This window comes from Lolium perenne, chromosome 6 (genome assembly GCF_019359855.2).
Source record: "Lolium perenne isolate Kyuss_39 chromosome 6, Kyuss_2.0, whole genome shotgun sequence".
NCBI lineage: Eukaryota > Viridiplantae > Streptophyta > Magnoliopsida > Poales > Poaceae > Lolium > Lolium perenne.
This window is the reverse complement of record NC_067249.2, coordinates 77,149,063-77,221,151: the sequence shown is the minus strand read 5'-3', so window position 1 is coordinate 77,221,151 and position 72,089 is coordinate 77,149,063. Positions and strand designations below refer to the sequence as shown.

Genomic DNA, 72,089 nt, shown 5'->3' with positions numbered 1-72,089 from the left:
CAATTCAAGGTAACATGATTGATTTGAGGGTTATTTCTTCTTATGCTATATAAAATTTATTTGGTGGCAAGACTTGATCAACCTTGTTAACAAATACTTTTTATATGCATAGAGGAGGTAAACAACATTTCTTTCTTCCTCCACTTATTCTACTTGCTGTAGCACTTTGTTTTGCAAAGTTCCTTAGTTAATTAGAGATTTCAAAATCTTTTCATGTCCAGTAATAATAAACTTAATACCCAGAAATGTGCATTTTTCAAAGTTTTCAAAAATTCATAAAAATTATACCGTTGGTCCTATTTTTCGAAGACGCACCTGGGAGCACCTGGGGATGACCAGTGGGGCACCCCAGGGTGGCACCCCACAGGCCGGCGCGGCCTGGAAGGGGGGCGCGCCACCCTGGTGTGTGGGCTCCCCCTTGCCTCACTTCTTTATCTCTTCCTCCCACTCTCTTCTCTCTCCCAGTCAGCTATGGCGATCTACGAATGAGAGTGACCCCGACTAGTCATCGAAATTCCAGTCGAGCAGCCGCTACATCTCTGTCATCGCACGGTGGAAAAATAGTGGTCCGAAAGTGAATTCCACACTAGTTCAGAACTATTTGAGTGGCCAAGCTTGCCTTCAGAAAATCTCTTCAGTAGGCAGGACATTCCTACTTCTCGTTTTCTACTGGGGTGAGCAGAGTAGCATTTCTGTTCCGAGGCATATTTACTCGATCTCCTTGCTTAGTCCAGATTTCTGTCTGAAATTTGGCACATTTGCTCTCCGGTATGTGACTCCTCGGATTATCCAAGTAGAATTTTGTTTGGTTGAGTATATCTTGAATATTTTGCTGCTGTAGGTAACATGTTTAGTGAGCTTGCATGCTTGTTCTAAGTTGTAGACTAGTTTTGATGCATGATTAGTACTCTAGCAAGTTCCTATAGTAGTTTCCCTCAATTATATGTCACCAAATCAAATTTTATAATGTTTGTTGAAAAATTTCAGAAAAGGAAGATGGATAATTTTAACTTTGGAGAAGTATTTGAGAGAGAGACGACAAGCACCGGAAGGCCCTCTAGGACCGCCACCCAATTCAGGCGATCCTACAATGAGGATGTCATCGCGCCAAGCTTCGAGCCCGAAGAAGACAATGGAGTCCCTAACGCTTCATCTTTCCCATGTTATGACTTTTTGAGTAATGCAGGGTTGCTGGATGATTTCTTGACCCTCGTTGATAAGGCGGGCTTAACCGCCTATATGGGAGATGAAAGGGAGCAATACCTCATGCTCACCAAAATCTTTGTTGAGAGCTTCAAGTTCGACAACAAGCACTATCGCTCGACAGTTGCATTCAAGATCTATGGTAATCCTATTACTATGAAATTGGAAGAATTTTGTGTTGCATTGGGTATTGCCCCTGTAGGTACAGCAAGGAGGATTGAGGACAACCCCAGGGCCTTGTTGGAGCTCTATCGAGAGATCACCAATGATGATTGCCGCACCATTCAGCGTGGCAAGATAAGAAACATCCAACTCCCCACCATTAAGTATTTTTCCTATTACATTGCTACTAGCATTCTTGGTAGGGAGAACACTAGCAATATTTCTAGCTACCATCTTGCCTTCTTAATTGCTGCACTTACTGGAGAGACACCTTATCATCTTGGTTCTTTTATTGCTCGCCGTTTGTCTAACAAGGGGCCTGTTTTTGGAGGAATTATTGCATCACGCATTCTAGCACATCTAGAACTTCCTCTTGACTCTACTGATGTGCCATAAACTCCTATAAGGCTTGATATTGCTGCTATGAAGAGCCATCAATTTGTTACAGCTGATTCTAGTTCAGATAATTTGGTCTATAGAATGTTGTTTGCTAACGGGGATGAGAGAGAGATCCCTTTGCCACAGCCAGATTTGTTCAGTATTGACAGGAAACCATGGTCGCGCTCTAAGGAGGAGGTGGATGAGAAAATGAAGATACAAGGCTTCCACCAGCAGCATGACTCCGAGGACGCCGAGCCCTCCTACGACTACACCGTCACGTATCCGGGTGCTTCTTCCAGCACATACCCGGAGTATGATCCATCTTCGTCGTACTATGGAGGTGCTACTTCATGGGCACCATGGGATTGAACTCCACTTAGGCCAAAAGCCTAAGCTTGGGGGGAGGTATACCGGCATCACTCATTCTTTGCATATTATTGTTGCTGGATACTTGTATATACTTGTTTAGTTTCTTTAAGTGGTTTTCTAATGAGAGGGAGATGATATTTGGGGAAGTGCTGCCTGAAAACAGATTCTGGACTGTTACCGAAAAAATTCTCAAAAATAGCCAGAACATTATTTTGCGAAGACAATTTTTGTGCATGTTCCCCAGGTTGTTATCTAACTTTCATTAGTTGAAAACTTTTTGATTTGAGCAGCGGAAGAATTTCTTAAAAATCGATTACTGTACTGCTGTCAAGTTTGACGAATTCCTGCTGCTATGTGTTTATGTGACTTTTCTAGTTTCCATTTTCTTGTTTTTGCTTTGTTTCTTTCCTAAAACACAAAAAGACCAAAAATATTTCTGTTGTTTCTCTTCACCATTTGTTTATTTTGTTTTCTTGCTTTTATCTTGCTTTATTTGCTATTGTTGGTTTGCTATAAGAAAATCCAAAAAAATTTGCTTTGTTTGCTTGTTTCCTTTTGTTCTTGTTTCCAAATCGAAAACACCAAAAATATTTGTTGTTCTTCTTTGGTTTTGTAAATTTCATTATGAGTTCAATGGTCTTCGGTGGCTGGAGCGTGGTTTTCATTTCATATTATTCAAGCTACACAACTGAAAGACAATAATGACGATCTACGACAATTCGACTGTGGTGAGAGGCTGGTATGAACTCTATTTGTTTTCATTTTTGTACATATACTCATCCATGTGAGCATGCTTAGTTGGTTCATGTGAGGTATATGTCATTTAAGAAAGTCTAGTAGTTCATGATCTCTCATGTTTAGCTCCAATTTATTAATATGAGTAGCATGTCATGGATGTTTGCTTGCATTGCTTTATTCATAAATAGGTATGACATTGTGGTATCCTCCTCTGAATAATTCATTTGAATCGACTTGGCACATGCTCACGCATGCATATGACTGAACAAAAGTCAATTAAGCCTCTATGATTTACATTGCTTCAGAGTTCTTGTATCACTTTTATGCCTCTGTTAATTTATTTTGCCGCAAGCATGATTATGACAGTGACTGCTCTCTTGATTTGTCGCTCCCCAGTCTATTGCTAGCCTTCACTTGTACTGAGCGGGAACGCTGCTCGTGCTTCCAAACACCTGAAAACCAAGTTGTTCCAAAGTGTCCACTATAAATACCTATGCATGGCATTTCAAACCATTCCAAGTAAATTCTCATGCGCTACCTTTAAACCTTCAAAATGCTTCTCAATTTGTGTTAATGTTTTATAGCTCATGAGGAAGTATGTGGTGTTTATCTTTCAACCTTGTCATTTACTTTTGACAGACTTTCATAATAAGAGCTGGCAACGGGGTGCCCAGCCCCAACTAATAACTTCATTAATAATTCTCTTCACATGTTTTGCTCTGATTCATCAGTAAGCAACTTAATTTTGCAAATAGACACTCCTCCATGGTATGAGATTGATGGAAGGCACCCGAGGATTCGGTTAGCCATGGCTTGTGTAAGCAAAGGTTGGGGGGAGTGTCACCCATAACAAAACTAAAATACGTGTGTAAACAAAAGAGAAGAGGGATGATCTACCTTGCTGGTAGAAATAACGTCCTTCATGGGAGCCGCTCTTGAAAGTATGGTTGGCGAGGTAGTTGGTGTACCCATTACCATTCGTTGACAACAACAAACACCTCTCAAAATAATTTTACTCCTGTTTTAAAAATGAAAAGCTCTAGCGCATGTTAATCCCTGCTTCCCTCTGCGAAGGGTCAATCTTTTACTTTTATGTTGCGTCTCCATCCTTTCTTTGAGCACTTTCTTGAGAGCACAACTGGCATTCTTAGTGTAATATGCTTGTCCCAAAATATGATTGACTGTGGTATAACTTTGATGCTTTTATCTTTGACAATCTCTATTTCTAGTCTTTCTATGAACCTCAGAGGTGCCTGGGCATTTATGTTTTGCTGTTCAAATTCGGGCAAGCGAGATACCACTTTATCATACCCTTTTATGAACATTGCAATCCTGCTTATAGACATGATTCATGATACTTATTATTAATTGTTGGTACCTTCCCATGATTGACATAGCTATTAGATGATCTTATTTGCATGTATCTTATTATGAACTGCTTAAGTGTTAGCCATATCATGAGAATATTTACATCATATGAGCAAATATGTTCGTGAAAGTTCTTTTATCGCACTCAGTTGTTAACTGAATTGCTTGAGGACAAGCAATAAGCTAAGCTTGGGGGGAGTTGATACGTCCAAAACGTATCTACTTTCCCGAACACTTTTGCTATTGTTTTGCCTCTAATTTGTGTATTTTGGATACAACTAACACGGACTAACCTGTTTTCAGCAGAATTGCTCTGGTGTCTTGTTTTTGTGCAGAAATTCAACTTTCGGGAAAATCCTCGGAATTTATACCAAAGGGCCTATTTTACCAGAAGACTCACGGAGCCAGAAGGGCAAGCCAGGTGGAGGCCCGAGGGCCCCACACACTAGGTCGGCGCGGCCCAGGGGGGCGCGCCGCCCTAGTGTGTGGCCCCCTCGGCTGGCCTCCGACGCCCTCCTCTGGACTACTTAAAGGTTTCGATCTAAAAACGCGAGGCACGAAGTCGAAGTCGCCAGAAACCCTCCAGAACACCTCCACATCGCGAAACTCCGTCTCGGGGACCAGAAACTCCGTTCTGGCACTCCGCCGGGACGGGGAATTGGAGAAGATCATCGCCATCATCACCACCGACGCCTCTCCATCGACCAGCAATGCTTCCCCCATCCATGTGTGAGTAATTCCCCCAATGTAGGCTGAAGGGGATGGTAGGGATTGGATGAGATTGGACATGTAATAGCATAAGATTGTCAGGGCATAGTGCCTAGTGTCCTTAATTGGTACTTTGATGATATTGTTGCAACTTGTTATGCTTAATGTTTTCACTAGGGCCCGAGTGCCATGATCTCAGATCTGAACATGTTATTATTTCATCATTATATGCATTGTTTTATGATCTTACCTGCAAGTTGTATACACATGTCGCTGTCCGGAACCCGAGGCCCCGAAGTGACAGAAATCGGGACAACCGGAGGGGAAGGCGGTGATGTGAGGATCACATGTGTTCACGGAGTGTTAATGCTTTGCTCCGGTACTCTATTAAAAGGAGTACCTTAATATCCAGTAGATTCCCTAGAGGCCCGGCTGCCACCGGCTGGTAGGACAAAAGATGTTGTGCAAGTTTCTCATTGCGAGCACGTACGACTATATACAGAACACATGCCTATGGATTTCTTTGTACTTGGACACCGCTTTATTATTATCTGCAAATGCCCTGCTTTGATTGTTACATGAGTTTCTCTCATCCATGCAACGCCCGTCATCCATCCCTGTGCCTACAGTATTTTAATCCTGCTGTTTACTATAATTACTACTGCTTTCTCTGTTACTCTGCTGCTGTTATTTCACTACTGGTACTGCTATAAAACTGTTACTACTGATAAACTCTTGCGAGCAAGTCTGTTTCCAGGTGCAGCTGAATTGACAACTCCGTTGTTAAGGCTTTCAAGTATTCTTTGTCTCCCCTTGTGTCGAATCAATAAATTGGGTTTTACTTCCCGCGAAGACTGTTGCGATCCCCTATACTTGTGGGTCATCACCTATCTTCAACTTGAGGTCGAGCATGAGCTTGACCTTGACCGTGTGGCTGTTTCCCTTGTTGTTTCTCACTCAAGTGCTTCTTCTTCTTCAATGGGCAGGATCTAACATGATGCCCTTCAACCTTGCACTTGAAGAAAACCAACTTGGCCGGATCCTTGACTTTGTCTTGGCCCTTCTTCTTGTTGCTCTTGCTCTTGGACTTGTTCTTGTTATTGGAGTTGAATCCAAGTCCACTCTTGTCATTGGGGGATTGTTGCACACTTAGCATCTTGTCAAGTGCGGATTTCCCTTCATGACGCTTTTCCAATTCTTTCTTCAAAGAAAGGACTTGGGCCTCGAGCTCTTGATTTCCTCTACATGGTTAGTAGAAATACAAGTACTAGAGGAAGTAGAAGCTTCATTGTTAGAGCAACAAGGCAAAGAAAGTAATCCAACACAAGGTGTGTCACTAGTTTGACTAGCTAGATGGATTACAAGGACTAGCACATGGCAATATAGCATTTTGAGTAGAGGTAGTGCTAACATCCATATGAGGCTCACAAGATGTTACCTTAGTGATACTTGCCTCATGAGCTAACTTTAGCCCATCATAGGAAATTAGAAGATCATCATGAGAGCCCGAGAGCTTTTTATGACTTTCTTCCAATTCCCTATAATTGCTAGTTAGCAACTCAAGTTGAGCCCTTAGCTCAACATTCTCCTTTAAGATAGATGCTTCACAAGAAGTAGAGTTAGTAGCACAAGCATCAACAATAGTTTTCTCATTTTCATGCATATAGGATTCAATTTTTTGTGTAAGCATAAAATTAGTATGTTTCTCATCTTTTAGCTCATGCTTGAGGAGAGTGAATCTCATTTCCCCATTTTCAACATGGGACTCCAACTCCACTATGGTTTCCCTATATTTATTCAAGGTTTCCATGTTCGAGATTAGCACGAGCTTCTTTATTACCATGAAGAAAAGCATATACCATTGCCATATTATGCACCAAGGTATTATATTCTTCATCATTATCATCATCATCATTCTCATCGTTAGAGGATGTGTTAGGAGTCAAAGTAGGAGATACCTTTAATCCTTTTGCCATAAGGCACATGTGCAAACCGAAGAATGAAGATGAAGATATTCTTGAATCCTCATTTGAAATCTTGTCTTGATCCATAGAGTGTTCGGTTTTCTCTACATTGTTAGTCAACAACCAACTAGAGGAAATAGAAGCATTTTGATTATGGGAACAAGAAAAGGTAAGCATATCATCATGATATCTATGTAAGCAATTTACACATGATATGCAAGGACTATCAACACAAGCATGTAGATTATTTTCAATGCTAGATGTGTTTAAGTCCAAAGAGGAAGCATTGCAATGGCATAGAGATGAAGAATCATCACTATTGAGCACAATATCAACATTGCAATTTTCCTCACCACTCACCATATCATTACCTCGTGTCTTGCTACACGTTGGTGAAGTGGAAGAAGATGATAACTCATCACGACCGGAGGTGGAAGAAACTTGGATCTCTTCATGATGTGAAGGGGAAGAGATCTCCTCGGAGTCACCACCGACCAAATGAGAAGTGGATCCACCAAACATTTCCTTAAGCTTGATCCACATCTCATGCGACGATTTTCGCTTTATATATATCAAGAACCTATGAAAATCTGGTCTCAAGGAGAATACAAGCTCATTAGATACTTGAGCTTCAAGATGTAAGTTTTCTCATCCTCTAAAGATAGATTTTGAGAATCCATCGGAGGAGAAAAACCTACATCTAGAAATTGCTCTATATTTGGACACAAGGTCCAAAGTTTATAAAGCAAGAAATTTCTCCATAAAAGATAATTTGTGCCATCAAAGATAATTGTGTCATTGTGCATTATATTATTAGCCGACATCTTTACTCTCAAGGCGGTGAAGCCTTAAACAAGGAGAGACCTTGCTCTGATACCAATTGAAAGATCGAGATGTCGCCTAGAGGGGGGTGAATAGTGATACGTCTCCGACGTATCGATAATTTCTTATGTTCCATGCCACATTATTGATGATATCTACATGTTTTATGCATACTTTATGTCATATTTATGCATTTTCCGGCAATAACCTATTAACAAGATGCCGAAGAGCCAGTTGCTGTTTTCTGCTGTTTTTGGTTTCAGAAATCCTAGTAAGGAAATATTCTCGGAATTGGACGAAATCAACGCCCAGGGGCCTATTTTCACACGAAGCTTCCAGAAGACCGGAGAGCTGACGAAGTGGGGCCACGAGGCGGCGCCACGCTAGGGCGGCGCGGCCCAAGCCCTGGCCGCGCCGACCTAGTGAAGTGGGCCCCTCGTGACGCCCCTTGACCTGCCCTTCCGCCTACAAATAGCCTTCGTCGCGAAACCCCCAGTACCGAGAGCCACGATACGGAAAACCTTCCAGAGACGCCGCCGCCAATCCCATCTCGGGGGATTCAGGAGATCGCCTCCGGCACCCTGCCGGAGAGGGGATTCATCTCCCGGAGGACTCTACGCCGCCATGGTCGCCTCCGGAGTGATGAGTGAGTAGTTCACCCCTGGACTATGGGTCCATAGCAGTAGCTAGATGGTTGTCTTCTCCTCATTATGCTTCATTGTCGGATCTTGTGAGCTGCCTAACATGATCAAGATCATCTATCTGTAATGCTATATGTTCTGTTTGTTGGGATCCGATGAATAGAGAATACTATGTTATGTTGATTATCAATTTATATCTATGTGTTGTTTATGATCTTGCATGCTCTCCGTTATTAGTAGAGGCTCTGGCCAAGTTTTTACTCTTAACTCCAAGAGGGAGTATTTATGCTCGATAGTGGGTTCATGCCTCCGTGAATCTGGGGGAGTGACAGAAACCTCTAAGGTTATGGATGTGATGTTGCCACTAGGGATAAAACATTGATGCTATGTCCGAGGATGTAGTTATTGATTACATTACGCACCATACTTAATGCAATTGTCTGTTGTTTGCAACTTAATACTGGAAGGGGTTCGGATGATAACCTGAAGGTGGACTTTTTAGGCATAGATGCATGCTGGATAGCGGTCTATGTACTTTGTCGTAATTCCCAATTAAATCTCACAATACTCATCATATCATGTATGTGCATGGTCATGCCCTCTCTATTTGTCAATTGCCCAACTGTAATTTGTTCACCCAACATGCTATTTATCTTATGGGAGAGACACCACTAGTGAACTGTGGATCCCGATCCATTCTTTACATCTGAAATACAATCTACTGCAATTGTTCTATTGTTCTCTGCAAACAATCATCATCCACACTATACATCTAATCCTTTGTTACAGCAAGCCGGTGAGATTGACAACCTCACTGTTTCGTTGGGGCAAAGTACTTTGGTTGTGTTGTGCAGGTTCCACGTTGGCGCCGGAATCTCTGGTGTTGCGCCGCACTACATCTCGCCGCCATCAACCTTAAATGTGCTTCTTGGCTCCTACTGGTTCGATAAACCTTGGTTTCTTACTGAGGGAAAACTTGCCGCTGTACGCATCACACCTTCCTCTTGGGGTTCCCAACGGACGCGTGCTGTACGCGTGTCAAATAGGCAATTACAAACTCTTGTGGATTTGTCTTGTAAGAATGCGGAATTAAACTAACGTTTAGTTTACAAGCACAAACCCTAGAAATGCTAAGCTCAACTAAGTGTAACAATAACAACTAGAGCTAAGCAAGATAGGCACAAGATATATGTAGCACAAGTGATAGCAAGATATATGTACTTCAAGCACGATGGCTATCACAAGGAAAGTGAGCTCGGCTATAGAAATAACCGAGGCACGCGGAGACGAGGATGTATTCCCATGTTCTCTTCCTTTGCAAGAAGGTACGTCACGTTTGGAGGAGTGGAGGTCCACAAAGGATTCCCCGCGCCACGAAGGCTCACCCTATTCTACGAACCACACCCACGAAGGATAATGACCCTTTCCTTATGGTTAGCTTTTCCTCCGCTCCGGAGATGGCAAGCTCCACAACCACTTCACAAGCTCCATGGAGGAGAAGCCCGGGCCTCTTCACAATCTTCTTGAAGAGATCACCGGAGCACCAACCGCCAAGCCAACTAGGAGGTCTCCCTCCAAGAGTAACAAGCTCCCGGTCTCTCACTCGAACTAATCGTGGTGGGGAGCTCAACACTATGCAATGATGCAAAGCAAGAACACTAGAGGTGTTCAAGTCCTTCACACTCAAATCTCACCCAAGCAACAAATGCTAAGATGAGATTGGAGAGGAAGAACAATGGGGAAAGTCAACAAAAGACTCCAAGATCTAGATCCCAAGAGTTCCCCTCACTTAGAGAAGAAAATGGTTTGGTGGAAGTGTAGATCTAGATCTCCTCTCTTAGATCCCTAAAAAATGAGCAAGAATCATGGGGGGAGACAAGAGAGAGAGCAAGTTCTTCAAAGGCAACAATGGAGGTGAGAGAATGAGAAGAACTAACTTGCTCAAGGTGGAAGAAAGGCTATTTATAGCTAGGGAGCAAATAAAACCGTTGGGGGAAAAAGACAGAGAAAACAGGCAGAAAATCGGGCCAGAAAAGTGGCCCAGCCGGCTGACCGGGGCTGAGCCCGGACAGGCCGGTCTGGGATCCGGCCCAGCCGGACCTGCAGCCGGGCGGAGTTGCGCGGCGTACAGCGGCGGATAGGCCAGGCCACGCGGGGGAGCTAGTCGCACCGGGTGGGCCGCGCCGGGCAGTGGGCGCGCCGGGCGAGCAAGGCGAGCGGCGGAGAGGAGGCTGGACGCACGGGGCGAGCCGACCGTGTCGCGAGGTGGGCCGCGCGGGGGAGCGCAGACGGCCCGGCCCGGCCAGGAGGTCGGTCGGCCCGGCGGGCGCCGGGCTCTGGGTCGGACCAGACCGGGGCCGCCTCAGTAAGGCGCCCGGCCGGCGTTAGCACCTGGGCCAGTTTCGGTCGGGTGGGCCGGCGTGTGGGCCGGTCGGCCGGCCGGTAGCCCCCCTTTTCTTTTTCTTTTCTTTTTATTCTTTTCTCCTTTTTCCCTTTTCTTTAATAGCAAATGCTCCCGAACTCCGATTCGAATGAAACCAATTTTGTTTGGAAGATAACAACAAATGCTATCCAATAGAAAGTGAAAACACAAGAATCTGTAGGAGGGGATTTTATCATGAATATAAAAGGTAGAACCTTATATCATGAATAACCGGTAAAATCACCCAACCTCGAAAACGCAATAGAAGATGCATGCGAACTCCGTTTTCGATGAACTTGGGCTTGTTGTAAAGCTAGCAACAAGCACAAGAACCTCACAACAAGAAACACCAAGAAGCAATAAGGATATGCAAAGTATGCAAAGGATTGAGCTCCCTAAGACGATGTGATCAAGTTACTCAACCGAAAGCCCCTCTTAATAGTGCGGCTATCTATCCTATAATCCGGTCTCCCAACATCCACCTTGAGACCGGTAAAAGGAAAACCTAGCAAGGTCATACCTTTGCCTTGCCCATCCCGCTTGATCTTGATGATAGCTCTTCAAGCTCCACTCAAGCCGGAATGCCTTACTTGATCATCGTTGCTTTGTGAAGACTCACAAATGCTCCCCCATACACCATGATGGGAAAGCTCCATTGATGCATATCTTCACATGTCCATTATCACCAAATGGATGGTAAGCTTCAAGCATGTGATCCACTTGGAATGCTCATCTTGAACTTGCCCGACTTCATCTTGTATCTTCTCATACTCTATCATACTATCTTGAGGTGTATAAAGAATTCTTCACTTGGAATCAAGCTCTCAAGATCTTGGTCATTCATTGCTTATCACATAGGATAGAGCATGGCTAATATTGAGTTCCACATAAGAACTCCATCTTCATTTGTAAGGGTATATTGCCCCTATGTGTGGTTTTGGTAATTAATGACAACCCCTATGGACTAATGTTTTCATTGAGTTTATATGAAGGAATATTCCATAGGTACTACTTGTACTCCATGTGTTGGATTCAAGTATGGATGCCATGAAGATAAAGGTATACCTTGTGTATTGGCATCAAGATCATCGGTTTGAAGATACATATGTGATATGATCAAGAAGAAGAAATGAAGACGGAGTTCTTATGCGGAACTCAATATTAGCCATGCTCTATCTTAAGTGAGTATGAGAAGATACAAGGTTGAGTTGGGCAAGTTCAAGATGAGCATCTCAAGTGATTCACATACTTGAAGCTTTCCGTCCATTTGGTGATAATGGACATGTGAAGATGTGCATCAATAGAGCTTTCCCATCATGGTGTATGGGGGAGCATTTGTGAGTCTACACGAAGCGACGATGATCAAGTGAGGCATTCCGGCTTGAGTGGAGCGTGAAGAGCTATCATCAAGATCAAGCGGGATGCGCAAGGCAAAGGTATGGCCTTGCTAGGTTTTCCTTTTACCAGTATCATGGTGGTTGTTGGGAGACCGGATTATAGGATAGATAACCGCACTATCAAGAGGGGCTTTCGGTTGGGTAACTTGATCACATCGTCTTAGGGAGCTCAATCCTTTGCATATATTGCATATCCTTATTGCTTCTTGGTGTTTCTCTGTGTGAGGTTCTTGAGCTTGTTGATAGCTTTACAACAAGCCCAAGTTCATCGAAAACGGAATCCGCATGCATCTTCTATTGCGTTTTCGATTTTGGACGTCTTCACCGTTTCTTGACGGTGGGAGACTCCCTCTCTAAAATCATCTAAAATGTTCTGTGAGGAGTCTCCATATTTGCTATTAAAGAAAAGGGGAAAAGGAGAAAAGAATAAAAGGAAAAGAAAAAGAAAAGGGGGGCTGCCGGCCGGCCTGACCGGCCCACACGCCGGCCCACCCGGCCGAAACCGGCCCGGGCGCTGACGCCGGCCGGGCGCCTTGCGAGGCGGCCCCGGTCTGGTCCGACCCGAGCCCGGCAGCCGCCGGCCCGCCCGGCGCTCCCCGGCCCAGCCGGGCACCTCCCTGGCCCTTCCTCGGCCACGGCCCACACGGCCTGCACGGCTTGCCCCGTCAGCCCGCTCACCACCGCGTCGCCCGCGCGGCTGCTTCCGCCGCGCGGCTGGGCCTCTCCCCCGCGCGGCCCGTTGCCCAGCGCGCCCTGTGCACCCTTGCGCTGTTTGCCGCCCTCGTCCGGTCGGTGGCTCAGCTGGGCCGGACTGCTGGCCGGCCTCCTCGGCCCAGCATCCGGTCAGCCGGCCTGGGCCACCGGCTGGGCTGTTTTCCTGCGGTTTTAAGAGCTGTTTTCTCCCCCAACGGTTATTTTCTCTCCCTTTATATAAATAGCCTTCTTCCACCTTGAGTTGGGCAGTTCTTCCCCTTTCTTCACCTCCATTGTTGCTATTTGAAGAACTACCTTCCCCCCTTGATTCCTCCCATGATTCTTGCACATTCTTGAGGATTTGAGAGAGGAGATCTAGATCTACAATCCCCACCAATCAATTTCTCCTCTAAGTGAGGGGAACCCTTTGGATCTAGATCTTTGAGTCTTTTGTTGACTTTCCCCATTGTTCTTCCTCTCCAATCTCATCCTAGCATTTGTTGCTTGGGTGGGATTTGAGTGTGAAGGACTTGAACACCTCTAGTGTTTTTGCTTTGCATCATTGCATAGTGTTGAGCTCTCCACCACGATTAGTTCGAGTGAGAGACCGTGAGCTTGTTACTCTTGGAGGGAGACCTCCTAGTTGGCTTGGTGGTTGGTGCTCCGGTGATCTCTTCAAGAAGATTGTGAAGAGGCCCGTGCTTCTCCTTCGTGGAGCTTGTGAAGTGGTTGTGGAGCTTGCCATCTCCGGAGCGGAGGAAAAGCTAACCATAAGGAAAGGGCCATTATCCTTCGTGGGTGTGGTTCGGAGAATAGGGTGAGCCTTCGTGGCACGGGGAATCCTTCGTGGACCTCCACTCCTCCAAACGTGACGTTCCTTCTTGCAAAGGAAGGGAACACGGGAATACATCCTCGTCTCCGCGTGCCTCGGTTATTTCTATACCCGAGCTCTCTTTCCTTGTGATAGCCATCGTGCTTGAAGTACATATATCTTGCTATCACTTGTGCTACATATATCTTGTGCCTATCTTGCTTAGCTCTAGTTGTTATTGTTACACTTAGTTGAGCTTAGCATATTGATACGTCTCCAACGTATCGATAATTTCTTATGTTCCATGCTTGTTTTATGATGATACACACATGTTTTATACATACTTTGTGTCATATTTATGCATTTTCTGGCACTAACCTATTAACAAGATGCCAAAGAGCCAGTTGTTGTTTTCTGCTGTTTTTGGTTTCAGAAACCCTAGTAAGGAAATATTCTCGGAATTGGATGAAATCAACGCCCAGGGTCTTATTTTTCCACGAAGCTTCCAGAAGTCCGAAAGGGAAACGAAGTGGGGCGACGAGGCGGCCACACAACAGGGCGGCGCGGCCCACCCCCTGGCCGCGCGGCCCTAGCGTGTGGGCCCCTCGCGTCGCCCCTAAACCTACCCTTCCGCCTATAAGAAGCCTTCGTCGATAATAACTCCAGTACCGAGAGCCACGATACGGAAAACCTTCCAGAGACGCCGCCGCCGCCAATCCCATCTCGGGGGATTCAGGAGATCGCCTCCGGCACCCTGCCGGAGAGGGGAATCATCTCCCGGAGGACTCTTCACCGCCATGGTCGCCTCCAGAGTGATGTGTGAGTAGTTCACCCCTGGACTATGGGTCCATAGCAGTAGCTAGATGGTTGTCTTCTCCTCATTGTGCTATCATTGTCGGATCTTGTGAGCTGCCTAACATGATCAAGATCATCTATTTGTAATGCTACATGTTGCGTTTGTTGGGATCCGATGAATATGGAATGCTATGTTATGTTGATTATCAATCTATCATCTATGTGTTGTTTATGATCTTGCATCCTCTCCGTTATTAGTAGAGGCTCTGGCCAAGTCGCTACTTGTAACTCCAAGAGGGAGTATTTATGCTCGATAGTGGGTTCATGCCTCCATTAAATCTGGGACAGTGACAGAAAGTTCTAAGGTTGTGGATGTGATGTTGCCACTAGGGATAAAACATCAATGCTATGTCTAAGGATATTTGTGTTGATTACATTACGCACCATACTTAATGCAATTGTCTGTTGTTTGCAACTTAATACTGGATGGGGTTCGGATGATAACCTGAAGGTGGACTTTTTAGGCATAGATGCATGCTGGATAGCGGTCTATGTACTTTGTCGTAATGCCCAATTGAATTTCACACTACTCATCATAACATGTATGTGCATTGTCATGCCATCTTTATTTGTCAATTGCCCAACTGTAATTTGTTCACCCAACATGCTATTTCTTATGGGAGAGACACCACTAGTGAACTGTGGACCCCGGTCCATTCTTTACATCGAATACAATCTACTGAATACTCGTTCTTACTGTTCTCTGCAAACATCATCATCCACACTATACATCTAATCCTTTGTTACAGCAAGCCGGTGAGATTGACAACCTCACTGTCACGTTGGGGCAAAGTAATTTGGTTGTGTTGTGCAGGTTCCACGTTGGCACCGGAATCCCTGGTGTTGCGCCGCACTACACTCCGCCGCCATCAACCTTCAACGTGCTTCTTGGCTCCTACTGGTTCGATAAACCATGGTTTCTTACTGAGGGAAACTTGCCGCTGTACGCATCACACCTCTGCTCTTGGGGTTCCCAACGGACGCGTGTTGTACGCGTATCAAGCACATTTTTCGGGCGTCGTTGCCGGGGAGATCAAGACACGCTGCAAGGGGAGTCTCCACTTCCAATCTCTTTACTTTGTTTTTGTCTTGCTTTATTTTATTTACTACTTTGTTTGCTGCACTATATGAAAATACAAAAAAATTAGTTACTTGTTTTACTTTATTTACTATCTTGTTTACGTTCCCCATATTAAAAACACGAAAAAAACTAGTTACTTGTTTTTACTTATTCTAGTTTGCTTTATTTAATATTGCTAAAATGGGTACTCCTGAAAATACTAAGTTGTGTGACTTCACAAACACAAATAATAATGATTACTTATGCACACCTATTGCTCCACCTGCTACTACAGCAGAATTCTTTGAAACTAAACCTGCTTTACTCAATCTTGTTATGAGAGAGCAATTTTCTGGTGTTAGTTTTGATGATGCTGCTGCCCAGCATAATAATTTTGTTGAATTATGTGAAATGCAAAAGTATAAGGATGTAGATGGTGACATTATAAAATTAAAATTGTTTCCTTTCTCATTAAGAGGAAGAGCTAAAGATTGGTTGCTATCTTTGCCTAAGAATAGTATTGATTCATGGACTAAATGTAAGGATGCTTTCATTGGTAGATATTATCCTCCTGCTAAAATTATATCCTTGAGAAGTAGCATAATGAATTTTAAGCAATTGGATAATGAGCATGTTGCCCAAGCATGGGAAAGAATGAAATCTTTGGTAAAAAATTGCCCAACCCATGGACTGACTACTTGGATGATCATCCAAACCTTTTATGCAGGATTGAATTTTTCTTCGCGGAACCTATTGGATTCAGCTGCTAGAGGTACTTTTATGTCCATCACTCTAGGCACCGCAACAAAGCTTCTTGATAATATGATGATTAATTACTCTGAATGGCACATGGAAAGAGCTCCACAAGGTAAGAAGGTAAATTATGTTGAAGAAACCTCTTCCTTGAATGATAAGATTGATGCTATTATGTCTATGCTTGTGAATGGTAGGACTAATGTTGATCCTAATAATGTTCTGTTAGCTTCATTGGTTGCTCAAGAAGAACATGTTGATGTGAACTTCATTAAAAATAATAATTTCAACAACAATGCTTATCGGAATAATTCTAGTAACAACTATAGGCCATATCCTTCTAATAATGGTAACGGTTATGGTAATTCTTATGGGAATTCTTACAACAATAATAGAAATGTACCCTCTGGTCTTGAAGCCATGCTTAAAGAATTTATTAGTACACAAACCGCTTTTAACAAAACTGTTGAAGAAAAGCTTGGCAAAATTGATATACTTGCTTCTAAAGTTGATAGTCTTGCTGCTGATGTTGATCTTTTGAAATCAAAAGTTATGCCTAATGAAACTAAAGATATTAAGTCATTTGCTACAGCAAACGCCATCCAAGTTAGAATTAATGAGAATATAAGATTGATGGCCGAATTGCGTGCTAGGTGGGAAAAAGAAGAAAATGCTAAAGAAAATAATATAGCTAAAGTTTGGACTATTACCACCACTAGTAATTAAAATGCTTCACATGTTGTTACACCTCCTACTATCAATGGTAAAATAATTGGTGTTGGCAATGTTTCTACTCCTAATGCAAAGCTTGCAAAACTGCCTGAAACTGCTAAAACTGCTGAAACTACTTGTGATAGAACTGCTGAAATTTTTTCCAATATTGGGGACAATGATCCCATTGCTTTAGATCATAATGGTTTAGATTTTTATGATTGTCACATCTCTGAAGTTATAAAGTTCTTACAAAAACTTGCTAAAAGTCCTAATGCTAGTGCTATAAATTTGGCCTTTACGAAACATATTACAAATGCTCTCATGAAAGCTAGAGAAGAGAAACTAAATCGTGAAACTTCTATTCCTAGAAAGTTAGAAGATGGTTGGGAGCCCATCATTAAGATGAAGGTCAATGATTTTGATTGTAATGCTTTATGTGATCTTGGTGCAAGTATTTCCGTTATGCCCAAGAAAATCTATAATATGCTTGACTTGCCACCATTGAAAAATTGTTATTTGGATGTTAATCTTGCTGATAATTCTACAAAGAAACCTTTGGGGAGGATTGATAATATCCGCATTACGGTTAACAATAACCTTGTCCCCGTTGATTTTGTTGTCTTGGATGTTGAATGCAATGCATCTTGTCCCATTATATTGGGAAGACCTTTTCTTCGAACTGTTGGTGCTATTATTGATATGAAGGAAGGTAATATTAAATATCAATTTCCTCTCAAGAAAGGTATAGAACACTTCCCTAGAAAGAGAATGAAGTTACCTTTTGATTCTATCATTAGAACAAATTATGATGTTGATGCTTCGTCTCTTGATAACACTTGATACACACTTTCTGCGCCTAGCTGAAAGGCGTTAAAGAAAAGCGCTTATGGGAAACAACCCATGATTTTACTTCTGCACTTTTGTTTTATATTTGAGTCTTGGAAGTTGTTACTACTGTAGCAACCTCTCCTTATCTTTATTTTGTTGCATTGTTGTGCCAAGTAAAGTCTTTGATAGTAAGGTTCATACTAGATTTGGATTACTGCGCAGAAACAGATTTCTTGCTGTCACGAATTTGAGTAGTAGTCTCTGTAGGTAACTCAGAAAAATCTGCCAATTTACGTGAGTAATCCTCAGATATGTATGCAACTTTCATTCAATTTGAGCATTTTCATTTGAGCAAGTCTGGTGCACCTAAAAAATTCGTCTTTACGAACTGTTCTGTTTTGACAGATTCTGCCTTTTATTTCGCATTGTCTGTTTTGCTATGTTTGATGGATTTCTTTGTTCCATTAACTTTCAGTAGCTTTGTGCAATGTCCAGAAGTGTTAAGAATGATTATTTCACCTCTGAACATGTGAATTTTGATTATGCACTAACCCTCTAATGAGTTGTTTTGAGTTTGGTGTGGAGGAAGTTTTCAAGGATCAAGAGAGGAGGATGATACAATATGATCAAGGAGAGTGAAAGCTCTAAGCTTGGGGATGCCCCCGGTGGTTCATCCCTGCATATTTCAGGAAGACTCAAGCATCTAAGCTTGGGGATGCCCAAGGCATCCCCTTCTTCATCGACAACATTATCAGGTTCCTCTAGTGAAACTATATTTTTATTCCGTCACATCTTATGTGCTTTACTTGGAGCGTCTGTATGTTTTTGTTTTGTTTTGTTTGAATAAATTGCATCCTAGCATTCATTGTGTGGGAGAGAGACACGCTCTGCTGTTGCATATGAACATATATGTCCTTAGCTTTATTCTTAATGTTCATGGCGAAGGTTGAAACTGCTTCGTTAATTGTTATATGGTTGGAAACAGAAAATGCTACATGTGGTAATTGGTATAATGTCTTGAATAATTTGATACTTGGCAATTGTTGTGCTCATAAGGATCATGTTTAAGCTCTTGCATCATATACTTTGCACCTGTTAGTGAAGAAATACATAGAGCTAGCTAAAATTTGGTTTGCATGATTGGTCTCTCTAAGGTCTAGATATTTTCTAGTAAGGGTTTGGAAAACAAGGAAGACAGTGTAGAGTCTTATAATGCTTGCAATATGTTTTTATGTGAGTTTTGCTGTACCGGTTCATACTTGTGTTTTTTTCAAACAACCTTGCTAGTCTAAGCCTTGTATTGAGAGGGATTACTTCTCATGCATCCAAAATCCTTGAGCCAAAAACTATGCCATTTGTGTCCACCATACCTACCTACTACATGGTATTTCTCTGCCATTCCAAAGTAAATTGCTTGAGTGCTACCTTTAAACACTTCAAAAGTTATTACCTCTTATTTGTGTCAATGTTTTATAGCTCATGAGGAAGTATGTGGTGTTTATCTTTCAATCTTGTTGGGCAACTTTCACCAATGGACTAGTGGCTTCATCCGCTTATCCAATAATTTTGCTAAAAGAGCTGGCAATGGGGTTCCCAGCCCCAAATTAATTAACTTTCATAATTTTACAAATAGACACTCATCCATGGTATGTGATTGTTGGACGGCACCTGAGGATTCGGTTAGCCATGGCTTGAGAAAGCAAAGGTGGGGAGGAGTGTCATCTAAATAAAACTAAAATAAAAAGGCACTCCTTCATGGTATGAGATTGTTGGCAGGCACCCGAGGATTCGGTTAGCCATGGTTTGTGAAAGCAAGGTTGGAAGGAGTGCCACCCAAAAATAAAAATCTTTCATGGGAGCCGCTCTTTGAAGGTCTGTCTGGCAAGGGGGTTAGAGTGCCCACTACCATTCGTTGACAACAACAAACACCTCTCAAAACTTTACTTTTATGCTCTCTTTATGTTTTCAAAATAAAAGCTCTAGCACAAATATAGCAATCCATGCTTCCCTCTTCGAAGGGCCATTCTTCTACTTTTATGTTGAGTCAGTTTACCTACTTCCTTCTATCCTAGAAGCAAACACTTGTGTTAACTGTGCATTGATTCTTACATGCTTGCATTTTTGCATTCATCATATTACTTTATGTTGACAATTATCCATGAGATATATATGTTACAAGTTGAAAGCAACCACTGAAACTTATATCTTCCTTTGTGTTGTTTCAATGCCTTTACTATGAATTTACTGCTTTATGAGTTAACTCTTATGCAAGACTTATTGATGCTTGTCTTAAAAGTACTATTCATGAAAAGTCTTTGCTATATGATTCAGTTGTTTAACCATTGTCTTTACCATTGCTTCGAATCGTTGCATTCATTACATGTGCTTTACAATAGTATTGATCAAGATTATGATAGCATGTCACTTCAGAAATTATCTTTGTTATCGTTTACCTGCTCGAGGACGAGTAGGAACTAAGCTTGGGGATGCTGATACGTCTCCAACGTATCGATAATTTCTTATGTTCCATGCTTGTTTTATGATGATGCACACATGTTTTATACATACTTTGTGTCATATTTATGCATTTTCTGGCACTAACCTATTAACAAGATGCCGAAGAGCCAGTTGTTGTTTTCTGCTGTTTTTGGTTTCAGAAATCCTAGTAAGGAAATATTCTCGGAATTGGACGAAATCAACGCCCAGGGTCTTATTTTTCCACGAAGCTTCCAGAAGTCCGAAAGGGAAACGAAGTGGGGCGACGAGGCGGCCACACAACAGGGCGGCGCGGCCCACCCCCTGGCCGCGCGACCCTAGCGTGTGGGCCCCTCGCGTCGCCCCTAAACCTACCCTTCCGCCTATAAGAAGCCTTCGTCGATAATAACTCCAGTACCGAGAGCCACGATACAGAAAACCTTCCAGAGACGCCGCCGCCGCCAATCCCATCTCGGGGGATTCAGGAGATCACCTCCGGCACCCTGCCGGAGAGGGGAATCATCTCCCTGAGGACTCTTCACCGCCATGGTCGCCTCCGGAGTGATGTGTGAGTAGTTCACCCCTGTACTATGGGTCCATAGCAGTAGCTAGATGGTTGTCTTCTCCTCATTGTGCTATCATTGTCGGATCTTGTGAGCTGCCTAACATGATCAAGATCATCTATTTGTAATGCTACATGTTGCGTTTGTTGGGATCCGATGAATATGGAATGCTATGTTATGTTGATTATCAATATATCATCTATGTGTTGTTTATGATATTGCATGCTCTCCGTTATTAGTAGAGGCTCTGGCCAAGTCGTTACTTGTAACTCCAAGAGGGAGTATTTATGCTCGATAGTGGGTTCATGCCTCCATTAAATCTGGGACAGTGACAGAAAGTTCTAAGGTTGTGGATATGCTGTTGCCACTAGGGATAAAACATCAATGCTATGTCTAAGGATATTTGTGTTGATTACATTACGCACCATACTTAATGCAATTGTTTGTTGTTTGCAACTTAATACTAGATGGGGTTCGGATGATAACCTGAAGGTGGACTTTTTAGGCATAGATGCATGCTGGATAGCGGTCTATGTACTTTGTCGTAATGCCCAATTGAATTTCACACTACTCATCATAACATGTATGTGCATTGTCATGCCATCTTTATTTGTCAATTGCCCAACTGTAATTTGTTCACCCAACATGCTATTTCTTATGGGAGAGACACCACTAGTGAACTGTGGACCCCGGTCCATTCTTTACATCGAATACAATCTACTGAATACTCGTTCTTACTGTTCTCTGCAAACATCATCATCCACACTATACATCTAATCCTTTGTTACAGCAAGCCGGTGAGATTGAAAACCTCACTGTCACGTTGGGGCAAAGTAATTTGGTTGTGTTGTGCAGGTTCCACGTTGGCACCGGAATCCCTGGTGTTGCGCCGCACTACACTCCGCCGCCATCAACCTTCAACGTGCTTCTTGGCTCCTACTGGTTCGATAAACCTTGGTTTCTTACTGAGGGAAACTTGCCGCTGTACGCATCACACCTTCCTCTTGGGGTTCCCAACGGACGCGTGCTGTACGCGTATCACATATCTAGGGTTTGTTCTTGTAAACTAAACGATAGTTTAATTCCGCATTCTACAAGACAAATCCGTAAGAGTTTTTAATTGCCTATTCACCCCCCCTCTAGGCGACATCTCGATCTTTCATCATTTATTCTTCTTGATCATATCACATATATATCTTCAAATCGATGATCTTGATGCCAATACACAAGGTATATCTTTATCTTCATGGCATCCATACTTGAATCCAACACATGGAGTACAAGTAGTACCTATGGAATATTCCTTCATATAGACTCAATGAAAACATTAGTCCATAGGGGTTGTCATTAATTACCAAAACCACACATAGGGGCAATATACCCTTACAGGGGTGGCCTGGCCTACATGGGCCAGGTGAACAAGCCCTCAAGGGCCCAATTTGGATAGCCCAAGAGAACCCCGAATTAAAGGGAGAAATCGTGGGAGGGGTGGACTCTTTTTCCCTCCCCATGCCTATTTAAGAGCGAGGGGAAGGGTGCATCACATCAAACCCTAGCCACCCCTTCCCCTCTCCCTCTCTCCTTCTTCGCGTCAGCTTGGTGAAGCCATTCAGGAATTGTTGTCCACCATAGCCTTCATCGCCGTCGCGGTGTTGGCTTATAGATACCACATACCTATCAAACTATACTTGCTAGATCACTAAGGAGGAGACGGTGTTGTGTTGCACGTGTGCATAACTCCGAGATGGTATTGATTGCAGCGTGGATAATTGTCGAGGGTAATCCTCGGCAATGCCCTCCGTTTGGGGCTTAGGGTTAGCGGAATCCTGCAAGCTGACACGAGACATCGGTTCACAGACAAGCGGGGAGAGCAATTTACCCAGGTTCGGGGCCCTCGATGAGGTAAAACTCTTACGTCCTGCCTGTCTGTTCTTGATTATGATGATAATGGGTTACAATGGGGTGCCGAATAGTTCGACTGAGATCTCGTCGAGAGGCTAAGTGTTATGGTGACCTAGCTTTGGACTTTCTGGTGGCTAGTATTGCTACGATTGGTTCTGTCCCTCGGCAGCCCCTCTCCTGGCCTTTATATAGGAGGCCAGGTCTCAAGAGGTCTAACCAAGTACGACTAGATTTACAACAGCTTTAGATCTAATCTTTCCTTATTCGACCGCTTCCTTATCTTGCCCGCCAAGGATTCCTCTGGTGCGCCACCCAGGTGGCCCATCTTGCCTCCAGGTGTCTTCATGGGCCTCCAACTAATCAATACAGGATAGGGCAATGTCGGTTACCCGAAAGGTAATGCCCACGTCAGTAGCCCCCGAGTGTCTAGCCGAACATTGTTCGGGTAGAGACTGAAGCATGTTTTCTGTTGATGTTCTTCTCCTTGATTGTCCCTGTTCGTCTTGAATCAACATCATCCTTCTTATCGGGTGCGCGTCAGCGCTCCCGATGGGAGTAGCCCCCGAGTCTAGGTACGGATGCTTGCAATCCGTGCGTAGACTCAAGTTGTACCACTCAAGCATTCTTCTCTGCCGAAGTTTTCTGCAGGTCTTCATAGGTCATCCGATATTTTCCACTTGCAAGGGATAATGAGCAACGTGCCCAACTTTTGTTGGTTAACTACCGATGGCAAAACAACGTTACTCTACACAGAATCAAGTCCCCGGGCATGATCCTGGAGTGCAAAATTTTTTATCGGGTGCGCTTCCAGCGCTCCCGATGGGAGTAGCCCCCGAATCTGGGCACAGGTGCTTACAACTGGGTGCAGATTCGAGCTAAGCAACCCTTCTTCTCTTCATCACTCTTCTTTTTCCTTCGAATCCTCAATCATATCGAGTGCGCGTCAGCACTCCCGATGGGAGTAGCCCCCGAGTCTAAGCGCAGATGCTTTGTAATCTGTGCTTAGATTCAAGTTTACCATCCGATAGTTTTTTATATTCTTTCGAATGCTTCAGGCAACTTTTATGACGTCATTGATGACGTTTTATCGATACCTTGATTTTGACTGACAAGATGTTACCCACTGGGCCCATTCTCTCTCCATCTGGTCCTGTTTTCAAGCAATTTCCAGTCTCTGCGCACAGTTACCAAGGTGGCTCCTCGATTCCCGCAACCATTAATCGGAAATAGGCCCGTTTGATAGACTGACATCAACGACACGTGCTCACGCATCTTTCCTCCTCTTAAGGTCTCCAAAGGGCGAGAATCCCTAATCCTTTCCCACATCTGTCTTTGCCTTCCTTCTTCTTCCTTCCGTAGCCGCTGCGCCGCCGCCACCGCTTCTCTAATCTTCCCCAGATCTAGACAATGGTGAAGAAGAAGAACGTCACTGCCGCCGGCAGCTCTACGACTGGTGGTGCCGCCGCCAAATCTTCCTCCACTCTCCCAAGGAAGAGTCCTTCAGATGCTCCTCCTACGGCTCCGGCGCCGTCGGCGCCGCCAGGTTCTTTAGCCAAGCCAGGAGATTGGCTGGCGTCCTTGATGTCTACGGGAGCTTCTATTCTTGTAGACAGTGTTGGGCCTCCAAGAGCAGAGGGTCGTAGAACAGCAGCAAGTTTCCCTTAGGTGGATCACCCAAGGTTTATCGATCTTAGGGAGGAAGAGGTCAAAGATATCCCTCTCAAGCAACCCTGCAACCACAAAGCAAGAAGTCTCTTGTGTCCCCAACACGCCTAATACACTTGTCAGGTGTATAGGTGCACTAGTTCGGCGAAGAGATAGTGAGATGCAAGTAATATGGATGAGTATGAGTGGTAATAGCAATCTGAATAAAATATGGCAGCGAGTAAACATGCAACAAAACAGTAAACAAACGGAGATTCGATGCTTGGAAGCAAGGCCCAGGGATCCTGCTTTCACTAGTGGACACTCTCAACAATGATCACATAATAGGACTACTCTACACCCTCTTGTTGGATGATGAACACCACTAATTGTGTAGGATTACACGAACCCTCAATGCCGGAGTTAACAAGCTCCACAATATTCAATGTTCATATTTAAATAACCTTAGAGTGCAAGATAGATCAACACAATTACACCGAGAACTAACATAGCATGCACACTGTCACCATCACACTATGAAGGAGGCATAGATCACATCAATACTATCATAGCAATAGTTAACTTCATAATCTACAAGAGATCACAATCATAGCCTTACGCCAAGTACTACACGATGCACACACTGTCACCATTACACCGTGGAGGAGGAATAGACTACTTTAATAACATCACTAGAGTAGCACATAGATGATATTCAACTAGATCACATAAAGAGAGAGATGAACCACATAGCTACAGCGGAGCCCTCAGCCCCGGGGGTGAATTACTCCCTCCTCATCATGGAGACAGCGATGGCGGTGAAGATGGCGGTGGAGACGGCGGTGGAGATGACTCCGGGGGCAATTCCCCGTCCCGGTGGCGTGCCGGAACAGAGACTTCTGTCCCCCGAATTGGAGTTTCGCGATGGCGGCGGCCCTGGATGGTTTTCTCTGGTTTCGTCGAACTGGGTCGAGGTTTTAGGTCAGGGACGATTAAATAGGCGAAGAGGCGGAGTCGGAGGGGCCACGGGGTGCCCACACAATAGGGGGCCCCCCCCCCCCCCCCCCCTGGGCCGCGCTGCCCTATGGGGTGGTGTGACGCCCCGGAACCGGTACCATGAGGATCCCAGCGATCCCGCTGAAATCCGCACGATATCGATTCAGAGACGCCCTCCGACACGACGTGCGCGACGAATCACACACGTGATGCCAGAGGAATTAATACGAGCGGTAACATTACAACAGGATTACAATAGAGCCCACAAGATACATATATTACAACAACGACTCTGACGAGTCAAGATACAAATATACAATACAAAGATCCAAATCATACAGAAGATCGACTACGTCCGAGTACGGACAAGATACAAATTGGACTAAGAGTCCTGAAGATAACCAGTGGCGTCCATAACCTTGCCCAGGCCAAGCCGGAAGGGTAACCTTGCTAACGTCGTCTTCATCGAACATATCTTCATACCTGCCCGGTTATATCCCGTAGAAGCAGCAATAAGTACGGGTTCGTACTTAACAAGACTTCAAGACGTATAAGCATTCGTCAACCAGTCGTCCTTTGTACTTGAGGCACGCAGGGGACTTAGAGGACGCAAGAGGAACGTCATAGGCAATATGGTGGAGTTAAGCGGCAGCGCGCTAGCACTAAAAAACCTATAGAGACACTCTACAACAGTCGTCTAATTAGAGAAGGTGAGAGAGCGTAACTAACAGTTCTATACTCTGCAAACATAACACAGCCGATGTTTTCCCCCTTCGCAAAGAAGTACTAACAAAGGCACTCACACTGTTGTCAAGTTTTAACCATTTATTATTGAAGTTGTGCTAACTTACAACACAAGTAATTATGATTGAAACAACAGGTGTAAGTTGTCTATGGTCGAGTCATACAGCTCCAAGTCGTCCATAACCGCGGACACGGCTTATCGATAAGATTGTAACCCTGCAGGGGTGCCCAAATGTTCCCACACGCACGCTCAACCCACTTACGACAGGTGGATATCACGACACGCACTCTCCTTCACTACAACAATGTCCAGGAAGCCACCTAACTAAGTTAACCCGTTTCGGAGCCCGGTCGAAACTCCGATGCGGACTTAGCTGTTTGCGTCTACGGCTTTTGGATGGAAACAGTGCCCGCAGGGTGAATCCATCTTCAGCAATACGTACCGCATCCTACGAGCGTGCAAGAGACAACGGAGTTACAAGGCAACATGGCTTCCCCAAGAGTAACATCATATCATCTGACCATAGAGAAACAAGCTTGCACGCCCGGGAGAAACAAAACAAACATCCAAACTAGTTGTGGCCACTGGACAAGGCTGTAGATTCCGGCAGTGGTCGAGGGGAGATCCGGTAAGCATACCCACGTGTGGTTAGAGCGCTCAGTCTCGGAACAGATAACAAGAACTCGGAGTCCTAAGATATTTAGGAAACACAAGTGAGCCGTCACAAAACAAGCAGCTGACCCACCGATGCCTCCGCTAAACAATTATCAACAACTAAAGTAACCATGATTCTTCCCAACATATAACCCGATAAGATAACAACAACGGTAACAAGATATAAGCACTAGCATGCACTACGACTCGCAAGGGCGGACTCGATAACCAAACAATAGCCGTAGGAGGTGGTGGTGGCAATATGGGCTGCTTGAGGTAATAAGTGGAAAGGACACGTGACAAGAACGCAACTTAAGGATAGCATGAGGGAGAAGGCAAAATAAAATAGGTGAGCGACTTCTGCAGGGGCAGGAGTATAGGGGAAATGCTTGCCTGTTAAAGCTTGCCGAGGGACATCCGGAGAACTTGGCGTATCTCACCACACCACTTCGCGATCATATCCGGGAAGAAGCAGATGCTGGAACACACATCGGATGCAAATCTTACTACTACGGCAGAAGAATCGGCATGCTCATGATATGGTATGCATGCATGACATGGCAAACATGATGCGGTGGATCAACTTATATCCAATTTAAACGGAATCGGAATTCCGACAAACAATTATTAGGTTCGAGTTGTTTATCTACCCCGCATATTAAATGTAGATTAGCATGGCAAAGACATGGCAGGGGTGTGGTACTTCAATATTAAACGGAGCGGGGAAATCCCTAGTTGGAAATCCGAAATACTCCGCATATATGTGAGGTGAAATGCACAAACTATCACAGCTCGACATGATGCAAGATGCAAACAGATATATGGATGGCATATTCATGTTCCTTATGTTTTTCTGATCAATTTTCATATATAAAATATTTTACTTGGAGTTACGGTTTGTGAGATATGATTTTTGCAAGATATAAATATTTGCAGCAATTTTCAGGGAAAACAGAAAAAGGGCCATGACGAACTGGGTTGGACCTGCGCTATGCTGGGCCGGAACTGAACAGCTTCGGCGTCGGATTGGGTTGGGCCGCACCGGGCGTTGATCTGAGGTGGAGGATCTGGGCCGAGGCCCATCTACAGAAGATCTATGCAGATCTGGCAAAACAGAGAAAAAGGTGGGCTTAATTTGCATACGGTGCAAATTGAACCCAGGATCTGGTGGAGATAGGCAAAGGGACGAACCAGCTCAGCTACATGTCGTTGATGCTTTTGGAAGGTCTCCACGGAAGAAAAACCATCGGTGCCTGCGGGATCTGAACGAAAAAAAAAAAGAAAACCCGGATTTAATTGACCACCGTGGAGATTTGATCTTGGGATCTGGTGGGTGAACAAACCAGGAGGTTACCACTGCGCTGCTTGTTTGGATGGTGATGGTTCTGGGTCGCCCAACAAGAAGAAGCAGATGGAGGCGGAGCTCGAGCATGGCGGCCATGGTGGACGGCCCTGGTTGGAGAAGGACTTGACGGCTGCGAGCGAAAGAGGACGAGGAAGATGGAGTCGAGGATGCGCCCGGACGCGGGGAAGCCGAGGGCGTGCTCGGTTTGGCCGGAGGAGGACGAGGCTGGCCGGAATTGGAGAAGAAAGGCGACGGTCTGCGCGGGGAATCGGCGACCTTGGCGACGGCACGAGGCGCCCAGGCTCGATTCCTTGCACGAGGATGATCAGGGAGAAGAGGCGGTTCTCGTGGTGCTCTCAGAACGAAGAGGGGCGGCCGGAAGTGGCGGCGCCATGGCGAGCACGGTGGTGGCAGAAGCTTGGGGTTTCCTCTTCCTTTGGTTTCACAGAGAAAAAGAGAAGGGGAGAGGGGTGGCGGCGCGAGGATGGGGAAGGAAGGGGAGAGCCCTAGGATTTGGGGAGGGCAGAAGAGGGATTAAAAAGGGAGGGGGAGCAGGTGGAGTGGTGGCGCTCGGTGGTGGTTGGGAGGACCACAGGCACTCGTGCCTCTCGTGTCGTTGTCCAGGACGAAAGGGAAAAGAAAGGAGGAGAGGGATGAAGGGGTACGGGCCGGAGGAGAAGATGGGCTTGGGCCAGCAGTGGGAGAAAGGATGGTGGACTGCCAGGGAGAAAAGAGAGAAAGCCAGGGAAGAGAGAGGCCCAAAGGAGGAGTTTTGTTTAAATAAAAGGAGGGAGAAGGTTTTTATTATATAAGACATATGAGAGGGAAAACAAATTATTTAGAGTTTATAAAATACTTTTTATTTTATTTTGTGAAACCATGGATGATATGATGCATGATGACATGATGATGCACAAAATAAAAATAACAAACAAATCTAATAGGGGTATTACCCGGGGCCGTTACAGGTGGGGCCCCCTGGCTCCCCTCTGGCCTTTCTCCGGTGCTCTGGAAGCTTCCGTGAATTATAAGATCTCCGGTGTTGATTTCGTCCGATTCCGAAAATATTTCCTTACTAGGATTTCTGAAACCAAAAACAGCAGAAAACAGCAACTGGCCTTTCGGCATCTCGTCAATAGGTTAGTTCCGGAAAACGCATAATAATGACATAAAGTATGCATAAAACATGTAGATATCATCAATAATGTGGCATGGAACATAAGAAATTATCGATATGTCGGAGACGTATCAGCATCCCCAAGCTTAGTTTCTGCTCGTCCCGAGCAGGTAAACGATAACAAAGATAATTTCTGGAGTGACATGCCATCATAACCTTGATCATACTATTGTAAACACATGTAATGAATGCAGCGATCAAAACAATGGTAAATGACATGAGTAAACAAATGAATCATATAGCAAAGACTTTTCATGAATAGTACTTCGAGACAAGCATCAATAAGTCTTGCATAAGAGTTAACTCATAAAGCAATAATTCAAAGTAAAGGCATTGAAGCAACACAAAGGAAGATTAAGTTTCAGCGGTTGCTTTCAACTTATAACATGTATATCTCATAGATATTGTCAACATAGAGTAATATAACAAGTGCAATATGCACGTATGTAGGAATCAATGCACAGTTCACACAAGTGTTTGCTTCTTGAGGTGGAGAGAGATAGGTGAACTGACTCAACATAAAAGTAAAAGAAAGGCCCTTCGCAGAGGGAAGCATCGATTGCTATATTTGTGCTAGAGCTTTGGTTTTGAAAACAAGAAACAATTTTGTCAACGGTAGTAATAAAGCATATGTGTTATGTAAATTATATCCTACAAGTTGCAAGCCTCATGCATAGTATACTAATAGTGCCCGCACCTTGTCCTAATTAGCTCGGATTACCTGGATTATCATCGCAATGCATATGTTTTAACCAAGTGTCACAAAGGGGTACCTCTATGCCGCCTGTACAAAGGTCTAAGGAGAAAGCTCGCATCGGATTTCTCGCTATTGATTATTCTCAACTTAGACATCCATACCGGGACAACATAGACAACAGATAATGGACTCCTCTTTTATGCATAAGCATTCAACAACAATTAATTTTCTCATATGAGATTGAGGATATTTGTCCAAAACTGAAACTTCCACCATGGATCATGGCTTTAGTTAGCGGCCCAATGTTCTTCTCTAACATTATGCATGCTCTAACCATTCTAGCGGTAAATCTCCCTTAATTCAGACAAGACGGACATGCATAGCAACTCACATGATATTCAACAAAGAGTAGTTGATGGCGTCCCCAGGAACATGGTTATCGCACAACAAGCAACTTAATAAGAGATAAAGTGCATAAGTACATATTCAATACCACAATAGTTTTTAGGCTACTTGTCCCATGAGCTATATATTGCAAAGGTAAAGAATGGAAATTTTAAAGGTAGCACTCAAGCAATTTACTTTGGAATGGCGGAGAAATACCATGTAGTAGGTAGGTATGGTGGACACAAATGGCATAGTAGTTGGCTCAAGGATTTGGATGCATGAGAGGTATTCCCTCTCGATACAAGGTTTAGGCTAGCAAGGTTTATTTGAAACAAACACAAGGATGAACCGGTGCAGCAAAACTCACATAAAAGACATATTGTAAACATTATAAGACTCTACACCGTCTTCCTTGTTGTTCAAATTCAATACTAGAAATTATCTAGACCTTAGAGAGACCAATTATGCAAACCAAATTTAGCAAGCTCTATGTATTTCTTCATTAATAGGTGCAAAGTATATGATGCAAGAGCTTAAACATGAGCACAGCAATTGCCAAGTATCACATTATCCAAGACATTCTACCAATTACCACATGTAGCATTTCCCGTTTCCAACCATATAACAATTTAACGAAGCAGTTTCAACCTTCGCCATGAAAATTAAAAACTAAGAACACATGTGTTCATATGAACCAGCGGAGCGTTTCTCTATCCCACACAAGCATTTATTCAAACAAAAACAAAAACAAAAACACACAGACGCTCCAAGTAAAGTACATAAGATGTGACCGAATAAAAATATAGTTTCAAGAGAAGGAACCTGATAATTTGTCGATGAAGAAGGGGATGCCTTGGGCATCCCCAAGCTTAGATGCTTGAGTCTTCTTGAAATATGCAGGGATGAACCACCGGGGAATCCCCAAGCTTAGAGCTTTCACTCTCCTTGATCACCTTGTATCATTCTCCTCTCTTGACCCTTGAAAACTTCCTCCACACCAAACTCGAAACAAACTCATTAGAGGGTTAGTGCATAATCAAAAACTCACATGTTCAGAGGTGACACAATCATTCTTAACACTTCTGGACATTGCCCAAAGCTACTGGAAGTCAATGGAACAAAGAAATCCATCCAACATAGCAAAAAAAGCAATGCGAAATAAAAGGCAGAATCTGTCAAAACAGAACAGTCCGTAAGGACGAATTTTAAAGAGGCACCAGACTTGCTCAAATGAAAATGCTCAAATTGAATGAAAGTTGCGTACATATCTGAGGATCACTCACGTAAATTGGCATATGATCACGCAAAGCAATATATAAATAATAAATGACAACATGACATGTAATGTAAAATGGATGTTGCATGGTAATATATCTCGGAACAGCTATGGAAATGCTGTGGTAGGTAGGTATGGTGGCTGTTTTGAGGAGATGTATGGGCTTATGTGTAGGAGAAAAAGAGAAAGTCCTCCCACGGGTTTGGATGTACTGGCGAAGTATGCACAATTCTCAATGTGAGCAAAAGGCAATGCACAGTACCGAAGAGGCTAGCAAATTTGGATGGTGGAAGTGCCAAAGACCGTAGCTTAACATTAGTCAAAAAGAACTCACAAGCTTATTGCAAACATCTAGCAGGTTCAACATTAAGAGCATGATTAAATTTACTCCAAGGAGGGCCGTTCACGGTGGCACAAGTACCCCGCTAGCTCCCTCGACCTTCAGCACAACTTAGTTATTACGATGAACTCTCAGACATGAAAAGCTATCAAGTCCAACTACACCTTCAACTATTTAAATAGAGTTTGTAGTACGGCACAAGCTTATAGACAATAAACCACTACTAATTTTAACTTATTTATCCAGCAAGCCTCACCATCTAAATACCTCAAAACATTTGCAAGGAATCAAATCATCAAAGCTCAATGATCTATAAGTATTTTATTATACACTATCACATGCAACATTTTCTGTTTCCAACCATATAACAATTAACGAAGCAGTTTCAACCTTCGCCATGAACATTATGAGTAAAGCTAAGGACATATTTGTACATATGCAACAATGGAGCGTGTCTCTCTCCCACACAATGAATTCTAGGATCCAAATTTATTCAAACAAAACAAAATAAAAATATACAGACGCTCCAAGTAAAGCACATAAGATGTGATGGAATAAAAATGTAGTTTCACTAGAGGAACCTGATAATGTTGTCGATGAAGAAGGGGATGCCCAAGGCATCCCCAAGCTTAGATGCTTGAGTCTTCTTGAAATATGCAGGGATGAACCACCGGGGCATCCCCAAGCTTAGAGCTTTCACTCTCCTTGATCATATTGTATCATCCTCCTCTCTTGATCCTTGAAAACTTCCTCCACACCAAACTCAAAACAAACTCATTAGAGGGTTAGTGCATAATCAAAATTCACATGTTCAGAGGTGACATAATCATTCTTAACACTTCTGGACATTGCACAAAGCTACAGAAAGTTAATGGAATAAAGAAATCCATCAAACATAGCAAAACAGGCAATGCGAAATAAAAGGCAGAATCTGTCAAAACAGAACAGTCCGTAAAGACGAATTTTTTAGGTGCACCAGACTTGCTCAAATGAAAATTCTCAAATTTAATGAAAGTTGCGTACATATATTAGGATTACTCACGTAAATTGGCAGATTTTTCTGAGTTACCTACAGAGACTACTGCTCAAATTCGTGACAGCAAGAAATCTGTTTCTGCGCAGTAATCCAAATCTAGTATGAACCTTACTATCAAAGACTTTACTTGGCACAACAATGCAACAAAACTAAGATAAGGAGAGGTTGCTACAGTAGTAACAACTTCCAAGACACAAATATAAAACAAAATTACTGTAGCAAAATAAGCACATGGGTTATCTCCCAAGAAGTTCTTTCTTTACAGCCATTAAGATGGGCTCAGCAGTTTTAATGATGCACTCGCAAGAAATAGCATTTGAAGCAAAAGAGAGCATCAAGAAGCAAATTCAAAACACATTTAAGTCTAATCCACTTCCTATGCAAAGGAATCTTGTACACAAATGAATTCATGAAGAACAGAGTGACAAGCATAAGAGGATAAAACACGAGTAACTTCAAGATTCTCAACATAAAGAGGGGAAACTTAATATTATTAAGATGCATATAACCATGTTTCCCTCTCTCATAATCACTTTCAGTAGCATCATTGATGAAATCCACAATATACCTATCACTTAAAACATTCTTATCATGGTTCATATGCATAGAAGTATCATTAATTTTGGCATAAGAAGAGTTCTTCTCATTAATAGTAATTGGAGCAAGATTATTATCAAGAATTTGAACATGGTATACAAGTTGCATATTAAGGGAATTGTTTTTGGTAATCCAATCATGGCTATGACAAGTTTCATAAGGATAGTTATAACCTATATCATAGCATCTTTTATAATCATCAAAGGTCGGAGGCACAGTGTCATCATAAGAAATAGAATAGTTATCTTTCACAGTCGGTTTATCTGTGACCATACCATCATTGTTATTAGAAGGAGATATATCAAACACATAATGATCAATAGCAAAAGGATTTTCAAACACCTCTTCCCCAAGCTTAGAGCTTTCTATATCGTTATGGGAGGAAGCATGGATAGCACTGATACTATGGCAATTATTATCATTATCATTTTCAGAATTAGTTTCCCAGAGATTTGCAATATCAAAAGTAGTGTGATCATTCAAATCATGATCACTAATGTATGTAAAGGGCATAGGAAGATCATTGTATTCAGATTCATTATCATAATAATCATTAGGAGCAACATACTTACGGTTACCTAGCGTTATCTCATTCACGCGGGGATATGCCGTTACCTCTTTCTCTTTATTCTCCTTCTTCTTCTTCTTCTTCTTCTTTCCCTTCTTATTCTTCTTCTTCTTCTTCTTCTTCTTCTTCTTCTTCTCTTGCTTCTCCTTGTTCCCTTCTTTAGGAGGAAGAGGCTTGAAGGGTGGCTTGTCCGCATAACCTGATTTACTTTCAGAAACAATAGAAGAAACTTGGGAGGATTCCTCCTTTTCATTAATTAGTTCAAAACACACAGCGGTCCTATCATATTTTGGCAAGGTGTCATCTTCTAAAATATTTTGTATGTAAGTATTTGTATGGCTATTATCAATGCAATAAGAAAAACACCCATGCAGGACGTCATTAATATCAAGATCACTCATATGTAACAAAGAGATTTTTCTTGAGAGCTCTTCACACCACAAAAATAAAGTAAGTTCATCATGCTGATTAGGAGTAATTTCATCATCACAATACCAATTTGTAGCACTCATGGGGTTCAAATTATCATTGGAGGAGCATTGAAAATTAAAATGACCCACTCCATGGCAAAGTTCACAAATAAAAGGATAGAGGGCACACACTTTTTTACCAAGATCATCTAGAGCCCTAAACCACTTTCTAGTTTTTTCATTAATATGATGGATACAATATTCATCTTTGATTTGATTAATTCCACAAGGTCTATGCATTCCACACAAATTAACATGCTTATAGGAAATAGCATTCTTAGGAGTTTGAGCATGCTTATTGCAATCATTAACAACAATTTTATTCTTCATGCAAGCCTCTTTAAAAGGTTCATGATACTTATCAAAATTCTTTTTAGGCAATTCAAAATGAGAAGCAAAGGCTTTATAAAGATTTGCAGCAACTTGAGAGTCAAGACCATAAGTAGCACTCATATCTCGAAATTTATCAGTATCCATAAAAGCTTCAATGCATTCATAATCATAATTTATACCTGACTCTTTACCTTTGTTGTTCTCCCATCCTTCAGCGTTCTCCTCAATCCGATCAAGAAGATCCCACTTAGCTTCAACCTCCTTGCTTGTGAAAGATCCCTCTGAACAGGCATCCAGATAGTCTTTGTGTTGTCCTGAAAGCCTCGCATAAAAATTGTTAACAATAACATTACGGGGGAGCTCATGGATGGGACATTTGAGCATTAGTGACTTCAATCTCCCCCACGCTTGATAAATACTCTCTCCATCACGAGGATAAAAGTTATAAATATAATTCCTATCAATATGCACTTCATGAGGAGGATAAAATTTAGAATAAAAGAGAGGTACAATTTCCTCCCAACCAAGAGAATGACTATTCTCCAACAATTTATACCAATGCGCCGCTTTACCAGACAGCGAAACAGAGAATAGCTTCTTCCTCACTTCATCCATAGAGATACCTGCACACTTGAATAACCCGCATAATTCATGCAAAAACATTAAATGATCTCCAGGATGGACAGTTCCATCCCCTTCATAGCGGTTATCCATAACACGTTCAATAATTTTCATGGGTGTCTTGAAAGAAGTACTTGCAGTAGGTGGATTTAAAATATCAGAAGCATCATTAGAGTTATCGCATATGGGAGATAAAGCATTATCATAGCAAAATATTTCTTCCAAAGCTGAAGAGCAAAAAAGATTATTTTTATATAAACTAGCTTCCCCAAGCTTAGACTTATCCATAGCATTAGCAGTGATTGCGTTCATACTAATAACATTGCTACTAGCATGCAATTGAGGCTCCATAGGTTCTTTAATTTTCGCATCACACAATTCATGTCTTAACTTACGAAATAAATTAAAAAGCTCATAGTTGTATTCCATTATGCCTTACTAGTGTAAAACAAGAAACAAAAAGATGCAATTGCAGGATCTAAAGGAAATAGGTTCGAGCACACACACAATGGCGCCAGAAAAGTACTGTTACCTGGAACCGGAGTATGAGTGCCTTTTACCTTTCCACCCCGGCAACGGCGCCAGAAAAGTGCTTGATGTCTACGGGAGCTTCTATTCTTGTAGACAGTGTTGGGCCTCCAAGAGCAGAGGGTCGTAGAACAGCAGCAAGTTTCCCTTAAGTGGATCACCCAAGGTTTATCGATCTCAGGGAGGAAGAGGTCAAAGATATCCCTCTCAAGCAACCCTGCAACCACAAAGCAAGAAGTCTCTTGTGTCCCCAACACACCTAATACACTTGTCAGATGTATAGGTGCACTAGTTCGGCGAAGAGATAGTGAGATGCAAGTAATATGGATGAGTATGAGTGGTAATAGCAATTTGAATAAAATATGGCAGCGAGTAAACATGCAACAAAACAGTAAACAAACGGAGATTCGATGCTTGGAAGCAAGGCCCAGGGATCCTGCTTTCACTAGTGGACACTCTCAACAATGATCACATAATAGGACTACTCTACACCCTCTTGTTGGATGATGAACACCACTAATTGTGTAGGATTACACGAACCCTCAATGCCGGAGTTAACAGGCTCCACAATATTCAATGTTCATATTTAAATAACCTCAGAGTGCAAGATAGATCAACACAATTACACCGAGAACTAACATAGCATGCACACTGTCACCATCACACTATGAAGGAGGCATAGATCACATCAATACTATCATAGCAATAGTTAACTTCATAATCTACAAGAGATCACAATCATAGCCTTACGCCAAGTACTACACGATGCACACACTATCACCATTACACCGTGGAGGAGGAATAGACTACTTTAATAACATCACTAGAGTAGCACATAGATGATATTCAACTAGATCACATAAAGAGAGAGATGAACCACATAGCTACAGCGGAGCCCTCAGCCCCGTGGGTGAATTACTCCCTCCTCATCATGGAGACAGCGATGGCGGTGAAGATGGCGGTGGAGACGGCGGTGGAGATGACTCCGGGGGCAATTCCCCGTCCCGGCGGCGTGCCGGAACAGAGACTTCTGTCCCCCGAATTGGAGTTTCGCGATGGCGGCGGCTCTGGATGGTTTTCTCTGGTTTCGTTGAACTGGGTCGAGGTTTTAGGTCAGGGACGATTAAATAGGCGAAGAGGCGGAGTCGGAGGGGCCACGGGGTGCCCACACAATAGGGGGGCGCGCCCCCCCTGGGCCGCGCCGCCCTATGGGGTGGGGCCCCCTGGCTCCCCTCTGGCCTTTCTCCGGTGCTCTGGAAGCTTACGTGAATTATATGATCTCCGGTGTTGATTTCGTCCGATTCCGAAAATATTTCCTTACTAGGATTTCTGAAACCAAAAACAGCAGAAAACAGCAACTGGCCTTTCGGCATCTCGTCAATAGGTTAGTTCCGGAAAACGCATAATAATGACATAAAGTATGCATAAAACATGTAGATATCATCAATAATGTGGCATGGAACATAAGAAATTATCGATACGTCGGAGACGTATCAGTCCTCCATCACGAAACGTGATGAGAAGAGGGCTCGAAGCCTTGGGTTGGTCTCCCCCTACGAGGGGGACGTGATTCTTCCAGTGCGATCTCTCGGCCCAATCCTCCCGCTGGTTTTACCGTGGTATTCTTATCATTCCTCCATCGGGGTCTTTCGCTTCCTGCCCATGAATTCCTCCTTCGCCTTCTTCGGACTTATGAAATCCAACTGTGGCAACTTACTCCCAACTCAATCCTTCACGTTGTTGTGTTTATCACCCTTTGTGAGGCATTTTTGGGCATCGAGCCCCATTTCGGATTGTGGAAGAAAATCTTCTACGTTAAGAGGTACATCAGTAGCAATGGATCTTTCGTCATTGGAGGTGTGGGGTTCGTGGCTCGCTCAGAGGTTAACTACTTTAGTTTCCCGATGAGAGAATCCGTGCAAGGATGGAGACTGAAGTGGTTTTATGTCAAGGATTCTATGACAACCGAATCCCAGCTCCCTTGCTTTGTCGACGTTCTTGAGGCTAAGCCGAAGGATTCCTGGAGGAACATTCTTTCTTCTGACGAAAAGGCAGCAGCTGACGAGTTATTCACCAAATTCCTTCGGATCAAAGAAGCCGATGGTCAAACCATGATTGGCACGGAGGTAGCAGCGGTGTTCCTGAGGCGTCGAGTTCAACCAGTCATGGCGAGGATTCGTCCAATGTGGACGTACATGGGTCCAAAAGATGAAACCAGAATCAATGTCGCTGAACTGTCGGAAAAGGAGCTGCTTGACGAAGTCCGTCGCCTTACTCTCTTTAGTCAAGAGGACTCGATCCCATTGATATCTTCCTATGCTCCTCTCGACCCCAACCATCCGTTGTCAGAGGTAACTCTCTTTCTTATACCCTTATTATGTTGTTTTTGCTTAATCGACAGTGTTTGTTTAGTCGACAATGTTTGTTTAGTCGGCATGTTTCCATTGTTCTTATTCACTCCATTCTTCAGCAGGTTCCCATAGTTTCTGGAAGCTTGCAGGATTCACCGAATGAAAATTCCGAAGGAAGAGGTTCCTCGATCCCTTTTGATTTCCGCACTGCCGAACATATAGACCCAGAGGATGAATGTGACGACCCGATAGATTCGGAAGCTGCCCATGCCAACCTTCCTTCCCCAGCCTATGATGCTTGCAACATAGAAGGATCAGTGCGTGATGATGACACTGATCATGATACCTTTATTGATGCAGCTACGGAGGAGGCCAGGTCTTCACCCGCGAAGAGATCAACTGGCGGCTTTGCCGATGAAGACGACCTCTTCGACATGTAAGCATCTTTTTTCGTGAAACCGCATAGTGTCCGTTTACTCCTTGCATTCCTTTCATAACTTTTTTTCAATCACAGTGACGAAGGTTTTGTCGAGCCGCCGGCTAAGAAGGCTAAATCCGGAGCTGTTCTGCCGGAGGTCGCTGCTTCTGAAGCGTCAGTTCCTAAAGCAGCTCCCGCTGCCCAGGTATCAACAACCTCCTCCCTTTCCAAAGGGAAAGATGCTCCCTCAACTGCCGCCACCAAGATTCCTTCTTCTGTAAGTCCCTTTTGATTGCAACACGAGTCTTTCTGGTGTGTACCTTGCTTAATCTTATTTTTTTTTCTTAGGACCTGCGAGGAGTTATCTCCTCTTTGGAGGCCTTCGCTTCCCAATTCACTTCTCTAGAGGCAGAGAAGGTTCGGCTGCAGAAGGAGGTCAAATCTTCTTCCTCAAAGTTGGATGGTGCGGTCAAGATAGCTGCCGAGGCCCACCAAGAAGTTGACTCCCTGAAGGAGGAGCTAGGCAAGCTAAAGGAAAAGTTGAAGGAGGAAGAGGCAACCAGGCTGGCTGCCGAAGCTTGGGCGTCTGAGAAGGATGAACTCCTTCGTCGGTCTTCCTTGGCTTTACTTGGTAATCTCCTTTGTGCTCCTCTATCGATTATCACACTTGTGGGTTCGGCCTTTTACCAATGATCTTTCTCATTTTTCTCCTGCAGAAGCCGCCAACATTCCTGCCGACGCCTTGGACAAAATTCCAAGCAACTCTCCGGCCAACGGCCTGTCGATGACTCTTGCCTCCCATCAGCTCACGCGGGAGCTTCTTAAGAAGGGAAAGGGTGCCATGGCGCGGATACACTCGATGATCTTCCCCAAAATCAGTCAAGATAAAACTCTGGGGGAGTTGATCGACGCCTTCGCGGTTGACACCAAGGAGGTTATCGAGGTATTCAAACGTACTTCGCGTACCTATGGTGCCGTCCTTGCCTTCCAGCTTATGATGGGTCACGGCTTTAAGGCCGATATTGAAGAAATGTCCAAGGAACTGCTGAAGGAGGAGGATGGGCGGTTTGTTGATTTGAGCACTTTTAAGGCGTCAGCTGTTAGATGTGCATGCCAGCTCCTCGAGTTGGTTTCATCAAGGAAGGCATTGACAGGCCCTAGTTTATCAACTCAGACCCAAGCCCTCTGATTTTTGTAGCAGACTTTTCTTTCGATTTGAAATGAAAAATTGTCTTGCTTGGATAATCTTTGGTTGTAATAAACTTTTGTGCTAGCAATGTTGCTAGCACACTCTTCGTTATAATATTGTCACTTGCATTCTCCCGATGGGAGTATCTTCCGATGCTGGTGTGAATCAGTCTATCATGCTTGTTGGCGTTGTTTCTTGCAGGTGTTCCCCGTGCCCGCATCTGTCGAAGATACTTCGGGTGCTCTTTCTGAAGATGATTGGGTCCAACGTATGAAGGATCGGATCACACAGTTAGAGAAGGACCTGCGCAGCACCTACGCCTTGGCTGCCATCATCAAGAAGAAGGGCGAGATTGCGGCTGATGTAGAGCGTTACGCCCTTACTGAACTTGATAAAGCCACCGAAAGTTTGAACTGTAAGTTCTCTGACCCTTGCATTCATTGTTCTTCCGCCAAAACCATATTTTGCCTGATCTTCCGTCAATTGCCTTGCCAGTCATATCTTTGAATCGTGCTGAAGAGAACAAGTGGGTCCATGAGCGCGTACACGCATTAACCCAGTTGTCGTCAGCCGAAGAGATTTTTTGGCGGGAGCAGTCGAAAGCTTCGGCTGTTGCACATTTTCAAGATCGGGTCCAACAAGTCCACCATTTCTTCGACAAATGCTACAAAGCCCTGAGGGTGGTTTGGAGGACAATGTTTCCTTTGAACAGAATTCCCCCCACGCTTTTAACTCTGATGTCGGAGTTTGGGAATACCAAGAAGATTCGGGACTTGGTGCGAGCTCAAGTCATTGCAGGGGCCAGGTTTACGCTTGCTCTTGTACTGGCGCGTTATCCTTCGACGAGTTCTTGTCTATTGCCAATGCAACTGGTGACTTGGAGACGCTGTATCCGAAGGTTTTGCTACCTGCCAATATGATTGTCGACAAGCTGGAGAAGGATTCGAAGGCACCTGAAGAAAAAGACACTCCGCAAGGGTGATGTCAGGATTTAAGGTTGTTTGTATAAATGTTTTGACTACTTGATCCAAGTGTTAGGATCGTTTATTATTTGGTAGATACATGTATATGTATTTTTACCATGTTGATGCCGTTGGCGAATTTTGAAGGAGCAAATCTTAATTGCTCGTTTAGTCGTGTATGTATTTCGTTGGTCGGCAAATCTTTTGAGTGATCAGCTCGTGTTGCGGGTTTTGCTAATCCCGTTGTATGCGCAACTTTGCCTTCAACCGATGTATGCTTCGACAGTCATTCCCGAATTATTCGAGTGTAATGACTGCCGGTGAACCCGTTGTTCCTTAATATTTCCGTAAGTAAAATATCGAACGTGGGTTGTGTTGATGTGTACTTCCGGACTCTTGCTATTTACGGCGCTCATAGAGGCATCTATAGCAGAGGGAAGGGTTAATGTCCTTGTTTATTTTGCATCCTGTAGCACTCGTAGAGGCATTTTTCGGAGCACAATCCTTTGCCGCGTACTGTGTTGGACCAAGGTTTACAAAGATGCGGTTTAGGTGCTCCGGTCAACTGCAAAGCCTTTCAAGGAATTGAAACTTTTAAGTTCTTATTAATAAAAACGCGGGACTAAAGGGCGAAAAAAGGGGAAGCCCTGTTTGGAAAGGAAAATGAAACTAAATGCTAGTAGATTGCTTAAGTATTGAAGGGGTTCTTCTCATCTTCTGGCTTGGTCACCGTGTTGGTGTTTTTTGAAGCGTCGTCGACTTTGCCAGGGATCTGGGCAGCGATTGTCAGTGTCTTGCTGCCTCCTATATCTTCTGCATCTTCAACTGCCGAAATTTTTGCTGCCGAAAATTGGGTTGCCGAAGTTTGTACTGCCGGAGCTTCAAGGGCGAGGTCGGCAGGCTTCTTCTTTGCTCCTCTAACGCGTTCTTCTTCCTTAATACTGCATGACGAGGGCTTCGGTGGAAGGTCGGTAATTTCTTGCCTCAAGCCAAACTTAGCAGCAATCCTCTGAAAGTCCCGATCACAATTGTCCGAGCGTGAGAAACTTCCATAGACTGTAATGTTTGTCCCATTGTTCCCAGGCATTTTCAGCTTGAGGTATGCGTAGTGTGGTACAGCCATGAACTTGGCATAAGCTGGTCTCCCGAGTATAGCGTGGTACTGCGATTCCCAGTTCACGACTTCGAACTCGATCTTCTCCTTCCTGAAATTGTCGGGTTTGCCGAAGACAACGTTCAGGTACGCTTTGCCAAGAGAGTACGCTGGCGAAGTAGGGAGGATCCCATGGAAGCGAGTGTCTGATTCTTCTAGCATTCTCATGGTGACCCCCATACTCTGGATTGTGTCAAGGAATATCAGATTGAGTCCACTTCCTCCGTCCATGAAGACCTTGCTCATCTTGAATCCTCCTATCTGTGCTCCGACCACTAGGGCAGCGTGTCCTCGTTTTGGTATAGTCATCGGGTTATCCGCTCGGCTGAACGTGATGTTCTGAGACGACCACTCGACATACTCAGGGATGTTCGCCATGATGCTTTCTGCCAGGTTGATTTCTCGGGTGAGCTTCTTCATTTCTCTCCTTGAAACACCTGTCCTGTGGATCATACTCATCTGCCCACGTGGTGGTGGAAATGCCTCGTTGGGTTGATGAGGTTGAGCTTGCTGGACCTGGTGTTGCGGTGGGGGGGGGGGGGGTGGTGGTGGTGGTGGTAGCTGTTGCTGGCCTGCCTGCTGGATGAGTTTATGCATATCGATGAACTGCCGACAGTCCCTGAGCAGGTGGCTAGACTTTATTTTACCATCCTTGGAATCGGTATACGAATGCAAGTAGCAGGGGGCGTTGATCTGCTCAGCGTAGGGTAGTTCGGGGGTTCTCCGTTGTCGTGGTTTATAGTTGCCACGGTTCCCAGAGTTGTTCCAATTACCGTCCTGTCGATCGTCTCGCCTGTCATCGTACCGATCGTCCTGTCGATCAGAGTAGCCTGCGGCCACCAAGTTGTTGTCATCATAGCTGCGGTTCTTCCTTCTCTTGTTGCGATCCCTTCGACCACCCAAATCATGCTTCGGCTGGTCATCTTCTTCGCCGTCGCTGCGCTGTCATGGCTTTCGAACGTTGTCTTTGCCATCGGCCCAGCTGTTGGCGATTTCCACTAACTTAGTTATGGTTTTCGGCTTCTTGCGTCCGAGTTCTTCTATATAGCTTTCACGTCGGATGCCATCGCTAAAGGCGTCGATTGCTCTGTCGACAGATACGTCTTCCGCAGCGTTCAGGAGCTTGGTGAATCTCCCGATGTATGCGCGCATCGACTCCTACTGCTTTTGCTGACAATGCCGTAACTCTTCGATCCCGACGGGCCTTTTGTAGGTTGCTTGAAAGTTGGCGACGAAGGCTTCTACTAGGTCGTCCCATGCCTTGATGGAACCCTTCGGCAGACCTCTTAGCCAGGCTCGCGCTGAGTCCTTTAGGTAAAGTTGCAGGCACTGCATTGCTGCTATCTGGTTCCCTTTTTGCAGAATCACTGTCTGTAGATAATCCTCTATCCAGGATCTCGGCTCCTGCTGCCTATCGTACTTGGCGGCGTCGGTAGGGGTGGGTTTGAACTTCTTGGGTGGCATCGCCTCCCGAATTTTGTAGCTTAAACAATCGGCTCCCCTAAGCTCGCCGTCGTTCTCCTGGCTCTCATGCGAAGAATCGCTGTCGTGTTCCTCTCTGGCGGCGCGTCGCCGCCTTGCTTTGTCGATCCTACTCTGAGTAATTTCATCCCGAGCATCTCTCGCATGGTGTTTTGAGCCATTAGCTTGCAGCGTAGTCTTGTCCTTTCTTGGGACCAGATTGTCTCCCAATATCGCGAGACTTTCTAGGGCACCTCGGTGGGCTTGAGCCATGGAACCTTCAGGGCGCTGATTGATGAGATATGCAGCGAGATTGGCGGTCGCTCCCGCGACGGTCTTTGGTCGTGGCATGCCCGCGGTGTCTGTGGTCATGAAGGACTTGGTCAAATTTGATGTTATTTCTCTAGCATCGTCTTCCGAGAGCCTGGACATTCTTGATCGATGTTTGCCTCCCCCGTGAGTACTTCGAGAGGCGCTTCCTTGCGAGCCCCTTCGTCGCTCGCTGGATCGGTCTGCCGCAGATAGGCGTCTCTCGAGGGTGGCTTGTTCCTTGGATAGTCGCTCCCGATTTTTCTCCAATATGGAGCGGTAAGCATTGAGAGTGCCAACCGTGGTTCCTGCCGGAAGTGGCGTGTTGTTAAGCATGGCTGCCTTGGCTGCTGCCCACTCCTCCTCTGCGATGGTGTGGTCGCTGTTGTTGTTACTGGCGCTGTTCTCAAAGCTAGCTCGCTTGCTGGAACAGGGGGTGCGATCTCCGTCTCCCCTGTTAGCAACATAAACTTGGTGGGGCGCCGCTCTTCGGGTGTCTCCTCGAGCGATGCTATCGATGCTATCCTCTCCCGATGAATAATGAGCATTGCAGATGAACGGTGTGTCGCTCGATCCCAGCCCGTGTCTGGTATCACAGTTCATGCAGTAGTACGAGGTTAGCTCCGAGGACGCGGGATCGTCGGATCCAACCGACATGGAGGATGCCGAACGGGGAGTCGAAGGCGCAGGCGAACTCGACGGGCTTGTCAGGCCAGCCGAAAGGTCGAGTGATGACAACACGCTTGGGCTCGTCGATCTGGAGATGGGTGATTCCAGCAGCCGAAGGATTCCTTCTGAATTGACGTTGTAGTGGACGCTCCCGAAGGTCATCTCCATGTTGCCTTGCAGATCGGAAAAGGTCGAGCGAGACGAATCGCTGTGCGGGGTGAATTCATAGGAGCCGAAACGAATCAGGCTTCCCAGATGAGACGATGATGGTGTTGATGAAGCTACTGATGACATGACGGGCTCCGCCGATGTCCGATCTTGTGACGACAGGGTTCCCACAGACGGCGCCAATTGTCGAGGGTAATCCTCGGCAACGCACTCCGTTTGGGGCTTAGGGTTAGCGGAATCCTGCAAGCTGACACGAGACATCGTTCCCCGACAAGCGGGGAGAGCGATTTACCCAGGTTCGGGGCCCTCGATGAGGTAAAACCCTTACGTCCTGCCTGTCCGTTCTTGATTATGATGATAATGGGTTACAATGGGGTGCCGAATAGTTTGGCTGAGATCTCGTCGAGAGGCTAAGTGTTATGGTGACCTAGCTCTGGACTTTCTGGTGGCTAGTATTGCTACGATTGGTTCTGTCCCTCGGCAGCCCCTCGCCTGGCCTTTATATAGGAGGCCAGGTCTCAAGAGGTCTAACCAAGTACGACTAGATTTACAACAGCTTTAGATCAAATCTTTCCTTATTCGACCGCTTCCTTATCTTGCCCGCCAAGGATTCCTCTGGTGCGCCGCCCAGGTGGCCCATCTTGCCTCCAGGTGTCTTCATGAGCCTCCAACTAATCAATACAGGATAGGGCAATGTCGGTTACCCGAAGGGTAATGCCCACGTCAATGATCGGATTAGAACACAAAGAAAGTAAGACTACATCAACCATGTTTTTACGCTTCCTCTTAGCGATCTACAAGGGTATATATGTAGATCTCAATCTTACTCTCGCTATTTTATCGCGTAGATTGGATATTGGCACTCGTAGATTAGATCTCGCTTTCTCTAGGAATTTTTGTTTTTTGTGTTGCGAATCCCATCAACATCAACATACCTTATTATCAAGGATATATGTTCTTGGTGGCTCACATCAGGAGTACCATCAAGTATAACCGAGAAGTACTTTGCCTTTTTTTACCTTTTCAATGATTTGAGACCTGATTGCAATAGCTAGTGAAGTTATTAACTTATTATGCATGGAAGGACCAAGATAATGATAACGAGTTTTATTATTGGTAATTTGGTCAACAAGCTATTTCATAGCCATGTCAAATTTAGCCAACAATTGGACCATGCCCAAAAAATTCCCATTGTTGTATGGTAAAACTTGATATTAGTGCCACAAAATGCTATGTTATGTTCTCCAAGAAATGGTACAATCAAGAGAATCATGTACCAAACTTTTCTCCAATGCTCCGTTTCCTTTTCAAGTTCTCGATGAGCAACTTTATTACTAATTCTATTATTCTACAAACTCATATAAACAATTCATACAATGTACTCATATTTGTGACATGTTATGTACTACTTTCTTGTGGTCTAATTCTAAGATGAATCTAGTCACTGAAACCCTCATTTGCTAACGATCCTTATCGTAGACTGCACCCTTTCTCTCTCTCCCTCTCTATTGCATTGCTAGCCCCTGTTTTGAACTTTTAACTTTGGCCCCTGTTTTGAATAATGTGTGTGCAAAGTAGATGCTTTTGGTCATTCTTTTTTAATTACTCTCTGATATCCAAGCATTATTATCTGAAATGCAAAGGCACTTAACAACTCAATAGCTTTATTCTCATTTTCTGTTAATAGACTACATGTAAATATGATAATACAACTCAAACATACTTGCGATGCGCTTTAATTTGTATACCAAGCCATATTTCGGCATTTTGAGCATTTTGGATGTTCTGACCAAACTTATTTCAATGCCATGTTTTATTCAGGTTTTATCTTCCAAAAGCCTCCGCAGCCACTGCTTCCGTCTACCGTGGCGCTCTGTGATGGCACCTGAGATGTGTGCTCGCTTCAGACGTTGGTCTAAGGACTGTGTTTGTTGTTCATTGGTGCAACTTGTTATAACATTTTGTAGTGGCATGGTTGGTCAACATTTCCATGTTCTTTTTTGTCGATGATGGGAATTGTGACAACATGAGTTCCTTTTCCATGAGTCTAACTTTACTTAATCTTAGCACAAACATATGTATTATTTATCCTGGGTTTTCGGCTTTTAATGCCACTGTCGTATTGCACGTGATACTCACTGGGTGGGCATTCGGTTTTAACCGAAATTTCGGTTCGGTTTTTGCAGTTTTTGAACAAATTCAGTTTTCAAAAATGGTAACCGAAATTGGCATGAAAATTTAGGAAACCGAAGATTCGGTTAACTGACAAATTCGGTTCGGTTTTCGGTTAAAACCGAATCAACCTACTCACTTGAACAAATAGTAGGTATCACCGAAGAAAGCAAATAGTGATTGACATATCAACAAAAAAAGCATCAACTGCGCAAGAAATCGACAAATAAGCACCAATCGTGGAGGGAAGCTATTTGGTAGGCTGCGGCACTCGTGGTACAGGTGCATCACTCGTGAGCGATTCAAAGGGGTAGCTAAGACTTCGAGCAACATGTTCTATTATGTAGGCTTCACGCTATATTCAGAAAAAGCTAGTACATCAAAGACCAAAGTCATACATTGAATGAATAATTTTTGGAACATCAAACGCAATTGGGCTTCTATGGAATGATCGGTTTATGCACAAATTGTTGGTAGGTTACTCAATTCGGTCTATTCGGTCTTGTTGGGTTGGTGGGGCTAAAAACCGAATTCTACCAAATTTAATTCGGTTAGTATAAATGGAAACCGAAAAAATAGCGGTTACTGGAAAAAACCGAGATTTCGGTTAGTTCGATTTCGGCTTCGGTTCGGTTTTCGGTTTCACGGTTTTTATGCCCACCCTGAATACTCAGGGACATGCGCAAAAAACTCAAATAAGCTTCAGTTCATATTTCAATGTCACTGCTGTTTGACCAATGACATAAAAATTAAATCTTTGCTACTTGTATATTGGTTTGCCTTGTTGATTTCAATTTCCGTTGTGCACCAATCCCTACCAACCAAATGAAAGTTTTTAAGAGTGGGGATTTGGGATTGCATGGAATGGGGTTTTGTGGGGATTGGGTGACTGTAGGGGATCACCCAATACTCTAGAGTATTATCCCCACTAATCCTCACGAAAACTCTAATACCAAACAAGCCCTTATGGGACTTCCAGGGCAAGCCCTAGTGTCATAGCCCGTCCAAAATGCGACTTGGTTCACATTATGGACGTCGTTTGGTAGCTTGTGAAGATTTTTTTTTTGCCACGGAAGGGATGGAAGCCTGTATCTATTTGGTTGCATACGAGGCCACTTCATTCCCACCTCTGGCCTACATTGTGATCATACCTCTCATCTACCACAACCAACCCCACACCATGGCACGAGGTCGGGCGCAAATATCATGACGGCGCACAGAAAGACTACCATGCCGCCAGCAACGATAATGGCCAGGCGGTTACACTTCCTACACGCAAGACAAGGGTGAATACAAAGCTTCTAGTGTGGAACAACAAGGTTGGCAACGACGGTAGCTAGACTTACATGGAGCGCCTCTATGAGGCTGTGGCTGATCGTAGGGAGAAAGCTGTCGCGGATTACCACCATTTTCCAACCACGACTACTAATATCACTCTCATATGATATGCTACTTATATTACCTGGCTACCATACTTTCCTAATTCCCTCCCTCTCACGAGTGTGCTGAAATTAAAAGGCTCCTTCATGAACTAGATGGTCAAGAGACAAGTAAAAGGTTTACTAACACAAGTTACTGTAAAGACATGAACTGACACATGTGTAAGAACTTAGAGAATAGTAGAGAGGTGCAGATCTATCTGTCTATATCCACTGAAACAAACAAAAAATACACAAAAATTGTATGAAATGACGAGGTGAAGCAATTCCTTAAAGGAAATTTCAAACGGTCGATCGTGTGCATTCTATTTGGCAAAATTCCCTAAAAATCTCCAAACATGAACATGAAGCTGAAAATTTACATATAACGAAACCCGAAGCCGATTATTAGAATGGATCATATCATCAACACACATCTTTTTCATGTATAACTTATTTTGATTCCAAACATGGATGTGTTGATTATTAAAAAAATATGCGTTGATGGTTAAGGGAGAGTGAGTGGAAGCAAATGATGTGCAAGGCTGCATCAGTGGAGCGTTGGCTGAAGCCTATGCATGGATCCATAAAAAACGTTGATTCGGCAGTTCTCCGGGGCCTGGTTGGAGGTGTTTTAAAGCGTGTGCCGGCTACAACGCGAAAGCCAACTGGCCAACCATACACGCCAAATTCTGCTCCACCGAGCCTGGCCCAAAGTCATGCGAGCTACCAAATGCGCCATAATAGGGGGCGGTCCTAGCTGGCGCTCGATCGCCAGGAAGAGAATGAGCGATCGGTTTCCCCCAGCCCAATTAGGCAAAGCCATGTTAGCAACTCTAAATCCGTATTTGAAAATTCAAAATATTTTATCTCACAAACGACAACTCCGATTTAAGATCTGTTTTCACCAGTAAATCCGTCTCGACGAGATCTTCAAAACTAGCACCCATGTTGATATGTTTCGAGAAACTTTTAATCGGGGTAAAAGTTATCAATCCTCTCTATCTGAATAATCAACCCCTCCGTATTTGACTGATCAACGGTAAATGTATAAAATTATCAACCTGGTGCAGGCTATTGAGGGAAAGTTCTGCATGCATGCACAAATAGACGAATCTGCTGATGTCAGCGGAATCTTTTCCAAATTTGTAAATTCAAAATGTTTTAACTTTCAAACGACAACTCCAAATTAAGATTCGCTTTCACCAATAAATCTGTCTCGACGAGATCTTCAAAACTAGCACCCATGTTGATATGTTTCGAGAAACTTTTTTTCGGGCTAAAAGTTATCAACCCTCTCTATCTGAATAATCAACCCCGAATAATCAACCCCTCCGTACTTGAGTGATCAACGGTGAATGTATAAAATTATCAACCTGGTGCAGACTATTGAGAAAAAGTTCTGCATGCATGCACAAATAGACGAATCTGCTGATGTGAGCGGAATCTTTTCCAAATTTGAAAATTTAAAATGTTTTAACTTTCAAACGACAACTCCAAATTAAGATTCGCTTTCACCAATAAATCCGTCTCGACGAGATCTTCAAAACTAGCACCCATGTTGATATGTTTCGAGAAACTTTTTTCCGGGCTAAAAGTTACCAATCCTCTCTATCTGAATAATCAACCCCTCCGTACTTGAGTGATCAACGGTAAATATATAAAATTATCAACCCCAAAGTTAATTTTATTTGAAACAGTTTAGCGATATTTTTTTTAGTTTAGAAGCTATCAACCCGGTGTCCTGTTATTTATCAACAGTAAATATAAATAACTACCAACCCAAAAAATCTAATTTTATTTTGAATATTTTGGCGACTCTTTTTAGTTTACAATTTATCAACCCGGTGCCCCGTTATTTATCAATGATAATTATAAATAACTACCAACCCTAAAAGTATTCCATTTAGAATATTTTAGCGAACATTTTTTTATTTTACAAGGTATCAACCCGGTGCCTCATTATTTATCAACGATAAATATAAATAAATAATAACCCTAAAAAGTATTTCATTTAAAATATTTTAGCGACTCTCTTTTAGTTTAGAATCTATCAACCCGGTGACCCGCTATTTATCAATGGTAAATATAAATAAATATCAACCCTAAAAAAATAATTTAATTTAAAATATGTAGCGACTCTTTTTTTGTTTACAAGTTATCAACCCGGTGCCCCGTTATTTATCAACGGTAAATATAAATACCTAGCAACCCTAAAAAGTAATTTTCAGTAAGAATTTTTTAGCAACTTTTGTTAGCTTACAACTTAAAATAGTACTTAATTTGAGTAGCAAGTGGTAGTTCATTTGAGTTGCAAGTGGATCTTCTCACCCGTTATTTTCCCCCTTAAAAACCACTGGCCCGAAAAAGGGAATTGCAAAAGGACCCCATTAAATATGAATTACCGTACGGAAAAAACCCAAAAGGGAATTGTAAAAAGAGAATTGCAAGTCTGCCTCGTGCTGAAAAAAAAGAGTGAGATGCTATGTGTATGCATGCAACAACTTATGAAACAGTGCTGAAAAGTTGGCTCATTAAATGCAAATCCATGAGATGCTCTGTGCATGTGCATGCATGCAGTGTGAACGCTCTTGGCTGCATGCAACTTGCAAAGTAGTAATACAAGCTGTTAGTGTGAACACGTGTGAACGCAATTAAAACACTACGTGATACAAAAGGGAATTGAGTCGCGCTTTCGCGCGAGCGCTCCGCGCCGACAGAAACTGAGCGCTCGAGCGAGCGATTGCCAGAGAGGGGATTCGCATAATAGGAGTATATCGGAATGTCATTTGATGGGGCATGCTCTGGCGTCAAAGATTAATTTCGTAGTAGTACCAGTAGTAGTATGTTTTAATCTGAAGGCAAAAAAGGGAGCAAAAACTATCACCTCTCAACCTCTGTAGATTTAGGTACATGACATAGTGACCAAAGAAAAGAAGAAAAAAAGGGTTTGAGTCGAGTCCCTCGTGTCGCTCCCCATGCGAAGCCAGTGAAAAACCCTAGCGCTGCCGCGAGCGACCCTTGCCTCAGCTCCTTCTGTCGCTGTTGTCGTGACCTCGTGAGCCTTTTCCATGATGGCGACGAGATCACTACCAAATGGTTGTGGGGTGCTCGAAGACGGTGGTGGTTGCTGCATGTGGGGCGCCAGTGGCATGTGGCTCGGATCTGGGGACGTGGTCCAAGGACTTGTCAAAACTAGGGAAGGGGCATGGGTTCTGTTGGTGGCCGTGAGCTAGCCATGATGTGTCCACTAGCCCATGTTTTCTCTCCGCTCGTCCATGGCTCTAGTCCGGGTCTACCTTTCTCGCCCCGTCGTATATTGATGTGGATGACCTAGCTTATCCGATGTTGCATGGTCATCGGGGAAGTTTTGCAACTAGAAGTTTTTGACAATTTGACCGTTTTGATCTCTAGTCCACACATGTCACATCTCCCGGCTACTCAAAATCCGCTCATCATTGTGGGAGTTCTACTCGCCTACCAATTCGTCGCTGCCGGTGGAGCTTTGGCTGCAACACTGCCACCATCGAGGGCTTAGTGCGTAGTTGATTTCATTCACACCATGCATCCATGATTAAACTATGTAAACATCTTCGGTACATCGACCACAGTAAATATTGCACCACGATTACGATGGTGTCGAAGTTGGGATCTCTCAAGGCATTTTGAAGAAGATTGTCCAGCAGTTTTACAAGCAGTAGTGGTAACACAAGAGGAATTGTATTTTTGGTGGCTCCTTTTGAGCGAGTCTTGATATCTAGCGTGAAAACCCTAGGCCTGACATTCATTTATTGTACCTGGCATTGACGAAACTCTAGACGTTTCATGGTTGAAGCATTTGTTTGGAGGTTGCGCAAACTTTCTCCGAGGTGGAAACTCAAGATCAGACATTGGTTCAGATTGGGTGACCATGGAGGCATCATCTTTGAAGAAGCTTTCCGAAGTCCTGTGTTGCAATTGGTGGTGGATGTTCCTTCTGCAAGGCATTGTCCGCCTCGACATGTCCATCTTTTTTCTTTCATTCTTTTAGCCGTGTTCATCCTTAATGTCTAGACTCTCTCTCTTGACGTTGTGTTGTTGTAGAGACAAGTGTAATTAGTATCTACTTTATACTAACATATTTTCTTTATAAAAAAACACAAACAAGTGGGTGATCCCAAAAACAGGGGGCCATATTTGACGCTCTTAGAGTCAAATAGCACCTCCAGAGAAGTTCAGATGTGTTGGCCCATCACACTCGTTGTGATAGCAGGCAACATCGTCATTCACACCACCATCTAACCTATGACACCATCCTGAACCGTCTGCTCCGACCAGCAGAGTCCAAAGTCACTCATGTGTCGCCTCATGCTTCCCACGCTGCTTGAATCGTCGTCACTGATCCACTAGCCTACTGGCCCTCCATTTAAACCCATGGCTAGTAGAACCCTACCACACTCGCTCCCCTAAGTCTCTTCATCACCTTACCTACGAGCGGCGCAAGCAGCGTCGACGTCGGCTATGCCTCGTCCCCGCCCTTGCATGTGTTGTCACCGCTACAACAAGCCACATCGTCATTATAGCTGGCTCAAACGGTTTCCTATGCCTCTTCTTGGTCATCTCCAATGGTCGGCGTGTCGTCTTCATCGTATCCGGTTTCCACATATCGGTTAAATGGGCTAGGGCCCACGGCACTCCCTATGGAAATCAGATATGAATTGCCCAAAAAACGGCAAAACCTATACACCGACCAGGTCGGTGGCTACCGGCCACCGCACACCCCCTGGTCGGGTATGGGCCAGGCCCATTTGGGTCTGTTTAGCCTGTGCAGTTCGTTTTTGCTTTTTCTTTTTCTTTTCTGGTTTCTTTTTTCTGTCTTCTTTTCTTTTTTCTGTTTTCGGTTTTGTTTATATTTTTCAGATTCAAAAATTTTAATTTTAAAAATTGTTCAAATTGAGAAAATGTTTAAATTTAAAAATGTTCAAATTTGAAAACCGTTCAAATCTGAAAACCGTTCAAATTTGAAAACCGTTCAAATATGAAATTTGTTCAAATTCAGAAATTGTTTAAAATTTTAAAATTTTAGAATGTTCAAATTTGTTTAAATTTAAAAAATGTTCAAATGTAAAATTTGTTCACATCGAAAATTGTTCAAAGTAGAAAATTGTTCAAATTAGAAAATAGTTTAAACTTAAAATTGTTTAGATTAGAAAATTGTTGAAACTTAAAATTGTTCAAATTTAAAATTTGTTCCAATTTAAAAATTGTTCAAAAGTATTAAAAAAGCGAAAATATTTTAAAAATTGTTCAAAGCAGAAATGCTCAATTTTAAATTTTAAAGTATTCAGATTTTGATAATTTTTTATTTTTCAAAAATATTCAAATAGTAAAAAATTAACAAACAGAAAAGAAACGAAAAAAGAAAACCCTACCTGTTTCTGTTGGGCCGGGCCCAGTAAGCCACGCCGGGGCGTGCGTGGGGTGTGCGGTGCGTTCGCCCCACCGACCAGCTCGGCGCATTGGAGCTCCCCCAAAAAACACCCAAATAAGCGGGACATGCCAAAATCAGCCCACCTTTGCGCGTCTTCCTCATAGCCCAGCTAGCTAGCCCACTAGCCCATTTCGGCCCACTTGTAGCATTCGGGTTCTTCGCCGTCCAGTCGAGCAATACGTTCTCAGGAAGAAAAAAAAGAGAGCTCCTCCCTCTCCTCTCCATATTCCCATCGCGTTCTCTGATCCCGCGCCCTGCTCCGGCGGCGAGCATGGCGTTCGCCCGACGGGAACACGGGCCCCCGCGGCCCGCTCTCCTCTTCCTACTCTCGATTCCACCCCTGCTCGTGCTCTTCACCTTCTCCTCCGCCGCCGCGCCCCCGTCGGCGGCGTCTCCGGCCGCTCTGCACAACAACAACTGGGCCGTGCTCGTATGCACCTCCCGCTTCTGGTGAGCCCTCCTATCATTCCAGCGCCTTGCCCTCACCCCTCACTGATCGCTGCTGCCTACTTGCCGCATCGTTAGAATCAGTCCTGCATCCATTTGCTGTGGACCAATGCAACTGTTCGCGGTGCCAAATGTATCTGTGTGAGGTTCAGAGAAGCTAGTTTTTTTTTTTCTGTAAGGGCTGACTAGTGCGTGGTTGATATAAGGATCTGGACAGTTGGTCTAAACATGGATGTATCTAGACACATTTTAGTTGTAGATCCATCCATATCTAGATAAAGTTGCGACACTTATTTTAGAACGGAGGGAGTAGATGGTTGGTTCTGCTGGTTATCCCTGTTTCGCTTAATTCTGACCTATTATTGCAATGTTATGCAGGTTTAATTATCGCCATATGGCCAACACTCTATCTTTGTACAGGTAGTGTGCTAATTTATATATTTTTCCTCATGTGTAATTTTCATTATATTTCTGGTGTAAAAGTTATTCGTTATTAGCAAATACACCTTATTTTTTCAGGACTGTTAAGAGATTAGGAATACCTGATGAGCGGATAATACTTATGTTGGCGGATGACATGGCTTGTAATCCTAGGAACAATTACCCTGCCCAAGTCTTCAATAATGAGAACCACCAGCTTAATCTATACGGTGACAATGTTGAGGTTAATCTCTACTCTGAAAGTACTCCCTCCGTCCCAAAATGTAAGGCGTCTAAGGATTGGTCAAAAGTCAAACCTTACAAAGTTTGACCAAATATTTAGAAAAAAATATTTACATCTATAATATCAAATTGACATATGAAGAAAATATACTTTAGGGTGAATCTATTGATAATGATTTAGTATTGTAAATATTTATATTTTTGTGTATAAATTTGGTCAAACTTTAAAAACATTGACTTTTAACTAATCCTTAGACGCCTTATATTTTGGGACGGAGGGAGTATTGCTGTTCAATCAAAGAACCGTTGCAATATTTCCCCAAGCTCATCGTGTTTACATACTAAATGATATCAAGGAGCCACCAAAGCTAAGAAATAGTGAATGGAACTAGAGCATACATACATACATTAAATGCCACACTACATCTATTCTACCTCTTTAACAACATTAGATAAACATCATTGAAATGTCGCAAGCCTAAAATTTTGATTTTCACAATGCCTCCTAAATTGGTCAAATTTTGTGAAGCTAAGGATATATGTAAGGCACTCTACAGTCTACACAGTGCAATATGGTCAGTTAGGCTATTTATGGAATATGGCAAGTGGCAATTCTTCAATATGTCCAACCGTAATGTACATCAATGCTATGCAACATGATCTTTATGTTAAAAAGTAATATCTCATCATGGTACACTGATGTTGCATTTTTGTTTGTTTTCTAATTACAGGTTGATTACCGAGGTTACGAGGTTACAGTTGAAAACTTTTTGAGGATTTTGACTGGAAGACATGAGAGCTCTGTACCAAGATCAAAGCGTCTTTTAAGTGATGAAGGAAGCCATATTCTTTTGTACATGACTGGACATGGTGGGGATGAATTTTTGAAGTTCCAAGATAATGAAGAACTTCAAAGCCATGATCTAGCAGATGCAGTAAAGCAAATGAAGGAGAAGCATAGGTTCAGTTGCTTAATTATCAAAATTTGGATATTGGCTTGCACCTCTTCATTTCAGGGTTCATTTATTCTCACCTTCACCTTGGCCTTCCTTTCAGATTTAAAGAGTTGCTGATAATGGTAGATACCTGCCAAGCTGCTACTCTGTTTTCACAGGTTTGTCTCAGCTTTCCAAATTTATTTTCTGTATCATTATATACGCTTTGCAACATCAGTTGTACCTGTACCTTACTTTTTTATTGCTAATAGCTGTTTGTCGTATAGGAGTGGCAAAGGCTGCACATGGGTTTTGTGCCTAATTGTTAGATAACCACTTACTGTGTTTTCCTGATTTTACCAATATCACATAATTATAGTTCAAGGATCTGCTCTGCTATGACAAACTGCATCTTTATTGGCTTTTCTATTTCATTCTGTTTATGAAAACTGTAAGCTATACCTGATATATTTAATTTCTGCAGCTTCAATCACCGGGCGTTTTGGCTATTGGTAGCAGCAAGAAGGGGGAAAACTCTTACTCTCATCATCTCGACTCAGACGTGAGAACATGCCCTATATTCAGATATGTTTCAGTAGTTTTTCTTTTCAAGCTTATTAAGTTGTTATGCCATATTTCTTGTCATAAAGCTTGCCAACCTTACACATTTCTTGTGGCAGATTGGTGTTTCTGTTGTGGATAGGTTTACCTTCCATACACTTGCCTTCTTTGAGAAGCTGAACATGTATAGCAATGCCTCACTGAACAGGTAAACTTCATATTATGCATTCAGGTTAAAAATTATCAATTGTATGCATGCCAAATTGATGGTCTTACTGTGATGTGCAGTTACCGACAAATTTATTCACCTAAAAGTTGATTTTGTTTGGTGTTGAACTTGTTTGATGCTAGTTGATGATCTAATATGATGGGCTCTTACTCTGAAATACTTAATTCTGTATTTATATTCAAGATATAGTTGATGTTCTTGTTCGTTTGTCATTTCCATGTAATAGGATGTGAAAAGAAGTTCCCCATCATTTGGGTTCTTTCTCTATCAGTGTGCTTTCCTCCAAATTTTATAAATTATTGAAATGCATGGCTTGTAACTAGCAGCTTTTATCAGATTTCAGTCTAACTTCAAATTCAGCACAGACTGTTTTCAATATCACTTAAAAAGTAAGAGTCAGTTGTGTCTCATATTCTAAACTACATACAGTAGCACTCAACTATATTCAATCTTATTTCTCTAAAAATAATGTAGCTGGGGTGCCTCTTCGGGGTAACACTCAATGCTTAACTTATATTTTTAGAACGGTATTTTGTGTTGTAACCTTGTTTTTTCATGTTCCAGTCTTTTCAACTCATACGATCCTTCCATGCTACTGTCTACTGCATACTATCGAATGGATCTTTATGAGCGTGCCTTAAACGAGGTAATTAGAATATGATATCTATCCACCCTGCTCTGCTGTTCATGACTAAGCCTTTTTTATTCATTCTATTCTGTCTTTGATCAGGTCCCTGTGACAAATTTCTTTGGATCAGTCATGAAGACTATCCACACTGATTCAGCCTATACAGGCTTCTTAGCTGCACGTGAGGTAGAAACCCCCCTGTCTATGAGAAATAATATACTTGGCGGTGCCGTATTACAGAATGAGGCTAGCACAAGAAGATTGAACATAGAAAAGATGAAAGTGAGTTTGAGTAATTTGTCTGTGGTTTTTTTAAATATTTGAGAAACTAATACTTTGCAAATTGCAACATTCAGGAAGCACAGTTGAGGTCCGATGGATGGATACAGATCCTGCTAGAAGGCAAAAATTCTGACACCGTTGTGATGTATGGTCTGGGAACTATGGGCGTGTTGTTGGCAGTTTCAACCTGGCTATCAATGTAGGCACTCTTAAGTGTGCCGTTAACAAGTTGTCATCTTGCAGAAAAACTTGAATCATACTAACCCCCGCATAGTTGGACAAAAAAGAAGAAAAATAAGAAATGAGATATTTTTAGGTCAACAATTTGTATTTCTCTTTTACTTCATTAGCATCCAATCAGTTTGGAACATAATTCCTGTATGTAGTTCTGTATGGTACACTCTACTTCTTGGCGATGTAGGCATGTAGCTCGTTGTATATCATGCCTTTTGGTGGAGCTTTTTTATGCATTTGTGTTACAGCTCCTTCACATATCTTATTTGTCAGATTATTTATTACTAGGGAGAACTTTTCTATCTAGCATCTGAATTTGCTCTCCCTGGCTACCCTATTTAGGTCTAGGATTGAAAAGAATGCCCGAAATTCAAGTACTAAAAGTTCCTAGTGCTTTCATTTAGTCAAGTATAATACACTTGCCTTGATCGTTCAATGTTGAATGTTTCACACTTAGCAGCTCGTCTTTCATTACAAACTGATACAAGATAATATTTACTCCATTCATCGCCTATGCAGTTCATTGCATCTTATAATGACTTTTATCTTGATGTGTACTCATATGATTTAAGGGGTTACTTAAAACCAAATGTGTATATCGATATGAAGAAAAAAAAAATTGGGAGTATGTGATCTTTTTGTGCATGCTCTATATGTGAGGTGCAGCAGTTGTTTTCCTTACTGATTTAATAGTAACAGAAATTGTGTTTTGTATGCTTGTCTACCAAGCTAAGATGCTGGTCATGGGCCTCATAGAACTGTATGCATGCAAGCTGGCCAGCCTAAACTGGGCATGTTGCTGTGGCATTCTCTTTTTTTTTTGTCCTGTCAAAGTTCCAATATGTATGTTCCAACGAATAAGTCTTTAAAAAAAGTCAAACTATGTAAACTTTTACCAAGTTTTTAGAATAAATTATTAGCATGTACAATAAAAAATCAATATTGCTAGATACACCATGAAATATATTTTTATATGATATATTCTATATACTGTTATAGTTGTTTATAGTTTTTCTAAAAGTTTGGTTAAAGTTTACTTAAATTGACTTTTTTTTAAATATGCCTTATTCATTGGAACGGAGGGAGTACATTTTGTTGATCATGTAAATGCTAGGACCATGTATCTCTTGTTTTGAATGGGTATGACATGTTGATTATTATAACTTATGGCTTTATGATTATTGTACTCTATAACTCTATATCTAACGGAAAATAAGATTCATATGCTCATTCTGAACCACTAAAACCATCTGGGGGTTGTGAAGTTTCCTGTCATAAGACTGGGAAAATCTTAGTGCTTCTTCTCACCAAGCTGAGCTGATAGTTTTTGTGGCTGCATCCTCTGCATGAGTTGGATCAAGAGAAGGGAAAAACTCTTAAATATTGCTAAGGGTCCTGCCTCTATATTGAGCTCTTCTGAGAAGAACAAGTGCACATGGGTAACCGATGACAAAAGGTCTATAAGCATGTAGATGTAGTTCTGTCATCTACCTTGTTTATGGGTCATGTGCACTAATTATTATTGACACTGTTGTAGCCCTACTATCTGTTGTGACAAAGTTAGGACGTTGGTCCATTTTGACAGTAACCGGAGTGCCATCTCAGGTATCAATATTGTCATGAGTATTCTCGGAGTTTCATGCACGTACAATTGTATGCATCAATGGAAGAAATAAAGAGCTCTGATGGTGCTTACCAGTTCTGTTATGCTAGCTTGATCAATTCTGGTCTCAGAGCGACCTGAGCTCTGGTGGTACTTATTGTACAATAATAACACAGTGGGTGGTATAGAGTGTAATTTTGAATGCACTGTTGCACAATATTTTCTGTAAATCATATCAGATCAGTGTGGTGCAAGTTATTGCTGGAGTTGTTACGATACAAAAGCAGGGTAAACGTGTTTGCTCTCAGCTGTTCCCCATTAAGTTATGGTCCCAGAGATTTACACTTTTCGTCAGCCAGCAAATGTCTGGATCTCAGTCTTATCAGCTATCTTCTTTGCTTGATGCCCTTCAGTAATTGCGGCTAATTGTGTTGTCCTTTTTTGGAGTTCAGTTGTTTTTTGTACTGACTGAACAGTTGGCAGTGTGTAAACATGGAGATGAATGAATATGGATGTGGACGAGCAGTGGTGGAGGGCAACCAAAATGACAAAAAGGAGAAATCTTGCATACAAAGCAGTGGGTGGACTGCCTGAATATTGGATGTGTGCCATTTTTCTGGACTTGCACACCGACTTGTTGGCTATATAATAGGTATGACAGGTCAGGGTGCGGCTTGTAATGGAAGAAGCCAAAGTTTAATTGTTTGCATTGGGGAAGTACACATAGGACTTTCTCAGTAACCCATAGGCCACCGACTGTTATGTCAATGGTGAACCTTATCCTGGGCTTCGGTGTGCAGGGCATTTCAAGGAATAGGTTGGTGTACACATGATGTTCAGTATTCTGGTCTGGGAGTTGGATGCTGGAAATGCCAAGAATTGGTTGCTCACATACTATTTCTGTTTCTGGTAGTGAGGTAAGAGGTTGCCTTGCCAAAGGTGTGGGTTCCTGGAACTGCACAATGATTTCCTGGTTACAAGGAAAATAAGAAAGTCAGCGAAGATTGAAGGTTGGAACTTGGAATGGATATAGCGTCAGGCAAGTTGCTTGTAAGCAAAGTACAGATGCACGAGATGGTTTGCCTTATCAAGAGCCATCAACCGGACATGTTCTTTCATCACCAGTATAATTTGTGCTATCCTTGCATATTGTCATCTGCTCTTTCTGGAAAAGAATGAGAGGCATGTCGGGTAGTAGGTGCTGAATTCTGTAACCGGAGAACCAAGTGGAGCTAAATTTGTTGATAACTAAAGGTGAGCTGATAGAACCTGAAGTTACTCAAAAAAGGGCATATGCGAGAGAGAGGCCTTCGACAGTTATATGCAGTGTTGCAGCATGCTTTTGGTAGCTGAAACTTACACTGACAAGGTATTATTTTTAACTTGACACCGCTGCTCGATTTCCTGCCTGATTGTTCGAAATATCTTGCAAAGAAAGGGAGCATGGTTCTCCTGGCTCCTGGTCCATGCTCCTACGAGCCTACGAGGTTGTCTATAGGGTAGGTGATAGGACGAGCAGATATTGCTAACCCTGCACTTGCACTTTGCATCTGTACGAAGTACGAACTCTGTTGTATTTTGAGCTCTTCTCTGCGATCCAATGTTGATTAGTAGATGGTTTTGGTTGGTTGTTCTGTTGTTCACGATTCGTTCTAGTTTTTGTTGGGTTGTGACTTGTGAGGATGCACATAAGAGGTCCAAATAGCCATATTTCTTAGGTAATATCCATGTTATTCTATTGACCACGACATCCTCTCTCATGTAGTGCTCTATATTGCTCTAGCTTGTGAAAAGGCCAAAAAGTACCCCAGAAACTTTAGCATAAACATTAAACAATGATATTAATCTAAAAAACACTACATTAAGTAGATGATCATGGCTGGCTGGTCAGCAAAGATAGCTGGCCTCAGTGAATGGTTAAGTGGGACGTGTCCGTGGGTTGGTATAGTGCTTTTTTTAGGTATGCTGGCTTTCCTGCTACACTGTTATTAATGGCACCACACAACTAGGAGTCTACGAAGCGGAGGTTAAAGAACAAATGACACTTTCATTGGGTATCCGAGATACTCAAATGTTACCCACTTCCGTGTAGTACTATACTATAGATCAGTGCAACAAACAAGCATATGGACTGCAATTTCTAGTTGAAGTGTGTCTGAAGTGTAGGATAGGTATGAAAGTTCTGAGTGATGGAACCATGAGTAGTCACTATGTTCATTACTGCACGTATTTTTGTGTATCTTCCTTCCAAAGGAAGCATTGTTGTGAATTGTGATGATACATAGAAAAGGAAATGTTTCTGTTCGTGGCGATTATTCAGCATTCGCTTTCGGTTGCACTTGTAGACGATAATGATGATTCGTAAGTGTTTGGCAAAGGTCAGAATTCCCTTTCTAGGGCGGTTACCCTACAAAATAACATCAGCGTGGGCATATCACTCATTGAACTCCTTGTATGTGGTACATGGCCGGCTTGTTATACTTGAGCATAATTCCATGATACTTCTTTTTTTTCTGTTACAATATTTTCGTTATTTCCAGAAGGCACCAATGTACCACATCTATGAAAGAAGCGTCGCTGAACCATGCGTAGAGTAGAAGGCGCACCAAGTATGACACGTAAATACATACACCTTCATCACGCATGAGGACATCCCTGTTGCGCTGGCTCTTTGTCCGCCTGCCCGCGACATAGAACAAACTGCACATGCATGAGAGAAAACGTACTATGGATCGAGAGAATGCATGTGATGTGGTATTTGTCAGATTTCTCGATCGATGCCCTTATTCCAGATGGAATATATGCCAAAGTGCAGCTTGATCTTTCGTTTTTCTTTGATGGTTCCCTCCATCATCTGCTGATCTTGTCTACCTTTGTTTCTTTAGGACGTACTGATCAATGATGGTGGGGATAACTATGCCAAGCAGAGGTAGGCCTGTAGAGTGACATATGGAGTATACATGCTAATATCGTGTAACTGAACTATCTGAACAACTTAATAAGCAGGCACATGCGTGCACGATTTGAATGACAAATCACGCGTTTGTCATGTGCTCAAGCTAATGGTCTGAGGGGTACGTGTATATATACGTCCTCCGTTCACTAATATAAGAGCATCTCTACTCGTTTGGCCTGCCCACGACGAAATCCGGACGAAACAACCGCCGGATTGGACGAAATAAAGTCATGGGGAGTACCGTATTTCCAGTCGTCCACCCCGGAGTTCGGCGGACATAGTTTAAATTCGAACAAACCGTCGTCCCACGCTACAAGTACGGCCAGTTGATCGGCAAAAGGACCAGCAAAAGGATCAGCTACAGATCGGCGATAGGAGGGAACCTGAACGGTTGGACGTAGGCGCCATCTTGGAACATGACAGGCGGCGACGTCGAGTACATCGAAGGGGAGAAAGACGATGGGGAACTGCTTGTACCTTGCGTCGGCCATTGGCCGGGGAACATGGCGCCGCCGCCGTGAACATGGCCCATGCTCATGGCCATGCTGATCTTCCTCGCTTGTTCGTCCTGGGCCGTCGCCGCCCTCTTGGCGGCGGCTTTTTTCACCCTCTCCGCCCTGCCGGTTGTTTCGACCTCGCGCCGGATCTCGTCCGCCGCGCACTCTGCGTTCGACATACCCGGCGGCCGCTCCTTCTTCGCCCGCGGCTTCCTCGCCGTCGCCTTCGGCGGCATTGTGGTGGATGAGAAGACGAGGAGGAGAACGGTGGTGGACGAGAAGACGAGGCCGGGAACTGGAACTGGAAGACGAGGAGGAGAATGGACAAATTCGGCGGGAGAGTTTGGGGATATGCAAGCAAATTGGAGGGAAAATCGACAGGATTTGGCTTTCCTGTCGCCGACTACGAGGGTCCACACGACGTTTCGCGCCAAATTCTTTCGTCCGGAGTCCCCGAGCGCGCCCCGGGGGACCGGGGATGGCGTGGGCTCGTCGGATGGATGAAGGGCCAAATCCGAACGAAAACGAGGAACCGGGGACGCGACTGGGCCGAATTTCGCCGTCCGGATGGGAAAAACGTCGCTCGGGGGCTCGTCGGGGAGAAGAGTGAAGATGCTCTAAGCTGCTTAACCTTTTTTAGATTTACCTATTTTAGTATGTATCTAGTCTATTTTTAGTATGTAGATTTACATATTTTAACATGTATCTAGTCTATTTTTAGTATGTAGATTTATTCATTATGATATGTACCTAGTTTATTTTAAAATGTATGAAACATCTTCTGTTTATAAACAGAGGGAGTAGGTGGCAATTGTCCTAGGTCGAGCTGACCCAGCAGCTAACACCATGGACAGAGGGACAGAAATTAACCCTTCGAGACTTGTTTCTCGAAACACCCATGAGCACCCTGACAGTACCAGGAGCACAATTAGTACTGAGCTGGTGCGATAAATTAAAGGCCGTCTTGGGATGACATCGATCGATATATACGAGTAGCTAGGAGTATCGAGCCGCGTCTCATCATACCTGCAAGTAAACCCGTGAGTGCGGCACCAGCTATGTGTCGTGCGCATGGTACCCATATATGTACCACGGCCGTGTCCTTGAGATCCATTTCAGTAACGTCGTGCCGAGCAATCATCGACAGGCCCGTGAATCGCCTCGTTGAGCGCCGGAGGATAATTGCCGATTCCCTTTCTGGAGATTATAGCTTTCCTATTTATTTTTGCTCTTTGACTTGTTGGAGTATATAAGTCTTATTGTGGAAAGGAAAAAAGGAAGAAGGATTTTCCTCATCGTCGCCTAGTACTGCGTACCTCCGATCTCCTCGTTTGGTCCGGGGTATATATGAGGAGCATGCTTATATTGTCTACGGCCACACTGATCACAAATAGAACACTCGGCGCATAAGTTTGCCGAAATGCCAAGAAAACACTGATTATGTGTTTGAGTGACCTGCTACTACTCTCCATTCATGGTGGGCGTTGATATCCAAGCGTAAAGACTTAGCCTCTCTTGCCCTCCTCGTCTCTTGGGAGATTTGGAATGAAAGAAATGGCCGGGTTTTCAACAACAAACATGCTCCACCGTCGGTCATCCTCCACAAGATCAAGGGCGAGGCGAAGCTTTGGATCCTCGCGGGTGACAAATGTATGGGTAGCTTAATGCCGCGAGAGTAGTCCTTGTTATTCTGGGGGTTTGGGTTGTAATCATCATTTCTATAAAACTTCTCCTTCTTAATTAATGGAATAGGGCAAAGCTTTTGCCCTCTTTTCAAAAAAAAAAAAAAATGACAAGCGCCCAGAGCGTATATGTTTTTGGAGTGCCAAGAGAACTCCTTGACAAACATGCTCCAGTCATGCCATAAAAGCCTAGGGCTATGAGGGCGCCGGACAAGAAAAGTGTCCAGCCATGATTCCTAAAGATGAATTTAGTCCAGCGCGATCCAAAAAACTGTTCGATGCTCCGAGGCCAGCCTCGACCTACATGGGACGCCGGACAATGCCCACACCACATAGGATACCGACAGGAGTGCGCCACCTGCCAGCGACTCAACCCATTTTCCTTCACCGTCTCGCCTCTCGCCCACGTGAGACCTCTTTCCACCCCGCCAAATAACCGTCGACATCCCTCCTATCAACACGATAGTTCAGCCTTGCCTACACCAACCCTAGCCGCTGCCCGCCGCGTCAGCTATCCTTGTTGCCGCCCTTCTCGTTGGCTTTCTTGACTCGCGGTGAAATCGTACATTGTCGTGCACGCAATGTGCTCAGCGCTTTGCCATTGCTAGATTTTGCTGCTCTCATTGTTGCTCAGTTGATTGATTGACCCGTTGTTTCATCGATAGGCTATGAATAGCGACGGCGAGATGATGATGCATGCCTTTCTAGAAGAGGAAGCCCCCATGCTGTAGCCAATGAAGAGTAATTGGTAGTCCTTGCTTGTCTTCTACAATTCCAAGCGGCCGAGCTTATCTTCTACAATTCCAAGCGGCCGAGCTTATCTTCTACAATTCCAAGCGGTCGAGCTAACCAATGCCGCTTCTAGATGTGGAGGTTAGAAGTTTGGGAGAAGAAAGAGTAAGGATGGGAAGATGATGGAGCGCTTCCTCTTCCAAAAAAAAAGCATGCATAATAACCTCTGGATTTGACATGCTTTCTTTAACATGGTGGGATTCATAATGACATCAACACGATACAAGGCATTGGTGTTTGCGAGACTAGCTAAAGACCATGCTCCATGGTGCAACTATGAGATCAATGGCCACCACTATAATAAAGGGCACTACCTAGCCGATGGCATCTATCCAAGATGCACTAGTAGAAAAGAGGTCTTTGGTTTTTTGCTCCAAAGAGCTTTTGCACCTTTGGCACGAACCGGTGCTAAAGGGGTCATTATCACCGGTTCGTGCGGTCTGGACATCCAGGGGACCAGCCGCGGCATTAGCACCGGTTCATACGGGACCCGGTGCTAAAGGTTTTTCTGCTCCCCACGCACCTCCACCCCCCCCCCCCCCCCCCGTGGATCGCCTTTTTTAACACTGTAAAATAGAAAAGAAAATGATAGAAAATTCAAAACATAAAATGTTTTCATATTCTTGTATGTTATGGAACCTACTATTAGGGAAAATTAACAAATTTGAATTTTCACTTTTTTACAAAAAAGGTTTGAAAAATGGAAAACCGCATTAACTTTTGCATACGACGTCGAAAAAAAAAGTATAATATATCAAAATCATCGTGGGAAAAAGTTACATCTGAATTCACCTGAGTTTACTCGGTTAGCCAATTTTTAGATTCTCAAAATTCCAAATTAAAATATGAAAGCAGAAAGATTTTAGTTTGTGCTAGAAAATTAGGATTATATATATATATATATTTATTTAAAATTAAAATTAAAATTAATAATTGTAGCCTGCATAAAGATTACCTTTACTTTTAGCAAATTATAAGATTTTCAAATTTTCAGCTTTTAGGTTTGGCAAAAAAAATTAAAAATTGAAAATAATTAAAAATAATACAAATTATAAAGCTAATGTTTATTTATTTATTCAAGATTATTATTACATCATTACTTTTGTTTATTAAAAGAATTATTTGAAATTCGAATAATAAAGAAATATGACATCGACCGACATGTTAATAGGATTGATATGATACTACTATCACATACATGCGCGCGAAGCACTTGGATGCGGGATAGAAAGGAACTTGAAAGTTAAGCGTGCTAGTGCTAGAGTAGTGGGAGGATGGGTGACCGAGTGGGAAGTTTGAGCACGAGTAAGTAATTGAACTAGAGATAAGGGTAGTTAAAGACTAAACTTGTAAAATAACTAAAATATTAGAAATTCTGGAAAAAAAAAAGAGGGAGTGGAAATTAATTCGAAAAAAATACGGTAGCGGGGTTCTACCACGGTAGCGTTTTGGGATGTTTTCCTGCCGCGATAGACCCTTATTACGAACCGGTGCTAAAGGTCCTCCCGCTAGGGCGCCCGGCAGCCGTCACGTGGTGCACCCTTTAGCACCGGTTCACAACTGAACCGGTGCTAAAGGGGGGGGGGGCCTTTTGCACCGGATCGTTTGCACCGGTTGGGCATCCGGTGCATATAGCCTTACCAATCGGTGCAAAAGGCTCATTTTCTACTAGTGATGATTGATATTTGTGAATACAATCTCTAAACCTCGAGGTTAGAAAAAACCTCGCTTTACCTAGCGTTAGGAGGCTTGCAGAAAAGATGTCGAGAGGACATTTGGTGTGCTTCAATCTCGATTCGCTATTGTGTAGTACCCTACTCTAACCTAATTTCAAGACCATATGTGGAAGGTGATGCATGCATGATCATGGAGAGTGAGCGCGGAAATCTGGTCGCGAGGGATGATCATCCGTATGAGCACAGCGATCCTCTCAGTGCGGAGTTTACTGATTTTCGCTTCATGCACGATTAGATCCATGTCAAAATTGTTCATCACCGGCTGCAAAACGATCGGTAGAGCACATGTGGGCTGAAAGGAGCCACAGCCTGAGTGGTCTAGTTAAGCTTTATACTCCCACCGTCCCAGTTCGCAAGGCAAATTTCCAAAAAATATTTGTCCCAAAATCTCTCACCTCCTAGGCACATTTTGCATTTAATGTGGGAGTAAATTAATTCATTTTTGCATGCAAACACTCCTCTTTTCATCTCCCACCACGCACTAGTACTCCATACATGTGAAAACACCACGCACTAGTACTCCATGCATGTAGAAATCTTGCCCAATGAGATTTCACCTTGGGCCAAGATATTGGCAAATTTTGACCTGCGAACTGGGAGGGAGGGAGTATTTTTTATTGATTGTACTATGAATTATTATGCCCATGCGGTGCCGGTGTGGCAGTCGGCGACCGATCGACTACTCCTCTCCCGTTTCGCCTCTTGGCAGTTCGCATGTACACGCGAAGTACGCGTACGATATTCCTCTACAAATAGTTATATCTCTCTGGACTGCATGTACGACGCGCACGGCTTTTCTCTCCAAATAGTCAAATCACGATTTTGAATGCATTATGCATGCATGCATGATATATGGATCAATCGTCAGTCAGATCGATCAAGAATTCAAGATTGATATCAAATGCACATGCGTACACATGGAAAAGCAAAGAAGACCTTGAGGCGATCACAGTCACACCAAAAAATCAAAGCAGATTGCATCTACTAATAAATATGTAAGCAAATTCCATCGGTATGTAGAATTAAGTTGTCAGAAATTGAAATTTAGGTTAGTAGATCGACTGAAATTCTAGACTGTAGCGGTACAAACTTACTAAATCTCTTGTAGTTAAACTACTAAATCTACAAGGTACTTGTTGGCGGTAACATCATTCGTTAAGAAGACCCAGATGGTCTCGTTTTGTTGTGAAGTCGAAGCTTTTTTTGAACGGTGTACGATGACCTTCGAGGGGTGGTCCGGCGGTGAAGGTCTTTTCCGGTGCAGGTCTATTGCATCTCCTCTCCGGGGTTCGTTGGAGTTGCCGGCTTCTTCTTGGGGAGACATCTATTTAGCATAGACAACTCGAGCTTCGCGTTTGTTTAGCTTTTGCGGGTAGCCAAGGTGGCTCGGTGCCCCCCTCGCAGGTGGGCGGGTGTGGGCTTGGCCATATCTTTGTAGGGTTTTCTTCCGGTTTTCTCCTAAAAAGTGACCACTTTCTGCTGCTTAATTAATAGATTAGACAAAGCTTTTGCCTCTGTGTTTAAAAAATCATTAAGAAGAAAATGTTGATCCTGAAGAAAATCGGATCCAGAAATAACATGGTACATCGTCAATTCAGAGAATACAAGACATAAAATCACACGAATTTACATGTCAATACTCTTATATACTTATCCCATTTAATTAATTATAACATAAATCACAGATTTGTTTTGGTAAATTTGCTAAAATCTCTTGAGCCTAAATCACTTCAAACTACTACCTATGTTCCATAATATAGTTAGTTTTGGCAAACTAATCAAATCTAGTTTGCCAAAACATGCTATATTATAGAACATGGGTAATACTATGCAATGTAAGAGAACGTGTAATTATTCTCACCTGTTTTCAACATGGTAAACTTTTCTCTTACTTGATCCACACCAACACATTAGAGTTATGGAGAACAACCAGATGACGCTACTATTCGAAAGAATTTTGAAACAATTGAGTATTTTGGTCTAAGAAATTATAAACATAAGCACAAAATTAGAAAGTTGTAGTTAACAAAATTAGGAATCGATTGATTGACGGAAAAGAATCACGTCATCGATGTGCATTTTTTTTTTGTGTAGACTTCATCATAAACCGATGGCCCGATAAAATAATGACTGCACACAAACACACTTGAGTACATACAAACTAAGTAATTGTAAGATAAAGACCACATCACAAGTTCTTCTATGAGTTTCAAAATATAAACTTTTAACATGAAAAATATGTGGAGTGTGTAGTTAGTGGTCAAAGGAATTTTCAAACATCGACCATGTGCGACAGAATGGGCAAAATAGATCTTAAAAACTTAAAAGTAAACATGTTGTTGAAGAGTTGCATATAACTATAATCAAAATCGAGTGCCGGAACAAATCACATCTTCAATTTGCATGTTTCTCACGTAGACCTCGTCACGAATGGAAGCACCAATGTGTAGATTCTAAAAATGAGGTGAAATATACATAACGAAGGTGAGTAGAACAAATATTGTGCAAGGTGAGCCACGAAGTGTGCCGTTGCCCCCTCCCCCCGACATTAAGAGAACATATGAAAGGGTAGTTTGAGCGAGTAGAACATATGACTAGGATCTAGTCAATTTTAGTGGTTTTTCCTAATTTTAAGGCAATGCAACAAGATAAAGGTGTGAGATTTTAGAAAGGAGATGATCCTAAGATGATGCAACGAGGAAAAAGTAAATACAAGTGGATAGGAACAAGTAAAGAACGAGGTAAAGGAGTCGAGACAACCGGGCCAAATGGAGATGAGACATGCAAGATGTTTCACGTAGTTCCTCCCCAAAGGAAGTACGTCTACATTGGGAAGGTGTGGTGACACGAAGTCCACCAACCACCACAAAGGCGTCACCTTCTTCCCCGGTGAGCACACCACCAAGGTATGCCCACTTATCCACTAAGCAAGGCCGGTCAAGGCGGCAAAACATTACACGAGGTTGGGGCAAGGCTCCACAAGGTTGGAGGCTTCCAACATCACCTAGGGCTAGTACAACACCAAGCTACCCTCTAGGTGAGCTCTTCTTCAAGGACCTCCACTGGAGGAGACCTAGGGTTCCAAGATCCACTAAGGATTTGTAGGGGGGATTCAAAATTTCTTGGGTTGATATGTAGATCGGGCCCTTTTCCTTTGATTCCCAAAGTTTGGGCTTGATTGGGTGGCTAGGGAGGGAGATATAGAGCTTTGAAGCTTAGAGGAGACAGAGTGGAAAAGTGTTAGATTAGGTTGGGGAAGAAGGCCCCTTTTATAGGAGCATTCAAATCCAACTGTTTGATGCTGATTCGCGCCTGACCGGTACTACCGCTCCTAGGAGTGGTGCTACCGCTTAAGTGTTACCGTTAGGGCTAAAAAGCCATGTGGGACTCGTTGGGAGGCACTACTGGTCGAAGTGCCGACCATGGTACCGCGAGGTGTACTGCGAGCTCTGTAGATCGGCCGGTACCGAACCGCTACTACCGTACCATGATTCCAAGTAACGATACCCAAGCGGTTCCACGGCCGGTACTACCGCGATCACCCAAGCAATCGATTCAAGTGGTATTTCTGAGATGGGTACTTGTCTAGTACTGCCTGGAAATAGAATAGTTTGACATAATAAGCGGTACCATTGGCGGTACTCCATGCGGTACTACCGCATCTAGGAAGGAAGATGCAGTACAACTGACAAAGTTCCAGCTCACGTGTACACGTGTGATAGAGGTGGTAGCGGTACTACCGCTTCCAACACTTGTACTTCCAGTCGGGACAAAAGCACATAAAAACTTCATAATTTCAAAGCCTCTCTAACCAAAGCTTCGCGACGACACGCACAGAAGAACAAGAAAAACCTATCACCTAAGCCCTAGCATTGACTACAACTTCTGTCTTGATCTTTGTGATTTTTTAGGGGTCAACGAACATACCGTGTATATATTATTACCAAAGTTTCTTACATAGTTTGTTGTTTCCAACTAATTCTTGTAGAGGAACATTATCATTATTTTGCTTTGCTATGCAAGCTAATATGTCATCAATTTTATCGGATAAAGTATTTTCTTCTTCAATAGAGTGTACTTTCTTGGTAGGATTAGGTGATCTTTCAGTGTGCCGTTGACTATGATTATGCAACATGCTCAGGCACAGTTTTACTCATGAATGCACCCCCCCCCCCCCCCGCAACAGAGTCTATCAAAAAAAGAGTGTAGGATGGTCTATTTATTTACTCCATGTGATGGGAAATTTCTAAGCATATTTTTAATTCTTTCCCAAGTTGTTGCTACACGTTCATTATCATTTTCTCTAAATGATAGGATGCTATTTTTATTTTATAGGATCTTAACGGGTGGGTAATTTTTTTTATGAATGCTTCTTTAAGATCATCCCACGAATTAATGCTAGCAGTAGGTAATGACAATAGCCATTCTTAGGTTTTCCTCTAAGTGAAAATGAGAATAATCTAAGCTTGACAATATTATTTTCCATATTTTAAACTTCTGCATATCACAAATTTTACAGAAATCATGAAAATGCCTATAGGCATCTTCACTAGCACTACCACCAAATTGTTCCCTAGTTATTAGATCTAATAAACCAGGACTTACTTCAAAGCTTTCGGCAGTTATTTCAGCTGTTATGATAGGCTTAGCAATAAAGTGATCATTAGGAGTGTTTGTGTAATCACACAATTTAGTATTCCTTTCCCCCATGATTTTTAAAAGATAGTTACTACTAATTTATACATGTTTATGTATTTTAAAATAAGGAACTAAAAAGTAAATAATAAAAACAACACAAGTAAAATATTTTGCAAAATCTAAAAGATAAAAGAGAGCTCACAGTTGTACAACCTCCCCAAGC

At 43.2% G+C, this 72,089-nt stretch overlaps 1 protein-coding gene and 1 long non-coding RNA gene across 2 annotated transcripts; one reads left to right on the top strand and one right to left on the bottom strand.

Moving 5' to 3' along the window:
- Positions 1 to 26,986: 26,986 nt before the first annotated feature.
- Positions 26,987 to 28,730, bottom strand: LOC127307754 (uncharacterized). Its single transcript, XR_007855817.2, has 4 exons — positions 28,223 to 28,730; positions 28,060 to 28,130; positions 27,853 to 27,972; positions 26,987 to 27,346 (listed from the first exon to the last, which is right to left on the bottom strand). It is a non-coding gene; the product is annotated as an uncharacterized lncRNA (long non-coding RNA).
- Positions 28,731 to 54,169: 25,439 nt separating this feature from the next.
- On the top strand, positions 54,170 to 58,220 carry LOC127307753 (uncharacterized). Its single transcript, XM_051338513.2, has 10 exons — positions 54,170 to 54,433; positions 54,809 to 54,850; positions 54,950 to 55,094; positions 55,825 to 56,054; positions 56,150 to 56,207; positions 56,513 to 56,590; positions 56,709 to 56,797; positions 57,383 to 57,464; positions 57,549 to 57,728; positions 57,803 to 58,220. The coding sequence occupies exons 1-10, from the start codon at positions 54,255 to 54,257 to the stop codon at positions 57,929 to 57,931; spliced, it is 1,212 nt and encodes a 403-aa protein (XP_051194473.1). The 5' UTR covers positions 54,170 to 54,254; the 3' UTR covers positions 57,932 to 58,220.
- The last annotated feature ends 13,869 nt before the right edge of the window (positions 58,221 to 72,089 follow it).

Excerpts from the sequence above, each read along its gene's own strand:
- LOC127307753 (XM_051338513.2), top strand. The coding sequence starts at position 54,255 with ATGGCGTTCGCCCGACGGGAACACGGGCCCCCGCGGCCCGCTCTCCTC. Across the intron at positions 56,208-56,512 it reads CTGCTACTCTGTTTTCACAG|CTTCAATCACCGGGCGTTTT; the intron begins GTTTGTCTCAGC and ends TAATTTCTGCAG. Across the intron at positions 56,798-57,382 it reads AGCAATGCCTCACTGAACAG|TCTTTTCAACTCATACGATC; the intron begins GTAAACTTCATA and ends TTCATGTTCCAG.